Raw genomic sequence first — 60,948 nt, forward strand, 5'->3', positions numbered from 1 at the left:
TTTGCTGTTGAAGTCTTTATGTCTTATGTTTTTTTTTTCCATTACTGAGTGTTAGCATCTTATATACAACATGCTGGAGCGCCGTACACTTGCATGCACATACATAAATTCAAAAACACAGGACACAAACATCTGTACATATATATCCCATGATCCTCTGCTGTGCGAGCAGGTGTGAGGGGGAGCGAGAGCGCCGTGCGATGCTGGAGGCGGACCTGAAGGATCTGAGGCTGATGGAGGAGGAGCTGAAGATCCGCAGACTGCCCGACCTGCAGGGGCTGCTGGGAGCTCACACACAGGAGCTGCAGCAGGTCCACCTGCAGCACCAGCAGGTAAAGCCAGACACCGCAGCTGCTCTCTGAAATACACATTAGTATTGTTTATACAGGTAGTGATAGCAACAGCAGCAGTAGCAGTAGTACTAGAAGTAGTAGTAGTAGTCGAAATGGTCATGATTCTGGCAGTAGTGGTAGTAGTTGGAACCCTGACAGTTGAAATAGTAGGAGAAGTGGATAAGTAGTATAAGTATAGTGGTAGCAGCAGTATTAATAGTAGGCTAGTAGTATCATTACTAGCAGTATTAGCAACAATAATAGTAGCACTATTAATAGTAGTAGCACTAATAGTAGCAGTAGTAGTAGTAGCAGTAGTAGCAGTACTAATTGCAGTGACAGCAGTAGTAGCAGTATTAATTTTAGTTTTAGCAGTAGTACTAGCAGTAGTGGCAGCGGTTGCTTATTTCTCAAAATAGCCTGATAATAGACTAATTTCAGAAAAAACAGTAATGGGCCATAATTTCAAATTGTATCGTATGTTGCTGTTATTGTTGTTGTTGTTGTTTTTATACTGCTATGCACTTCCACTCCAGTATATTTTAAGAGGATCAAGAATATCATTACTGTCAGATGCAGTATTTATGTAATCCAGCAGAAATCATCATCATCAAGAAAATCATCATCATCATCATCATCATCACCAGCTCAGTATGCATGACATATGCAATAAATAGATAGATGATAGATGATAGATAGATACTTTATTCATCCCGAAGGAAATTCACAGTTTTTCAGCAGTATCCACAGATTACAGATTAAAAAAATAAAAAATAAAGAATAAGATCTAAGTACAACACACTAGAGATCTAGGTACAATTTAGAAGAAATATACAGTATACACAGATGATAAATAGCAGTAAGCAATATAAACACTATAAACAAGGAATATAAAAAAAATAGAAATATGAACAATTTAAACAGAAGTATGAACAATTTAAACAGCAGAGGAAAATAACCTAAACCTAAACCTGAGGAACACACGCTCCGACCGAGGTTCAGAGTCAGTGTGAAACCATGAGACCAAGACCGTCGACAGAACCTGGCGCCCGGTACTGGGATTCAGGAACTGTCAGACTTGATCCAGCCTTATGGAATCACCCCTTCCCCTTGCCTTGCATAGTTTTAGCCTATTAGTAGCAAAATGAGTAGTAGCCATAGTAGTGGTAGTGGCAGTAGTAGTTTTAGTAGTAATAGTAATCATAGTAGCTGCAGTACCAGGTTCTCAAACTGGGGTCTGGGGTCTAAACTACAGTGCAGGAAGTTGGTTTGGTCTAACACTCTGTCAGACTCCGGATGCCTGCAGGTTGCTCAACTATAAAGGATGAGTTATCCAACAGCTTTAACCTGCAGCGTTCAGCTTCAGTTGAATGTTGGAAATAAAAAGTCGAAAAGCCTCTGTTCTCATCCGGTTCTCCTCTAATGAGCCTCTTCTCTCTCTGTCTGTCTGCCTGCCTGTCTTTCTGCTTGTCTCTCTGCCTGTCTTTCTGTGTGTATCTGCTGCTACAGGACATACAGGGTCTCCTGGCCCAGCTGTCAGGGGGCGTTACCGTGGAGATGCAGTGCATTGAGTCACTGAACTTGAACCAGCAGCTGCAGGAGCTCAGACAGAAGAGGACGGTGCTGTTCACCAGGAACCAGAACCAGAACGACTGCTGGTTCAACGCTCAGGTACTGGGAGCTGCACTGAACAACTTCCTTTAAAGTGTGACTTCACCTCTACAGCACAACAGGTGGTGACATCACCTGGCACTGAAGGGCAGCCAGTGGCAGGAGGAAATATACATGTAGTGTTAAGGGAAAAAGTAAGCAGTTACACTTGTTGAAAAATAATTAGTACTTGTTATATTACTTGCATGCGTTACACCCTAAAACGACCGTCCTACTTGCATTCATTGAGGTAATAAAAACTATAAAGATAAAATGAATCACTTGCTGTGCAGCAGAGGATTTTTGTTCCAGGAAAAAGCTGCCAGATTACCCTTTGGGTTTCAGGAAAATAAATGGCTCCTTGAAAAGTATTTTATAATCTTATAGATAGACTGGGCATGCTCTACAATCCTAATTCCTATATGTATGTATGGATTTGTATGACAATTAATCAATGTACCTCTGTCGTCCAGGTTTCCATGTTGAGCTCTCCGGAGGCGACCTGCCGCCCTGTGGGGTCAGAGGTCAACCAGGCAGAGCTGAATGAGATGAGGAGGACAGCACTGAACCTGCAGACAGAGCTGACGCAGCTGCAGGCACAGGTGAAATGACACCACTTGGGTGGCTCATTCAACTGAAAAACAACCAAAATTGCAGTTTTGCAGTTGCAACTCTGCAGTAAGAAGCTCCACATATATTGCAGTCCATGTCGTAATTATAATATTCAAAGCTCGTAAAAGACATGCAGGATGATTGTTTGCCAATATTATATGTACCACAGTTACAAAGGAACTCCCCTGGCCTTTTGCCTGTGTGGCTTGTTTATCAGGGTGTGTCAGGGCGAAGCGCTCACTGCGGCTGCCAGGCACGTTACAATGCATAACAACGTTCAGCATCAGCCTTAAATCTATTCTCATTCAACCACCATGGAGCCAAGGGGGGACAACACCAGCTGAGATGTGTGAAGTGGTTAATGTGTTGGATTTGAAATCCAGTGTGGTTTACTTCCTCTCTTCCTCTCCCCCTCTCATTGTCAGTGAAGTACCCTCATATATGCAACCTTATATGATGTGCATAAGAAACTTGCAAAAAGCTTCAGTTCACTATTTTTTATTTATTTATTTATTTATTGCACCGTGCACACCACCGTACATGCACTTTGTAGTTCTTCATCTTGGAACAATGTAACTTCCTCAAGACTGTACTAAACCAGGCTGTGTCCAAAGGAACAACCATTTATGGGCTGTTGCTCTGCCAACGCTGAAACCACAGCCTCCAACTCCCACACAGGTTTCACAGCCCTGTGCTGTCAAATGCTCGACTGTACCACAGCGAAAGATGATCGAGTTCCCAAAGTGTCGTGATAGTTTTTTTTTTTTTAAACTGTACTGTAGAAGCAGAGTCTGGGTTTCAGGCACAACTACACTGACTAAGAAGATGCGTGGAGAAGGGAGAAGGTCTACACAGAACAAACCTCCAGCAGCACTTGAGGCATAAAGAACAACTTTATTTGCAGATCAACGTGTTTCGGCTTGTGGCCTTCGTCAGGGTCATGACGATCGGCCGAGAGGCCACCTGCTCTCTGTACTCTCAATACTGCACGCAAATATTCTTGAATCAAGTGCAGTTCAGCTGAGCTTCCCAGGTCCTTATTGTGCTAAATCTACACTGTTTCCACCACTCGTGTGTCTTCACTGGTTAGTCCTGGAGGAGCTGTGGTGGCCAGTTCGTTTATGTCTTAAATTTCAGTCGGCTGTTTCTGCATGATGTGACCGTATGCAGCGTCACAGTGTGAGGCAAACATTCAGTGTTCTTGTTTTCAGCTTTGCTTAGAAGGTCACACATGGGACCCTTACGTGTTTCTTTCTGACTGAACTCACCCATGATAATAATACACACACCCATACTAATGTTTTGGATAAAAACATCTGCCTTTAAAATGTTTTGTTAAATGACACAGTAGCATTGTGTTTCTTAACCAAAGCAGGTGTGGCTATTCTCAAGTTAATTACAAATCACAATGTCATTGCAATCCTTTGATTATGGAGGCATGACCTTCACAAACCTGTCTGGCGATTCACCCACCTGATTCACATCAGATTATTTACAATTAGACTTTATTATGCATTGTAATCTATTTATAAGTATTAAAACATAGATCCATGAGGTCCATAAACCCTGACAGGTGCATTAGTGCCTTGCTCTGGTCACTAAATGCCCCTCCTGCACGGCCAACACCTGATACCACAGTGCTAAATAAGAACTAAATGGGAGGTGTGGTTGCAGTATAACACAAGAGGAGCTTGGACATTGTCAATTAGATTTATAATAATGCAATAATACAATAAGCTGCTTTGTCAGTAACACCTTAACACCTTAACCACTGGGTGTGTATGAGATGTGCTTAAAGGACCATGCCTGTTATTTTGAAAGTCTGGCCCATTAATTATAGTTTACCCATATTTTACATCCCAGCAAACCATTTTGCAAGTCATACAAGATGCCACAAGCTATAATCAAAATCCTTCCACTTTCAAATTTGAGTTTTTGATTGAAACACACACCATATAATGTTTTGCTTCTGTGACAAACAAAACATTTCCATTCATAAACCACAGAACTGATACTTGGCTGTGTAAAGCAAACATTTCTCTGTGGACTGTTTCACTCCGCTCAATTTCAAGTCATGAAAACACAACAGTCCTGCTGCTTTTAGGAAAGTTAATGTGGAAGACTTTATTCCACTGATGGAATACTGGTGTGAAGAAAGTCTGAAGTCTCTGAAAGTTCATTTTCATATCGTAGTTGAATGAATGGAGACCAACGACTGCAGAAACGGGAGGAAAAATGATACAGTAGCTCTAAAATACCACTGCTCGCTTTGGGAAAAGATTAGCAGAAACGTGAAGTTTATACATTTTGTAAATGTTACGCTAAACATGCCAAATCAGTGGTGTGGTAATGACACACTGTCTGTCTTTCTATCTAGAATGTATTGCTGGAAGACAATGAGTTGGAACTGAGAGAGGGCTTCAGTCTACAGCTGGCCAGCCTGCAGCAGAGGGCACACAGTCTGGGCAGGGAGCTGGACTCGGTGCTGGAGGCTGCAGGTCGGCAGGCTGCAGACTACCAGGCCCTGCTGGACATCAAGACCAGGCTGGAGACGGAGATACAGGACTACAAGAGGCTGCTTGATGGACAAGGCACCAGGTGGGGGCTAGTAGCAGGACCATCCCAAAGTTGTTCAGTTTGCTGACATGATGCAAGAGCAAGAGCAAGATGAAAGACATTGTTATGTTATATTTTAAGGTTCATTATTTAATTCAATTTTCTGTACCTTTGCACCTTGAAAAAGTGACCTTAGTTCTGTTCCTGACATTCCTGCTGTATAATAACCTTTGTGTCTTGTTTTCAAAAGGGCCTTAAATTCCTGTTCAGACTCCGTGGGTGGTGGCCTGTCTTTTTCTGCTACAACCACCACTGCTGCCTTACAAAGCAAAGAACTGCTAGATAAAACTGTAAGTGTTGAGAGAAATCTTGAGATCAGGACAACTCAAGCTGTCACAAGTAACCACATCAGCTCTGCATGCCAAGCCACTGTGGTTAACCCGCTGTCACAGCCGATAAAAGTTGCTGCGTCCAATCACGTGAACACTTTTCAAAAAGTCCATAACAAACATCCATCAAGTTCACCACCAATCAATACCACAAGTCTGACCCGCTTATCTCGCACGTCCAGCCAAAGCCAGAGGCAGGGTGTGGTTACAGGAAACGTAATTAAAGCAGGCAAAGTGGCTCTTCCCAAAAGCACAGAAAGAGAATCTATGAAAGTCAGCAGGCAGAGCAGCGCTTTGGAAGATAATGTCCACACCACAGAACCTAAACTGAAAACAACTGTGATTGCTGGCACTGAGATTAGCAAGGACGTACATGACAAAGCGGATATCCAGGTCTCTAAACCAGAGATAAATACTGCAAAAGTGATCACCAGGTTAGCTCCAGACACACAGCCTCCCAAGAAAGGAAGTGTTCAGGCTCCAAAACCAGAGATATATATTGTAACTGAGATCACCAACACTGACCATGACACATCAGCTATCCAGGAAGCTGTTTGCCAGGCCACTAAACAAAAGATAAATGTAACAGGGATGACCAGTGCAGTTGTTCACACACAAATTGCCAAGGCAGCTAGTGTGCAGGCTCCTAAAACAGGGTTAAATACAGTGACAGAGGTTACTAAAACAGTTCCTGGGACACAAACTACCAAAGAAGAGGCTATTAAAGCAGAAATAAATTCTGTAACGGAGGTGACCGATATACATCCTGGCACACAAACATCTGCAGACATAGAGAAGGACGGTGCAAGAGTTACAGATGCTGTAATCTCAACACAGATTGCTGCAAGTAAGGACAAAGATCCTGAATTTGTTAATAAAGAGATTTTGTCTTTGAGTACAGAGGGTCCAATCGTCATTGAGAGAAGTCAGGTTAGTACAGTTGGTAGGATAGACGTTTTTGTTGAGGCCACAGAGGTGGATAATAAGGCAAAAATCAACACCACACCTGCTGTGGCCAGTGCTGTAAATACTGAGGAGAGTGTGAAGGAGAAAGCAGCCAATACTTCCAATAACAAAAACAATGCAGAAGCTATCAAGCTTGCAGTGTCTGATTGCCCCAGAACTGAAGTAAGCATGTCCACATCTCATGGTCGTAAATCCGAACAGAGCCGGGGTGAAATCTCCAGTGAGGTGGCCCAGGTGGATCAAAGGGAGGGTGAGAAGGTCAAGAAAGAAGAAGAGCAAAAACAAGGAAAGATGGGGAAAGACAAAACAGAAGTGAGAGATGAAGAGGTAGAGAAAGAAGGGAAGACAGGAGAAGCAGGTAAACCGGAAATAAACACTGCAAAAGTCATCACCAGGTTAGCTCCTGATGTGCAGTCTCCCAAGAAAGGAAGTATTCAGGCTCCAAAACCAGAGATATATATTGTAACTGAGATCACCAACACAGACCATGACACATCAGCTATCCAGGAAGCTGTTTGCCAGGCCACTAAAGAAAAGATAAATGTAACAGGGATGACCAGCGCTGTTGTTCACACACAAATTACCAAGGAAGCTGGTGTGCAAGCTCCTAAATCAGAGTTAAATACAGTGACAGAGATTACTAAAACAGTTCCTGGGACACAAACTACCAAAGAGGAGGCTTCTAAAGCAGAAATAAATTCTGTAAAAAAGGTGACCAGCATAGATGGGGGCAACGTTCAGGTTGCAAGTAAGGACAAATATCCTGAATTTGTTAATGAAGAGATTGTGTCTTTGAGTACAAAGGGTCCAGTTGTCACTGGGAGAAGTCAGGTTAGTACAGTTGGTAGGACAGATGTTGTTGAGGCCACACAGGTAGACAATAATGCAAAACTCAGCAGCACACCTGCTGCGGCCAGTGCAGTAAATACTGAGGAGAATGTGAAGGAGAAAGCAGTCTGCCATTCCCCCAATACTGAAGAGAACACAGTGACAATTTGCATATCTCCAACCGAAACTAATAAGAGCGTAGAGGGTTCAGACGTGTCTCATGTCTCTAGAACTGAAAAAAGCCTGTTGACAGCCAATAGTTCCAACACTGAAAACACTGCAGAAGCTATCAAGCCTACAGGTACAGTGTCCTATATCCCCAAAGCTGAGGTAAACATGTCTACATCACTTGTTCGTAAATCCGAACAGAGCCAGAGTGAAATTTCCAGTGAGGTGACCCTGGTGGATCAAAGGGAGGGTGAGAAGGTTAAGAAAGAAGAAGAGCAAAAACAAGGAAAGAAAGGAAAAGACAAAACAGAAGTGAGAAATGAAGAGGCAGAGAAGGAAGGGAAGACAGGAAAAGTAGGTAAACCGGAAATAAACACTGCAAAAGTCATCACCAGGTTAGCTCCTGACGTGCAGCCTCCCAAGAAAGGAAGTGTTCAAGCTCCAAAACCAGAGATATATATTGTAACTGAGATCACCAACACAGACCATGACACATCAGCTATCGAGGAAGCTGTTTGCAAGGCGACTAAAGAAAAGATAAATGTAACGGGGATGACCAGTGCAGTTGTTCACACACAAATTACCAAGGAAACAGGTGTGCAGGCTCCTAAATCAGGGTTAAATACAGTGACAGAGATTACTAAAACAGTTCCTTGGACACAAACTACCAAAGAAGATGCTGTAAAGGCCACTGAGGCAGAAATAAATTCTGTAAAAAAGCTGACCAGCATAGATGGGGGCTATGTTCAGGCTGTAAGTAAAGAGAAAGATCGTGAATTTGTTAATAAAGCGGCTGTGGCTTTGAGTACAAAGGGTCCAGTTGTCTCTGAGAGAAGTCAGGTTAACACAGTTGGTAGGGTAGAGGTTGTTGTTGAGGCCATACAGGTAGACAATAATGCAAAACTCAGCAGCACATCTCCTGTGGTCAGTGCAGTAAATACTGAGGAGAGTGTGAAGGAGAAAGCAGTCTGCCATCCCCTCAATACTGCAGAGAATATAGTGACAACTCATGCATCTCCAACTGAAACCAATGATAAGAGTGTAGAGGGTTCAGATGCAGTGTCTCATGTCTCTACAACTGAACAAAGCCTATTGACAGCCAATACTTCCAATAGCGAAAACAATGCAGAAGCTATCAAGCCTGCCGGATCTGATAGCCCCAGAACTGAAGTAAGCATGTCCACATCTCATGTTCATAAATCCGAACAGAGCCGGGATGAAATCTCCAGTGAGGTGACCCTGGTGGATCAAAGGGAGGGTGAGAAGGTCAAGAAAGAAGAAGAGCAAAAACAAGGAAAGATGGGAAAAGACAAAACAGAAGTGAGAGATGAGGAGATAGAGAAGGAAGGGAAGACAAGAGAAGGAGGTAAACCAGAAATAAAAACTGCAAAAGTGATTACCAGGTTAGCTCCTGACAAACAGACTCCCAAGAAAGGAAGTGTTCAAGCTCCAAAACCAGAGATATATATTGTAACTGAGATCACCAACACAGATCATGACACATCAGCAATCGAGGAAGCTGTTTGCCAGGCCACTAAAGAAAAGATAAATGTAACAGGAATGACCAGCGCTGTTGTTCACACACAAATTACCAAGGAAGCTGGTGTGCAGGCTTCTAAAACAGGGTTAAATACAGTGACAGATATTACTAAAACAGTTCCTGGGACACAAATTACCAAGGAAGAAGCTGTAAAGGCTACTAAAGCAGAAATCAATGGCAAGAGTGTAGAGGGTTCAGATGTGTCCCATAGCTCTACAACTGAACAAAGCCTATTGACAGCCAATATTTCCAATACTGAAAACACTGCAGAAGCTATCAAGTCTGCAGGACAAATCTTGACCCTGGAGGAAGATGAAAAACAAGCAAAGAAGAGAAGAGAACATGAAGGAGACAAAACAGAGATGAGAAAGGAGGAAGGTACTTCCCTTATCTCCAAATTAGAGCAGGGCCTGTTGTTGGGTGACACTTTCAGTAGTAAACAAAACACAGAAGTCTTGGAGGGAGCAGAAGTAGGATCCAGCATCCCACTTAATGATGTAGAGACTGTGAAGCCAGCAGGTCAAGGAACGTCTTTGAGTCCAACAGAAGCAGAGAGGGGTGTGAGTCTAACAGACTCTGGTATAGCTTTAACTTCAGCAGACCAGGAGAGTCCAGGGGAGGCTGATGTATTTCTGACTGAGACAAAACCAGTGACATGTTTGAGTCCCACAGACCTAGGAATATGTCTGAGTCCAGTTGCAGGAGAAGTGTTTTTGGACCCAGCAAATCAAGAATTGTGTCCAGTTGATCTAGAAGAATGTGTAAGCCCAAGAAACACAGAAATGTATCTCAGCCCAAATGACTCAGAACTGAGTCAGAGTCCAGTCGAGGCTGAGTTCTTCTTGAGTCCAAACGACGAAGAAGAATGTATGAATCTGACAGAGGCGAATGAATGTGTGAAAACAGTTGAGAAGTACATTCTGTCAACCAAAGAAGAGAGCCAATCTTTATCATCTGGCAGAGATCAGACAAGCTCAGAAAAGCACAGAACTGCCAAGGTCACCAGTCCAGTACAAAATGAGAACAATTTAGGTTTCGAATTAGTTGGAGACCTTGCAGGGCGCAGAGATGATTTGAGCAGTGCAAAAACCGGCTTGACACTAGGCAGCCATGTTCAGGTGAGAAGCACTCTAGGAGACAGTTTATACAGGAGCAGTTTGGAAGCTCAGGAGGCAGTAGCCAGTATGGTTGGTAGGACCAGTGTAGGGGATAAAAAGGAGGTGACAAGGCCAGGAGCGAGACACAAAGACACCAGCTCTGTGGACAGCAAAGGCATCTTTAGTCCAGGGGGCAGGTTTAGGAAGCTTAGCCATGGAGACAAGGAGGACACTACCATTAGCAGTATGGGCAGATCAGCATGGGGACCCAGTGCACTTAACGGTGGCACTGAACTGAAAAACAGCAGTTGGTTAGTTGCAAGCACAGCACCCAACAGTGATGGAGTGTTTGGCAAATCAGCTAGCTCTGGAAGAGTCCCTGCTCCTGGAGGAACTAGCGTATTAGCTCAAAATGCAGCGGGTAAAATAAATGGTATGGATCACAGTAGAGGAATAAGCTTAGGTGGCATAGCTAACAGTGCTAGTATGGTTAGTGGCACGGCAACTAGCCTTGGTGCTGTGACTGCTCATTCAACAGGTACAGTTAATGGTATATATGGTAGCAGGACGGGGTACAGCCTACTTGGCATCAGTAGGTTAGCCAGTGCAGAAACAGGGGGAGACACGGTAAGCGGGTCAGTGGTCAGGAACCAAGAAACAAGCAGTGATAGAGCAGGGAGAATCAGCAGGATCGGAGGGAGTGGGGAATGGAAAGTATACAGTGGAGGTACTGGACGTGCGAGTAGTGCTGGCAGCACCAGTGGTGATGGGAGGGTGACTAGTCCGCCACTAGTCTACCACAGGAGTAGCAGCACTGGAAGCGGGGGGCAACTCAACAGCGGTGGTAGTGGCGGCAGACTTAGTACTAGCCTAGGTGGTAGTGGCAGATTAAGTAGCTGTGCCAAGCGCAGTATGAGTGTAGGTAGTGGTGGGAGGTTAAGTAGCTCAGGAAGTGGCAGTGTGCCGAGCAGTACAGCTGCTAACAACAGAGCAAGCAGCTCTGGGAGATATGGCAGCACGGGTAGCGGAGAGTGGAAGCCTGTTTACGGTGGGGCGAGTGGACGCAGGAGCAGTGTGGGGAGTGGAGGGCGACCAGGTGGGACAAGCAGAACCCCTAGTCCTGGAGGAAGGCTTACCATCACAGGGGGCAGCGGTGGGTGGCTAAACAGCACTACAGTTAGCAGCAATCGAATCAGCAGTGCTGGAAGCGGGTCTAAACTCAGCGGTGCGGGTAGCAACGACAGATTAAGCAGCCAAGCCGGGGGAAGGATCAGCAGCTCGTCTGGCTCAGGGAGGACCAATAGCACGGGAGGAAGGGTGATCACCAGCAGTGACGGGCCAATCAGGAGCACGGGCAGCGGCGTTGGAGCCAATAAAGAGAGGATCAGTGTGTGTAAGATGGCGGCCCTGTCGATGTCAGCAGCGGGGATGGAGAGAAGCAAGGAGAGACAAAGACAAGCTAAGAAGTCCCAGCAGGAGCAGGCTGCAGGTAAGAGTGTCCACGCTCAGATTCAGTTTCCTTCCACAACAGTGGAACCCAGTTTAGTACAAGTGCAGGCTGAGATATTTAAGTGAAGAAGTTCCAAGCTATCAGGTAGTTACTGTAGCCTATTTTATTTTTATTTTGTTGACTATGAAATTGTCATTTTTGTAAAGCTGAACTATGTTGTGACAGTAAATGACACTGGACTCTACCTGACAATATTACATCGTTTTAGTAATACTAGAATAATAGTGCCTGATGCTGGATTTTCTGGCACACACACTCATGCAGGATATCTCAGGTAAAGCGGCATGGCGAGCCATCTGCTGAGTCTGGGCCAACTTCAGACTTCTGCCTCTGGCTTGCAGCTGGATACTGACCTTATTTAGCAAGCAGAAGTCTTCCAAATTTGTTGCTCTCTGAGTGACTAGTAAGATAAATCACACACACTTCATAGTGCATTGTGAATAAGAAATGATTTCCAAAGGTTAATGCCACTTTGCAAAATGTCACAAGATTCATTGCTCTCCACTCACTTTGCTGTAATGAAAGAGGACAAGGTGGAACATGCTGGGAAAAAAAATGTCCAGTCTTTAATATATTCAGTTATAATAAATGCATGAGGGTTTAGTGTGGATTTTTGAACAGCCAATTTCTTCTTGCATTTTTTTTATATGAAATGTCATGCTTTTAAGATGACAGCGTATTAAATCAAAGTCACATTTTCATAGAGGGCGATGCACTTTGTCCTCCCTCTGCACAGTTTCATTGAAGACAGCACTTTTGCCATTTGCTCATGCACGCCTCTTTCCACAGCTCCTACATCTGTGATGTTATTCTGCACAGAAAGTGCATTTGTCATTGCCAAAGGGGGATTTGAAGTGCAACTAAAAAGAGCAACAAGCTGTATTCCTCCTGTAGGTCCTCCACTGACCCACTCGATTAAACGAAGCTTAATAAACGAAAAATGGAAGTTCTTCAAATATTTTTCCTGCCCGGTTCCAACACAGTGAAACTGGGACTGTCATGTCTGCAGAGATGAGGAACTTGTTGCTCTTTTGCTCGCTCTGTTTCTCTGTCTAGCCTCTGAAAAAAATGATCAAAATGATTTTCTACTTGTCATTCCTGCACATGGGCTCTCTCTCTCTCTCTCTTTCTTTTTTTTTTCCAAGCGAGCCACTCAGGTCGGTGCATGTCAGTCGCTTTTCACAGCCCGATGAGAGCACTTTAGCTGAAGTGACGGTGCACAGAATAAATGTCACAGCAATTTTAGACAGCCAAGTAGAAAAAGAGGAGTGTGCAGCCACTTCCTTTTCCCAGAGTTTGTCTTTGCCAGGAGTCGGCAGCTCACTGTGTGTGTGCTCTCCATTTTTTAAAAGAACAATTTTCCTGTTATTTTATTTTTTGCCTCCAAATTCTCTCTCTCTCTCTCTCTCTCTCTCTCTCTCTCTCTCTCTCTCTCTCTCTCTCCGCCTCCAGCTAACAGGCCTCATGTCCAGCGCTGGCTGACCTCAGGTGTCGGAGCAGCGGGCAACGACCTTGACGGCCTTGATGACATCATTCGCCTCTGATTGGCTAACGGAGGCCCTATTTTGGTGACCCACTTCGTGCTTTCACCCTTTACACCAGGTTTCTGCAGAGGCACCAACATTTAGCGAGAAAAAAAAAAAAGATGATTCTCTCAAATTCGATGTTGATTGTCTGTATTCTGATCTTCTGATGATCACATGTGAGTTGACAGAATTATAAAAGTACTCGCCGCTTTACTTCATCAACTTCTATGCATTTTTTATCCATTTTTATCCTGATCTGATAACTTCCACCCAAAACTCCCAAATAACTCAGATTGAAATTCTTGAATAATTTGGTATCATCTTTTCAAGCACTGTTGTGTTTTGATGATTAAAAAAAAAAAAAAAACACTCTTGCTGTTAATTTGCTTTAATAAGAGAAAAAACTATATGGTGATTGGGTGGGGTAAAAAGTTAATATAAAAAAGTGGGGGAAAAAAAACATGAGCAGACTGCAAAAAATGAATAAATAAATATTTATAAAAAAAAAATGAAAGGGTGAGGGACAAATCCAGCAGAGAAAAGGGAGAGTTCACTTCATTTACCTGCTTGACTGTGTCCTATATTGAATATTGTCCTCTTCCTGACTGTGAATACTTACATTGATGATTATTTCCCTTGATAACACTGATTGTTTGTGTGCTGCACTCCCATAATCACACTTCCCTCATATCATATGTGAATCAACAACATGTGGTGTCACTCTTTAAAACCCAGCAGCTCTGCTTGCAGGAGATTTGTTATCTGTGCAAAGCCTCTGCTCTACCACTGAATATATATTTACACTTGATTGTTCTCCTTTTTTTTCATATATAAAATCGGTTTTATCTCAGTTTGTACATGTACTGACAAGAATAAACCAGCAAACATCCAACCTGTGAGTGAGTGGCTGATTTCTAACTATCTTGGTGTGCGCCGCTCAGGTTTAAAGCCCTTATCTCATCTTTTTCGTCCGGCTGGTGTCTATAAAATCTGTTCTGACAAATAAAGCTGATAAATAAATCATAATCTGTTTTATGGCAGATGGCAGTGAGTCGGGTCAGACTGCTGTCCTCTCTGTCTGATCAGAGTCTGATCCCCTGCCAGACAAACTCACAGCGGTCGGGGTAATTGGCTGGTAAATAATAGATGGACTGAAATAAATCATATGTAACTTTAATAGTGACATTTTCAATAATAAATGAATTCATACAGATGCAAACAGCCTTTCCTGCAGTTGTTTGGTTTAAAAAAAAAAAGGGGGAAGCAGTGCAGCCAGGACTGAGAATTAGGGCTGCAATGAAGGTTGTAATGAGGGAGTGATGTCACTCAACCGAACCATCCAATCAGACCACTAGATGGCAGCAGAGTCACACTGATCCTGAGTGATGGAGCCACTGAAGACTGATAGACAGAGACGGAGAGCGATATTAAGCGGTGATTTTTTTTTCTCATTTTCAGTGTTCTAATCTTGTTTTTTCTTCAAACAATTAAAAAATAAATAAATAAAATAAGTATAAATGTGTTGAAACAAGGCAGAATGAGGCAGATCAGCCTATTAGGAGCAAGAAAATGACACCTGATTCAAGAAAATTCTGGGAAGGAAATTCTGGAAAATCTATCCATCTATCCATCTATCTATATATCTATATATATTTATTTATTGCTTGTGTGTGCCAGGCATTTTTCGTCCTAAAGGGACAAATGAAGTCTTCACAGCATCCGATCCTCATTAATCGAGGTGCCGGTGATTTGACCTGTATATGCCCAAATTAAATTCTGCCGTCAGTGTGGAAATCTCAGCTACACAGGAGGAGACATGTTAACGTGCTGTGTGTACTTCACTGGCATCACTGCACAGGCCTGCTGGTTGTTACAAGACAGTCAAACAGAAAGCCCCTGGAAATACCCACAAGTCCCCTCTGATTGGCCAACAGGTGCTACTCAGTTTGTTTGGTATTGGCGTCCCAACCAGAAGAGTCAAATCAGCCCCAAACCCAAAGACACACACCGTCCTTCATCTACAACAAGAAAATGAGGCGTTTAATATCAAGGATTTCTTTTAACTGTGGTTAACTGGTAATGTGTGGATTTTCTTGCTTTTGTTGCTGTTCTTAGTGTAATGGAAATTTACTGCTGATGCCTACAAATATAATGGCTCATGTTTACTTGTTAATCTGCCTTAAGATTGTTTTGATCAAATCCAGACAGTGTCTCCATTCCTGTTTAAGGTTCCTGTTCTCTATGTCTAATATCTACACTTATCCGGTTGTGCTTGCACTTCCTTATCAGATGAACCTTCGTTAGACCTTTTGAACTCTATATTAAGGAACTAAAACTTTCGCTAGCGTAAGACCCTAGCTGAACTCTTTGCTTTTAAGGATCCTGAACTTTTGCACCAAAAGTGCTTGAACTTAACTTGTCTGTGTTACCTAATTTGGAAATGGCACATGTCGCTCATGACCAGACAGGATGTCAACATTTTGACTCATTGTCTGATTTTTCTGCATAAATATCTCTGATTGTAAACAATCTGCAGAACTTCCCTGCAGACTGCCTTGCACTCTGTTTGGTTCTTCCCTTCAGCGCTGAATAATAAAATTCCAAAAAGACAACTTATTGATTCCAGATCCTTTATTTGACTAACTAAAGAGAAAAATCCACGACATTAGGCAGGATTTTATGGAGCTGAGGGTGTGAAAATGTTTTTACTGGCAACATGTGGATTTGCATGGAGTGTGTAAATGTTGGTGTGTGTGTGTGTCTGGGGCTGATTTGACTCCACTGGCTGACAAGAGGGGATGAGGAAACCTGTTTCCTGTTTTATTGTCTTGTAACCCAGATGAAGACCATTATACGGCCAAAATGCATCAGTTTTATTTGTCATTAAGTCTCCCTATTTGTTCCTGAACTTTCCTTTTTTCTGTTTCCTAAGCAAAGAATTGTTTATTTTGTGGCTTAGTTGCCTGATACAGTTTTAAACCTGTACAGACAATTGAATCATACTTGATACATGAGTTTCTCAGGCCAGTGTTATTAAAAGAAAAAAAAAAAAATCCTGAGAAACCCGATGCATATAGTTGGATAGATTTCTTCTGCCCCCTGGTGGATTATCTGTGCATTGCATCACCAGAGGCCTTTCAGCTGTCAATCAGTGACCCACTGCTGGTTTTGCTTGGATATTTTTCCAGTTTTGAAAAAGTTAACATGATGTAATGTACGACTAATGTAGCTTCAATGTAGCACATGCAGAATATGAATAATGTTATTGCACAATGTGGAAAAAAAATATTATTAATTGAGACTTGAGGACAAAATTAAAGGAAACTCAGAGGTTAAGGGGTTAAAAATGTCGTGTTTTGTGTATTTTTGCTTGTCAAAAAAGACAAAAAACAAAAACAAAAATGTGCTGTGCTCAGTAAAATGCAACAAATTCCAGGTGTATCAAATACAATACAAAATAAAACTCTCTGATAATAAGTGTTATTTAATTTCAATAAACACTCTACTTTCAAAGAATTTGAATTCTGTGGTGGTTATTTGATGCTTCAGGCCTTCCAGGGTTAATTCTCTCAAAAACAGCAAACATGATGGTGAAAATGAATATTAAAGTCATAACTTCTCGCCTTCCATGAATCACAGAGAGAGAGTTCAGGGGCCGAGAGCCACCGCTGTAATACACAAGACTCACTGAGCCTTTATCGCTGCAGAGTCTGCCTCAGTGATTTTTCAGTGAAAAATGTCCCTCATTGGGAGCCGTACATCGTGATGCATGGACTAATCGCTCTGTAATCAACTGTGGCTGAACATGAGAGCGAGTTTGGGTTTGATTGGTTGGTTTTGGTATTTTGGATTGTGATCAAATCCAATAATGAAAAACAAGAAGTAACTGCTTTGTAAAGATGAGATAACACAAAAAGAAAAAAAACTGAAAAAGCGGCAACAAAATTGAATCGAATACAAAGCAGAGCAGAAGGGAAAATAGATTAGTACCGTCCCAATCAATACTCTATCAACTCTTTTTTATTTGGGTGCTAATCTTCAGAATAGGATTTCTCGCCGCCTGGGAAACTGAGTAACCCGCCGGTGATTACATGAGTGTGATGTTGCTTTAATTTAATTTTTTTTTTTTTTTTTTTTTTATTGGTGAGCTGGTTCAGTGCTCCTGTTTGTTATTTTTATCTGCAGGGAGATGAGAGGAAGACTCAGCAAACACAGGAATCATCTCATTGGCTGAGAGAAACCTCAGTGGGCGGGGCCAAAGAGTCAGGTTTGCGGGGTTGAGAGGAGGGGGACAATATTCTGAGAAAACACTCTGAATATCTGAGATTAAAGCTGTAAATTTATGAGAAACACTCTGTTTATTCACTGAGATTACAGTGGTAAATTTATTCGAAAAGTCACAAATTTATGAGATAAAAAAAATTGGAAATTCTGATATTATAAAATCATAGCGGAAAAAGCTTAAGGCCATAAATTTAATTCTTTTATCTTTTTTTTTTTTTTTTTTGGTCAAGAAAACAAGAACTAAGAACCAGCTTTATCAAATACATGAATAAATAAATAAATAAATAAATAGAAATAAAATAAAATTCAAAAAAATAAAAATAAAAAAAAAATAAACAAGTTTTTTGCTCATACATTTACAACTTTATAATCTTCAGAATTTGTTTTTTGTCATAAATTTGTGAATTTTTTCTTCAACATTTGCCACTTTAATCTGGCCTCTCTTCTGATTTTTTTTTTTTTTTCCCTCAGCATGCCGTCTCCTTACAGCAGCAGAAAACACCTCAGTGCTGCAGGAATGTTTTGCACTTCACACACACACACACACACACACCCACCCACACACACACACACACACACACACACACACACCCACACACACTGTGAGAACATCTCTCCTTTCACTGACTTGTGGCAGAGTCACTTCAGCTGTGCAGACTCACGAAAAGCGGCAAAGTGGATGGAGTTTAGCTCAGTAATGCTTATCGGTATTGTTTTTGTTGGCATGAAATCTGATTTCCAGGCATGACATGTGATCTGTAATACACAAAAACAGGTTTTACTGACACCGTGTAGAAGACTACCCATGAAACCTGTGTGCACCGATGTCTTCTTGGTAAATTTTCAGACTTTCAAGCAACAAACAGATAGATTGTTTTGTAGTTTGTAGTTTTGTTATTATAGACACATTCTTTCATTCATTACTTGGCTTTTATTCCTTTAACTCCATCCATGCAGGTGCAGTCAGGCCTTACCGGCAGCAGGAAACAAAATGATAATGAAAACTCGAGGCAGGTCGTAAAAGTTTTCAGGAGAGGACAGAATGATTTATCTGAGTCGTGGCTGCCAGCCAGGCGCGGTTTGATGGACAGGAGTTTGGCAGCCGACAACACACACACACACACATACACACACACACACACAGAGAGAGAGCTGTGGAGAAAATGTCCTCCTGTCAAGAGCTGCTTGACATCCACATGAAAGTGTGACGGCTGAAACTCGTCCGTCTGGATGAGCGGTGCCTTGGCTCTCTCCTTCTTTGTCTCTCTGTCTCCGTTCTCTCTGCTGGCCTCCGCTCTTCCTGCACAGTTACACAATTTATGAACGTTCAGCGACGACAAGTGCAATGCTGGAACCCATCCGAGCTCTTTGTCTCCGCGTCCAAGAGTCGTTTTTCACCCAAAAAAACGACTCTGCCTGCAGGACGTGTCCACAAATTCAGTTTGATCACACACAAATTCACACGACAAACAATACATGCAAACACAGATGCAGGTCAGACGTGCATCTCTAACATGCAAATATGATGCATGTTGATTTATTTATTCATTTGGATCCCCATTAGTCACCACCAAGGTAGTGACTGAGTAAACATCCCATCATAATGCAAGCCAGTTATGTAAAAACTGCTAAAACAACAACAACAATAAAATCAACAACAAAAAAATCTCCCAATAATTAGAACGGTGTCAAAGTAGCCACACTCTATCAGGAAATAATCAATATAAATTATCAGTTAAACATTTGCCACAGCTCAAATATACTGTAATATAGCACCAGTTTAAACAGTGGATGCAGTGGCAGAGAAAATAAAATGAACATAATTCCTCATTAAAAAAGTGATTCTAGTTGGATTGTGAATGCATGAATTTAACAATAAAATAAAATGGGTGAAAAAAAAAAAAAAATCACTGTCAAGCGGCCCTGGGATTGTACGGAAGTGTATTGCTGCCACGCCAGAGAAAGAAAAATGTATCAGTATCACGTTATTACATGAAAGGTTTATTGTTATAACAAGATGTTTTTCATGTTATAACAAGACACTTTTCTTGTTATAACAATATTATAACATTATAACTTGATAAATTGCATATTGTGAAAAACATCTTGTTATACCAATAAACTTTTCACATAATAACATGATACTAATACAATTTTCTGTTTCTGGTGTGGCGGCAATACGCTTTGTTAGGATTGGTTTGGAGCTGACATGATGAAGATAAGAAAGTCCCAATTGTGCTAAATGCCAACGTCGTCTCAGAATTTCATTCCTGCACAAGTTTTCAAATGTTAGAGGGGAAAAAGCGTTTCTGAGGTTCTTCTCCCAGCAGGCCAGGATTTGATCCAGCAACCCTCTATTTAGAAGCCGACTTCTTTAACCTACAAGTCATTTCTAAAGCCTCGTGGCTTTAGAAATATAAATATAACCTTCATTCAAGGCCTGTTTTTCTTATCTCAGCAGGGACAAGCATCACCGAATGTACTTTGGATATTGTACGATAATTTTATCATCTTCCAATATACGATCAATCATGTCAGAAGTGGCCACAGTACAATACTTTTACCATTCCACATTATGCATAACTAAATTTAATTTATTGACAGCTGATTCACGCAAATTTATCTTGTCAACATTACAAACAGTGTCAGAGAAATCTACAAACACATGCAGCCGATCATTTATTGTTGCAGCCAGTCGTGTGTATGTCAGCGTGTCGGCCTGCTGGAGTTTACGTGAGCAAATGAAAGGTTTTCGCCTCCCGTTTGGCTCTTCTGATTGGCTGGAGCTTGTCAGCGGGCGGTGTGAACCAAGGCTGTCTCTCACAGTAAATTACACATTGACGCCTGTGATCTCTCTCCGCTTGGTCTCGTATGATCATTTTCTTCAAAATACGGCGTGAGAGTTTAATAATTCCCACCTGGCACCGCTTGCAGAGACAATTAATTGCAACAACATTGCGGTGGTTTGGGACTGCGTGAGGATAAGAGACTGAAGACATTCGCCCAGCCTGCAGACGCCACACGCACCAGACAGTCAAAGGCCTCCAGTTTGCACAGACACACGTTTCATTGCCTCTTGAAGGAGTGACTGTTTCACATTTGACGTCTGGCCAGCTGTGTGCAGACTGAATCACAAAGGGCAACGAATCACAAAGTGAAGTGTGAATACCCAGCCCGGTGTAACAGGACCGGGTATTCACCACCCAGACTCAGATGGGGTTAAAGTGGGCTAGTCTGTTTCATACCTCTGGGTATATCCTGGTCTAGTCCAGTTTATACCCTGGATAATCATTATTTATTTATTTTTATCTGCAACTAGGCCCATGAAACTAGACCTACATACAGTATGTTGTGCCACTGAATCAACCTCTCCTCTCCTCTGGTCTCCAACCTCTCCTTTGGCTAGTTTTTTCAAATGGTAATACTTTACAATAAGAGTACAACAATTAACGTTATCTAACGTTAGATAATGCTGTAATGGTTAATTAACTGTTAGTTAATGATTATTATGGCATTTACTAATGTTAATAATATCTACAATAACTCTTAAATAACATATAAATGAATACCTTAGCATGAACAGCATTAGTACATGATTTTTAGACACTTTAGTTAATGGTTAGTTAACTGTTACTTAATGTTTATTACCTGTTACTTAATGTTTATACGGCATTAACTAACATTAATTGTACTGTTATTGTAAAGTGTTACCTTTCAAATGAATACTTTCGCTTAAAAACATCAGAAATTAGGGCAAAACCTTGCTTTCTAACACACAGCATGTTCATGTCCTAATCTAATTTGTTGTTTGTCTAATTTGTGGGACTAACACAGTTTGAGTTGTAAAGTTACAAAGAGACTGAGAGAGACTCACCGTTATTTGCTGAAATTACTGCATGTCAGACCACATGTCAAGAGATCTGTTGGACTTTTGAAACAACTCCCTCTACTGTGTTTGTGTGTGTGTGTGATATGGACCAGAGATGTATAGTCTGGTCAGGGGGACACTTTGGGCCCTTAGACCGGCATGTTCAGACCTGACTGTTTCTAACCGAGAGGAGTCTGGAAGGAGGCCTGCTGGAACAGATCCTCCACTATTTTAGGCATGGAAAAAAAAAAATAATAATGAGAAAAAATATTCTTAACACAACATGCCAAACATACTCACACACACACATTCACACACACTACCATCACTCATTGCGTGAAATTACTAAGTGCAGGCATTCCTTTAATCTCTCAGAGTGTGAGAACTAATCTGGGCTCGATTCCATTTCAGTCACCGAAACTCATTTCCTCCTAATCTTTCCCACACAATAGATGCAGCGATGGAGGCAGGAAGCCAAACGCAGCGAGCTAACGAGGCTGTCGCCGTGCCAAGGACACACACACACACACACACACACCGCTCCGCCAATGCTCACAAACTACGTCACGGCAAGCTGCGGCGACACCCGGCAGCTTGGATCCTAATGTTTTTTCATCTGTGTGACGGGCCTGCTGGGGCCTGCAAACGATTTGCTGCTGACTTTCAAATGATTATCATGCCACTGTCAACAGGCTGCAGATATTCAGCGTCTGGGACTCCGAATATGTGCGTTTTTACCAGCAAAGACTGATTTTTTGGCTTAGATTTGCTTAGTTTTCATCCTGGAAAAAGTGTGATTGACAAATGCCACCTGGTTATGTAATGACAGCCGTCTCCCTGCAGCTGTGCGACACCACAGAGGTTATCTGTCCAATCAGGGCTGACCGTCTGTCCCTTTAAGGCTCACCTGGGTCGACTGAGCCCTCGAGCACTGAGTTTTCCCAGCAGGACGACAAGATTAAAGCAAACATCTGTCATGCATGTCGAGCTGCACGTCGGCTGTTGAACGGTGGAGTTCACCGCTGCACCAAAAGAGCCAGAATCCAAGAATATTCAATATGAAATCTCTGAGATTCTCTGGAGAATACGGACCTTTTCTGATGGATATGCTGAGTTTTGTCGGCATGCATCATATCTGGTCAAATATGGACTCAAATATGGAAATTGCCATGTTCAGTATTTTTCTAGAATATCTGAGTGTATCTATGGCATATCTGAGTGGGATCTATAGTCCTGTATCAAGGATGACATGACTTTGATATGCCAACATAAAATCTAGAGTATCACTATGGATATCATCTTATTTGGATCATATCTTGGAATATTTGGACAACAATTCTTGGCATTTTTTGCAGTGCACTCCCATTCAGCCTAGTGTATCTGCTTTGTGTCCATCCACAACACCAGGGGTGGAAAAGGTCCACAAATCCATAAATTCAATGAATGCTGGACACTTTAAACAAAACGAAATCTGACATCATCCCACCATCACTGATATGACTTTTAAATCTATAGTTTTGGTATTTATAAGACCAATAAGCGGACCTTCCTCGGGGCTGCAGGCCTGAGGTAACGAGTGTGTCTGAGTAATTTAATTTTATTATTTAATCACACACCTTCACCGTGAGAACCTGGAACACACGGGAGGACGGGCCGCTTGTGTAAACTAGATGGAATAAAATCCCGGCGGACGCTTTGGGCATTGAACAGCACCCTCGGGTTTTCAGTCCAAACACTGAGCACACACTGATTTTGCACATTTTGCATTTTGCATACACACACAGGGGATCAGCTACACACACTTTTTTTTTTTTTTTCTGCCATAACCTGGTATTTTGCGCTGATATTCAGTATCTTTCAGTTCAATTCAAAATTACCACGAAGTAAGAAGCACAAACGCAATTTTTCACTGGAGTGTATATTTTCAATGAAACATTAATAATCAAATTAAAAAATATATAAATTTATATATTGCAAATGCAAAGTAAAAAAGACGACAGTGACACTGTGATCACACTTGACTTTTAAAGGGAATGGGGGGCGACACTCTCATTGGTTTATTACATGTTACGCCCAAAACACACACACGATCAGTGAAGAGACTCAGTTCAACCCTTTTGAACCAGGCGCCTGCAGCAGCTCAGCCTTTTTCTGCTGTTAAATAGCAAAAGTGAACCAGGATACACCCTGAATGCACCTGCACCGTGCTCTGCAGAGTGTGTGCACTCGGATCATTAAAATAGAGCCGTAAAGCTTCCTGCTACCTTTACTGCAAATTCATTTTTTTCACATCAAAACGTTTCACACTGAGACACTAAATTTACATCAGCGTCAGAAAAAAGTCTTTAACACCTAAATGAAAGCGAGTTGAATCGGCTGGTGTGTGTGTGTGTGTGTGTGTGTGTGTGTGTGTGTGTGTGTGTGTCTCAGGTTTCTCCTCCTCTGCCACACAGCAGATAAATACTGATGAGGAGAAGCTCACCAGCAGTGCGGTCATCATTAAAGCGCAGGCGAGTTCCAGTAGAAGCCAAATTATCTCTTTTTGCTCCTCTGCTGTGACTTTTATCATACAGTTTTAATTTTCAGAGACCAGGAATGTAAACAGCTTCATGTCCACCTGGACTGCCAGCTCCAGACGCACGACCCGAAAGCTGATTGGTCTGTGTGAGCATCGGCCTCTGACAGTAAGAAAAAAGAAAAAAGAAAGAAAGAAAGACAGAAAGAAAAAAATTGAACCTGTTCTCTGGGGAAAAAATGGATTTGAAATATTTCAGACTTCCTCTGTGTGAATAAGGTCATATAGCTGCATTTTTTTTTTTTTTTAAGTCTTATCAGCATGTTTTTTCATGCTGAAAATTTAAATTTGGTGTGGTCTTAAATCAAACAGATACAGAGAAACAAGAAACACCACAAACACACGAGGTGGGAATACATCTGATTTGATAAACGTTTTAGATATTTGTGGCATCCACCTAACAGATACACAGATTCGAATACGCACATTTCATGTTTGGTACATGCATATAAAAAGCTTTATATGCATGAAATTTGATGATGTGTGCCTCTTAATAACAAGCAATAATAAACATTTTTGGCACCATGACAAAAAACAAAGGTACTGCTAAAAAATATTATAAAGTACCGGCAGTACTCTCTCACTTCACTTCATTCATTCCTACTCCCTTTTTATATTTTCTTTTTTTTACCCCTTCCTCCTTCTTGTTTTCTGTCATTTCTCTCCAGCCCTTCATCTCTCTCCTCTGCTTCCTCCTGTCTCTTCCTCCTTCATTCCTCTTCACCGTCTCGCCACACAAAAGCCTCTGTGAGATCCTGTCCCTGCCTGTCGAACACGAGCTGTGGACAGTTAACTGGTTCGTGTCGCCGTACCTGTAATTTTCTTTCATTAAAGAGCCCTGACATGATTGGCATCGCACAAATGAGATGTCGGTCTTACGACTGCTTTCAACCGCTGCTTATTGTGAACCAGTGAAGTTATGAGTCATCTGAGGATATTTACTCAGAAATCAGTTATGGCTTCAGGCGTCTGTGGTTGTGAAGAATTAAATGGCTAACTGTCAGGCAGCTCTGTGTCTCAGTCCTGAGACATTCAGCGGGTAACCATGGAGGGACCATATTTAACCTGCATCCTGCACAGGCCAGTCTCATGTTGTAATGGTACAGCTGGTAAAATGGCCCAATCAGTACCCAATCAGTTTCCATTTGCAGATCAGTCAAGTATTTCAGTTTTTGATTGTTGCAAGTAATTCAAGTATTCAAGTCTAGTGCTCTCATCTCATCTCTCATCTCATTTTCCGCCACTTATCTGGGACCAGGTCGTGGTGGCAGCAGGCTGGGGAGGTCAGCCCAGGCGGTCCTTTCCAGACCCCAGACCCCTCCTGGATGTCCCGAGGCATTCCCAGGCCAGAAGGGAGACAAAGGGCCCTATCTTGCGTCAGAGTCCCTAAACCCGTTATTTGGGGATTTAGCATTGTGTAAGAGGCGTTTCCCCGTAAAAGTTACTATCTTGCGCACCTGCCTTTATCCCTAAAATACTTGCACTACCCGTTATGTTATGCATAGGCGTGGTTTGGGCGTTAAACCAATCAGTGTGCCAGGTGCCATTGCCTTTAAGGGCAGGCTGCGCTATCCCAAATCCGCAAACCGAAACCTGTGATGGAGAGAGGAAGGTCGTGATTTAGTACCATCTCTGCCATTTTCTCAGGGGTTCAACTGAGGCTCAAGCAAGGTGGCTTTTTATTTGGGAGGTGGAGCCGCATGTGCACGTCCACATGTGTCCAAGTGGACGCGCATTGAAGCCGCCTGGGCGCGCTCTGGTAAAAAACCCAAATGGGATAGCAGGTGGTTCTGAGGACCTGCTATCCACTTTCCCTATCATGTGTGGTCAAGATAGCAATGAATATATAAATAAATAAAGCACATAAACACGCCCATGGCCACACCTCCTGGCATAAATAATGGAGTCGGCATAAGGTATAGCGGGTAGCGTGGCTGCAAGATACCGTTTAGGGATAGTGGAAGCTGCTAAATGCGCAATTCATGGGTAGCAGGTAGGGGCAACGGGTAGTGCAGTGTGAAAGATAGAGCCCATAGTCCCCCCAGTGTGTCCTGGGTCTCCTCCCAGGTGGTCGTGCCCAGAACATTTTCTCCTGACTGGACGCCTGAACCACCTCAGCTGGCTCCTTTCAATGCAGAGGAGCCGCGGCTCTGATGTCCGAGCTCCTCACCCTCTCCCTAAGGGTGAGCCCGGCCACCCTGCAAATGAAACTCATTTCCGCCGCTTGTGATCTGTCATCTTATTCTTTCGGTCAAAGCCCAGAGCTTGTGACCACAGGTGAGGGTTAGAACAAAGATCGATCAGTAAATTGACAGCCTCGCCTTCTGGCTCAGCTCCTTCTTCACCCCAATGGTCCGGTACGACTCCTTTCACAGGTGCTGCACAGGAGGGCGGCCCCTCATAGCTCCCCTCAGGTTGGACTCTGTAGTCTGTCCAGTCAGCAGGGCTCACCTGCGAGCTCCCCACCTGGCCAGGCTCCAGGGGCTCCAGGGGGTGGGCCTGGTCTCCCTTCTCCAGGCAAGGTGTCTGTGTTACTTCTTGGACTGCTCATAAAGACTTCCTTTGTCTGGGTCCTCACCTGAGACCTCCCTGCCTTGGGAGACCTGACCAGGAGCTACGGGCTCACAGGGACACACACACACACACACACACACACACCCCTCCACCACGATAAGGCTGTGATCCAGAAGTCAGGTGGCGGTGCAATGAGTATTGCTCTGCAAAAGTTAAATACACATGACATAAACGACTTTAGAAATCATTGAGACAAAAAAAGTCTTGCTTCTTTTCAAAGTAAAAAAATCAATTAGTGGGATGAAATAATCCCACTTGTTTCCAGTACAGTTTCACTTGTTTGAGGAAACAAGTATAAATCTGTTGAAAACAGGCAGAATAAGGCAGATCAGCCAACTGGGATCAAGAAAATGACTCTTGATTCAAGGAAATTCTGGAGCAAACAAGTCGATTAGCATTGGGAACAAGTGGGATTACCCATGACAGTGACCCACCAAAAACAGACTCTTGACTCATTTTGGGATTCACAGTGGTGTTTTGACGTTTGTGAGCGATTTGTTCAAAAAACAAATGTTTTGGGTGATGGAACTGAACTGAATCACCTCCTCAGTTTGTTTGAGCCTCCAGTCAGTAGCAAGCGAACGTGCAGCTTCATCTGAATTCATTGGATTTGCAACAAATTTAACATGAGCTATGTTACATTTGCCAGTCCCTGAATTTCTAAATAAATCTCAGCAGCTTTCGTAGTGCGTGGTGAAACCTGCAGCGTGAAAAAACAGGTGGCTGAGGCTGACACGTGTCTCAGATCCTTTCACTGCTCAGTGATGCGTTCACTGAACATGCACAGTGAATGTGATCCCTGACTGTGAGATCAAACATGAGACGAGTTTTTCACGCAGTGCAGTCGCATACAGAGTCAATGCAGAGGTGCAAATAGGCTCAAATTCACACCTGGAGACGTGAATGACACAAATTTCCATGCCGCGAATGTCACAAAAATGCAAAATTCACATCATTCAGGTGAGTTGAAATTTTTCCACCTGAGGTAGAGTGACAGAGAGTCGCTGAGTCACTCAAGCCCATCCCCCTCCCTCCCTCCCTCTCTTGAAGTCTCACAGTAGGAAGCAGTGTCAAATATTTTATTTAATAATTAGGTGTCACAAAAATATGCATGCTGTGCATAGTAGCTAAGGGCTTTGCTAATGCAGCTTTCAGTTTGCAGACGGTAGTATCTTTATCCAGCTAAATTCTTGGCTCACTGGCTCATCCTTCACACACGATGGTTCTCAGTTCAATAGTTACCGAGCTGAGCTGAGCTGAGCTGAACGTTCGGCCGTTTCAGTTCTGTCGGAGCTCCAGTCGAGCACTGAACGAATCAGTGGACAAATGTTTTTAACCCCATAACGCCATTTGTATCATATCATATGATTCATGTTATCAATTCACACATTCCGTTTTCGGTTTAATCAATACTTTACCAAAATACTGTTGTATACCTTTGAACACTTCCCCTGTTCACCCTGGACCATACCATTGGCACTTCAAGTACATATCATATATCATACACCAGAAAGGTCGTGTAATAACATTTTTTTTATTTATTTATTTATTTTACATTTTGTTATAGGACTAAATAAAGGGTTCAGTTTCAAAAAATTGGAATTTTCTGCCAATCCTTTCATAGTTCAGGCTTTATAGGGTTAATGATTCTAATGATTCAGTGCATCAGAAAGAGCTGCCGTGTCCATCAGTAATTCACAGTTCCTCATCGTGTTCATGCCAAGCTGTGACGGCCTCCTGCCTAGCAGGGCCTGCTGTGTGTGTGTGTGTGTGTGTGTGTGTTTACTCCTGTCTGTTTGTTGTGTTGCAGGTTGCTGCTTGGCAGAGACTCATTACCTTACCTGGGAGCACCTGATCAGTCTCCCAGGGGTTTAAAGAGCTGGCTGTCAGTGCTCGTTCTCTCTCTCTCATCCATCCTGATGGCACCATTTTGTTAGAATTGGCAGAAAATTCAATTTTTTTGAAATTGAACTCTTTAGTTAGTCCTGTAACAGAATATATAAAAAAAGAAAAAAATATGTTATTACACAACCTTTCTGGTGTATGATATATGATATGTACTTGAAGTGCCAATGGTATGGTCCAGGGTGAACAGGGGAAGTGTTCAAAGGTATACAACAGTATTTTGGTCAAGTGTTGATGATAACGAAAAACGGAATTGAAAATGTGTATCATATATGATACAAATGGCTTTATAGGGTTAAGTTTTGTTTCTCTCATCCAACACCCCTCACTCACCTTTCTCCACTCATCCATCTGCAGACACACTGATATCACAGATTTACACACCTCATGACTTTAGAATGCTTTTGATTATTGTTTAAGTTGTGGTAATAAATCTTTAAATATCTGAGTTAACACTGTGTACCTCCGCTTACTCTCGTGGCTCACGAGCCGGACCATGACAAATTTGAGGTGATCAGAATGCCTCCTCCTTCAGTTCAGTTTCTAACTGCAACTGAGCAGCATGAAGCCGAACAAACCAAAGACAAAAAGATTAAAGATGAAAACGTCAGGTTTTCTTCTGCCCTTTGGAGTCGGTGAAGTCCAGCTGTGGGTGCAGCAGCAGCAGCAGCAGCAACATTTCAGTCAGCAAGTCGGAGCAAGAGCAGATTATCACTGTGGCATTTCCTAATACATTTAGGTCATATAATTTTACTATAGTTTCTGTCCAAGTTTTTACTGATTTATAGCTGTAATTACTTAGCTTTTTATGGTTTTTATGTCTCCCTGCAACAACACAGATTCCCCATGGGGATCAACAAAATTCAGGTTATGTTAAATTTAATTAAAGTTCTTAATTCTGCTAAAGTATGAGGGACGAAAAATGACAAAACAATAAATAAATGAATAAATAAATAAATACGCATATAAATATATAAATGCATAAATAATTAAATTAATAAATATTTCTACATTTATTTATTTATTTATTTCTGTTTTTATTCATGCATTTATTTATTTATTTGTGTATTTATACATTTATGCATGTATTTATTTATTTATTTTTACATTTATTTATTTATTTATTTATTTATTTCTACATTTATTTATTCATTTATTTATTTATATATTTATTTTTACATTTATTTATTTATACTTTTATTTATTTCTACATTTATTCATTTATTTATTCCTTCTTTTATTTCTACATTTATTTATATATTTCTACATTTATTTATTTATTTCTACATTTATTTATTTATTCCTACATTTATTTCTGTATTTCCACATTTCCACATTTATTTATTTCTGTATTTCTGTGTCGTATGTTAATAAGGTGGGCGGTTCTTACATTAGTCTTAAGCACGATTGGTTTGTGGCTGTGATCCTATCCACTGCTGCTGCCTGGACTGGCAGTAGCAGTGGATAGCAGTGGACTAGCTAGGCACTAGGGCATGAACAACGCCAGACTTTTCCACGTCGTCGACGTTACGTCGACCCGTCAACACCGGGAGATTTTTGGGGGGCTAGCGGGGCTCCAACCAGAGGGAGGGAGGGGTTGTAGTGGAGCGCCGACCGGGCGACCGGGGGGGTGAGGAGGCTGTAGTGGAGCGCCGACCGGGCGAGCGGGGGGGGGGGGCTGTAGTGGAGCGCCGACCGTGTGTGTAGTCGGACTACTGGAAGTAGTCGGTGGGTGCATGATTTACCACATCATTCGCCAGTGACCTTAAATCACTGACGATGGCTCTCAAAACACTTTCCATTGCGTTTTACACAGTAGCTAGTAGGGCATTAATGTAAACATCGACCCGTCGAAAGTCGAAGAAACACACACACACACACCCACACACGGTCGGCGCTCCACTACAGCCTCCTCACCCCCCCGGTCGCCCGGTCGGCGCTCCACTACAACCCCTCCCTCCCTCCGGTTGGAGCCCCGCTAGCCCCCCCAAAAATCTCCCGGTGTTGACGGGTCGACGTAACGTCGACGACGTGGAAAAGTCTGGCGTTGTTAATGCCCTAGTACCTAGCTAGTCCACTGCTATCCACTGCTACTGCCAGTCCAGGCAGCAGCAGTGGATAGGATCACACCCACAAACCAATCGTGCTTAAGACTAATGTAAGAACCGCCCACCTTATTAACATACGACACAGAAATACAGAAATAAATAAATGTGGAAATGTAGAAATACAGAAATAAATGTAGGAATAAATAATAAATGTAGAAATAAATAAATAAATGTAGAAATAAAAGAAGGAATAAATAAATGAATAAATGTAGAAATAAATAAAAGTATAAATAAATAAATGTAAAAATAAATATATAAATAAATAAATGAATAAATAAATGTAGAAATAAATAAATAAATAAATAAATAAATGTAAAAATAAATAAATAAATACATGCATAAATGTATAAATACACAAATAAATAAATAAATGCATGAATAAAAACAGAAATAAATAAATAAATAAATGTAGAAATATTTATTAATTTAATTATTTATGCATTTATATATTTATATGCGTATTTATTTATTTATTCATTTATTTATTGTTTTGTCATTTTTCGTCCCTCATACTAAAGAGGTGGCAGAGGTTATGTATATGCCGTGTCTGTCCGTGATATCTCAATAAGTTCTGAATGGATTTACATGAAACCTTGGAGAAAGGTTAGTCAGGAGCCAGGGAAGAGTTGATTAAATTTTCACGCTGATCAGCCCAAACATATGCTAAGGACAAACAGACACATGACAATGAACGGGCCGCAATTTGCAACGTCCACCTTGGCACCATGTCTGCTAAACTGACGACATGCCAGGGATTAGACATAAAAGTGCCATCAACTCTGCAGTAGCAGTATTAAAGTGAAACGACTGTCCTAATTTGAAAACCCTAAAACACTTCAAATGCATTTAATCGTCACTTTTTTCATGATATAACATAAAAAAAATAATGGAGGCCAATGGCTGCTCTGCTGCTTGACTCTCATTCATTCTAAAGCAATAAAAAAGTGACAAGAAAAAAATATTGTAGCCATGGGAAATGTTTTATTGCAGCTACTAAGATTATCACCTCCACCAAGGAGATAATTGCCGTGCCATGCCTGATGTGACTTCTCGGTGGAAATCTGTGGCCCACGGAGTGAATTTTCTACTGTTATGTTCAACCCTGACTGCTGATAATTACATTTATTAGGAGGAAGGTGGGGTGGCGGATGGGTCAATCAACATAGCTTTCTCTCAGGAGAAATTGCGTTATTACGTCAAATTACTATGTCAAATTCATGGACACAGATTGGGAATCCGAGGGCACAGTTTGCAAATTCTTTCTCAGTGTGAAAGTGTTTGAGAAAGCATGTCAGCTCTGCAGACCCGACCCGTTTAGTCGCTCGATCCCCCTCGAGGAGGCAGGCCAGGTGATGTGGTGTCACGGCGCAGCAAGGCAGCACGGGACGTTAACGTGAAGCCAAGCAGCCGGGGTGCAAAGTGTTGATCGACAATTTGACGAGGAACGCGAGATGATGGATGGAGGGCGAGAGGGATTAATGACGAGAATTCCTGAGAAGTCAACAGATGTCACGCCCCGAGGGGGGAGGAGGAGGAGGAGGAGGAGGAGGAGGAGGGAAAACAGAACAGAGGCGTCTTGTGTGGTTGTTATTTAACCAGCGCTTATCTGTGATCTGTGGTGACCTTTTTTATTGACAAAGGAATCCCAGTGGTTTCAACATCTCATCATTGGCCCCTCTCGAGACAGACCTGCATGACAAAGCCTACTCACCAGGTGTATCATTATATCTGTTGCAACATACAGCGCAACCATGTACAAAACTGATCAAAAATCACATTCAGAAACGCAAGCAAAGCCAGAATTCACTGTCCAGAGGCGGATTTGCAGGATCAGGGACCGAGGCAGGCATTACCCACGAAAACGTACACCAAAAGGAAATCCTGAACATGAAATCTTAAGTGCGTGCCGTGTAGCTGCGACACCGGAGCTCCAAACCTGAGCTGAGGACCTGCTCAGGCTTGTCCAGCAAACTGTCCGACAACACAAAAAAATGTTGAAAAATCTGAGTTGCAAGGAAACATGCAGGTTGTCGTCAGCTGAGTGTCATGCACAGATGAGACAGTTGTATCTACGGTGTGCAGATCTATCTTCCCTTACACAAACGGTGAAACTGCAGTGGCACTACACATTTTTTACAAGTAGATTCCATGATTCTCCATGAGTTTTTGCTTGACTGCCATGACCAGAGGAAGCGATTTTTTTCTAGTTGTGCTTGAAAATCTCTTTTAACACCTTCTGTGTTGTGAAAGTCTGCCTTTTTAAAAGTATTTCCTTTGCAATATGATGCCTATAATAAAAAAGACATAATAACCAGTAACGCTGATGCTAATGATGATTGTGCTGATGGTGACAGAACAGACAGTGATTATAAATATGTGCACAATAAAAATTATCGATGTGCAGATTGCACTTAATCTGCAGGTCTGGGCAGGTTTGAAGTAAAGCAGCCGTCCTCCTGATAAACCCTGAGCTCCATCAGCTGTCTAAAAAAATATCTCAGAGGTTTTAAGTTTTAATTTAAGTGTAATAGTTTAGGTTTAAGTTGAATTCTGTTTCCCTGTCAAGTTTAGACTCCAGTTTTTAGTTGCGCTGCTTAAATGTCGCAGCGTATTTGCTGTCGTGACACTCCTGAACGCATGGAGACATTTACAGGCCCTGAAAGCAGCCTCTCTAATCTTTAAAGTAAACCCTCATAAAACACTCATAACACACAATTAAGAAGTCACCTGAAAGCTCACGCTGCTCGACGTCATTTAAAAAGCAGCACAGGGACAGATGAAGGTGGAGAGAAAGGTCCGTGCAGGTGCGGGTCTCTAAATCAGAGAAAATAAGTGATCCTGGTGGATGATTTTTAAGATTTTTACATACTTGTGGATTCAGATGGCGTCAGAGCCAATCCGGGTTAGTGGTCATTTTCCAACTGGGGAGTCCAGTGCATAAAACGTATGCATGTATTGAGCTTTGGATATAAGCATCTTCCCAAAAAAAAAATGCAACTTATATTGTTGTTGTTGTTGTTTTCAAACATTAACTCACTGCAGAACAATTTATGACTGACCTGTTTCCTTGGAGCTGCACGAGGAAACATCAAAGGTTTGTGACAGTGACAGGAAACTGTGAGTCATCTGTGAGTCGGCCAGAGTTTCACCGGATTGAACTCATTCCAGATGTGAGAGGTAAAATCATTTTCTGCCACTGGAAACTAACACTTTTTATGTAAGCTACAGGTTTTAAATGGATGAGTTGGGGGTAATTTATTTTCGTTTTTTGGCACTGGTGATACCATCCCATTAGTGTTGCCTTTTTTTCTGAATGTTATAATTACAATAAGTAGTTTTGCAGTGTGGGTATGTTTCAGCCTCTGGGCTTCATCTAACCTGCTGACGGTAAACTTTAACAGCTGTCATAATGCAAGAACTTCGCCTTTGGCTTCTTTCTTTCTTTCTTTCTTTTACATGACATTTATATTTTCAGAATTCAACATGTCATGAGCTGAACAAAAAGAAGCGCGAGACGAGCACATCAGAGTGAGCAGAGGAGGAACCTAAAGGATGTGAGATATGAGGAAGCACAGTGCCGGCGGTGAGGTATCTCCTGGCCTCGTATTAACTAAAACGCGGAAACAAGTAAATCAAACTGGCGGAACGAATTATACACTATATTGTCAAAAGTATTATCGTCTGCCTTCACACGCATATGAACGTGAGTGACATCCCGTTCTTAAACCATAGGACTTATTCTGATGTCAGCCCACCCTTTGCAGCTATAACAGCTTCAACTCTTCTAGGAAGGCTTTCCACAAGGTTCAGGAGTGTGTTTATGGGAATTTTTGACCATTCTTCCAGAAGTGCATTTGTGAGGTCACACACTGATGTTGGTCGAGAAGGCCTGGCTCTCAGTCTCCGCTCTAATTCATCCCAAAGGTGTTCTATCAGGTTGAGGTCAGGCCAGTCAAGTTCTTCCACACCAAACTCGCTCATCCATGTCTTTATGGACCTTGCTTTGTGCACTAGGGCTCAGTCATGTTGGAACAGGAAGGGGCCATCTCCAAGCTGGTCCCCCAAAGCTGGGAGCATAAAATTGTCCAAAATGTCTTTGTATGCTGAAGCATTAGGCCCGTTTCCACTGAAGAAGTTCCTGGTAGTATTTGGGGGGCAGGAACTACTACAGGAACGTCCTTTCTCTCGGCCCTCTCAACTTCTGTGTCTCCACTGAGAGAGCCGAGTAGGAGGAAGGTTCCTGTAAGGTTACTGGGCTCTGGATGTGACGTAATTGTTGTGCGACCATTTTGACTGGGGCGTCAAAATGCGTGTGGTTAAAAAAGCGTGTTGTTAGCATTAACTAACATTAGCTAGCATGTTAGCGTTAGCTTGGTAGTGTTGGTCGTGTTGCTAGGGACGCCAACGCAGTAACGCTAGCGTCCGGCTATTTTGACACATGAAGTTTGGAGGTCTGTAGCTACTGACTCTGCAGAAAGTTGGCGTCCTCTGCGCACTATGCGCCTCAGCATCTGCTGGCCCCACAAGAACTTCTGCAAAAGTACGTACTATGAGATTTTTTTTCCCTTTGGACACTGCTTTGGGTGTTATGTGCTTTCACTGCCTTGTGCTGAAACCTCAATGTTCTTCAGTTTTTGCCAGACCGATCCCGTTGTGTGTTGGATCCCCACCGCTGCCAGCTCTCTCACTATATATTGCATAATGTTGACGTTGGACATTATCCTGTGCCCAGATAGTGAGCAGAGTCCGGATGTCCTCGTTTGACCAGGACTGCTGCTTGTTCTCATTTTTCTTTTCTCCGTTATTTTCCTGCTACAAAAGCGAGCTGCTGTGCTGACATCTGGACTTAGCAGCTGCAATGTCACCCCACTTATGACCATTGTTTATTGTTTATTGTTGTTATGGATCTCCATTAGTCTTCAATATGATGAAGACTATTCTTCCTGGGGTCCACATAAAGACATTTATACAAAAGAGACCTAAGTTAATCATTATCAGATACATATGCATATCTACACACATCCAATACAACATACCGTATTTCCCCAATTAATCGCCTGGGCGTTTAATACGCGAAATCAACTTGGATCAACAAGAACCAGGTGGTTATTCGCTGCAGGCCTTTATTTATTTTTGCACAAACCTGCACCAGGCCATTATTGTGAGGACAGTTACTGTCCAACATATTTTTTAGTACAAAAGTACTGTAAGACATAAGTTAAACATATCTGTACATACAAACATAGTGCAAACCGTCAAATTGGTGCACTGCGAGTCGTTCCCTCTGACACCTCCGTTTTCTGTCAAAATAAGAGTTACTCGGTTGATTTAAGATTACGGTACACCCTTTTTTCTAGCTAGCTCTCTTATTTTGACAGAAACGGAAGTGCCACACAGTTATTGTGTGTAACTGTTTACTTCTGCAAAAATAAGGTGAATAGCCTCATTTTGGGTTTACCTCAATATAGTGCAAATAATCGCCCCGGCGGTTATTCGGGTGGGCGTTTAATACGCAAAATGGGTGCAGACCCCAGGCGTTTAAAAGAACCAGGCGGCTATTTGCGGCCGGGCAATTAATTGGTGAAATACGGTGCATAGCATACATATACATTAACATTCACACATATCACACTCCTCCTCAGAGCTTGGTTAGCCCAGTCTGACCCATGGGGATATTCAGTGGTCCATTAGCAGCTAGAAACTGGCCCCGAAAGCCCCACTGAGGTGCAAGCAAAGACCGGAAGTGACCGAGGAAACACAACTGGCCTCAGCGAGCACTGGCACACCTGTGATTGGCACGGCAGTGGAAAGGTATGCTGTCAGTTTTATATTCAAAATGCAGGACCCTCAGTGTCCCACTCAAAACAGGCAGCAGAGGGTAAGAAGTCCCACGGGACGGACAGAAGCTGATCCACAGTCCCTTTCCTTTGACCGTGGGGGACAAAAAGTGTTTGTGCTTGTTTCTGCATCTGACAGAGGAGCCAGGTGAGACAGCTCAGACACAACCTGCTGTTGATGGAAAAACTACAACAGAAGCTTCCAGGCACGCTGGTCACTAAAGCGCCTTATGTCATCTAAAATAGTTTCAGTTGTAGTACCTGTGTTTATTTATTTTTAACCTCGCTCTACAGAAAGTGACGCCATGCGCTGGCTGTGCTACAGTAAATGCACAGTCTGTGTGTGCCTGTGTGTTCCTGCTGCTTTACATAAGGTCGTCCTCCGCCTCCCTCTTATGTAACTGCAGCTTATATAACTGCAGCTTGCCAGAATGCAGGTCACTGTGAATGACTGAATGTCAAAAAGCGTGACGGGTTAATGGCTGGTGGGCTTGCTGGAGCAGGTTTTGGAGGGCAGGGCAGGGCAGGGCTGCCCCGGGGTAGAGATGGGGGGACAGGGAGGGGAGGACACAGAGACAACACCTGTCAGTCACTCAGGAGGGAGATGTCAGCTGCACAGCATGAATGTCGCAGTGTTTGCTCAGTACTGGGTGTTTGCTTGTGTTTTTGTCAAACTAGCTGCTCATTACAGAAGAAGACACAAAGAGCAGGCAGGACAGACGTGATGTAGCGGGTCGTTTCCCGAAAGCACACTGCAGTGAAAGCTTTCCTTTGAGCCATAAACTTGTGCAGCACCTCCCGGCTAAAAGGCCCGGTCGGTCATCACCTGTTGATTTTAACTCTCGCACAACATCATTTGTATTGGCCATACGTTTTATTCACTACAAAAAAATCTCCTTCTTAACAAAATTGTTTCCAGAATTTTATTGAATCCATTATCATTTTCTTGATCCTAGAGGCTGATCTGCCTGATTCTGCCTTGTTTCAACACATTTATACTTGTTCTCTGAAATAAGTGAAACTGCACTGGAAACAAGTGGGATTATCTCATCCCACTGGCAGATTTTTTTTTTTTTTTTTTTTTTTACCTTGGTTGAAGAAAAATGAGATTTGAATACTGAAATGTTAGACTGTACTGATAATGAAAGATGGATTTTTTTTTTTTTTTTTTGTGCGAGAACTATGTATGTACCGACAACGCATTGTCCATTTTTTCTGAATGTAGTTTCTTCCATTACTTAAGGCACATTCCATATTATTAGGCACATATTATTTCACCAAACAGTCAGCCAATCAGGTTTTAAGCACTCCATGTGCACCAGCATCAGAAACAGAAGACCTTTTGTTGATGTTTGGGAGCTAAACCAATATTACTGAGCCAAACTTTTGAATGTTGATTGTTGATTGGTTGATTTCTGATCCTCTGCTGCCCTTTTCAGAGGAGCTTGAGGGAGGGATGGACTTCAACTCTGTGGTCTGGCTTTTGAATGTGAACCTGATTGGGCCACAGCCAGACGTCACACTCGCTGTCTCAGAGGCTGCAGGTCAAACCTGAGGAGCCTTTGTGGAATGATTTGTTTTAATACTGAGATCCTGTGTCCACAAAATGAGACCGATTGGCCCGCCACAGCGCCACCAACAGGCCAAAAAGTCTCCAAGCTTCAAGGAGCGATGTCTCGGACGCCAAAATCACTCAAATAAATAAATAAATAAATAAAAATTTTATACTCTGATGAAACCTGTATCTCTGCTGTTTCATGCGTGTTTGGGGTTGAAAAGGGGCTCCTTGTGCACCCGCCCCATGGATCTTCACCTCATGTCAAATCTGATTGGTTGATCTCAGCTGTGTACAGGAATTCAGCGACACACACGGCAATGCAGACGTAGAAAACTTCAATGTAAAAGCTGCTGCGTTCTTTGCATTCATGCTTTACGTCAGCAGCTCTCCAACTGGGGTCCGGGGGCCCCCTGGGGTCTTTGAAGGGGCTCCACAGGGTCCCCAGAAAAATTGGGAATATTATAATTTCACAATTATTTAATTGACAAGAAGTTAGCTCAGTGAAAAAATGTATAAGGATGACTATTGTGTTTGTGGGTCTCACACTCCTCACTGTTAATCTGCCAGTTATGGAATAACTAAATATGATCGTGGGGATCCCTGAGACGACTTCTTACAAAATACAGGTCTATCAAGCCGGGGGTCCTCGACACAAATAGGTTGAGAACCACTGCTTTACATCAGCTTTGTGTTGTTATTAAGTATAAAATGCATTTAGGGTTAAACTGTTATACAGTTATAAAAAAAAAAAAATGAAAATGCAATGGAAAATGGAATACAAACTTCACATGTAGCAGAAACCTTCTTTGCATGAGTTGGGATATGGATTCTGGTGATGGGGCTGAAGACAATAATAATTACTTTCTCCCTTTATGGTTGATAGTGATAGTTTTCTATATTACTTATGTCTGATTTGTCTGTGGGCCCTGAAGCGATCATTATGGAGGTTGTTTAACATAATGTTGAGAAAGCAAGGAGTCTTACAGCCCTGAGAAAATCATGTCAACTTTTCACCAACAGCTTCTGCATTTCTAATTTCTTGGGCAACCTGCTGACAAAGGTTTGCACATCAAACATGCTCAGCATCAAGTTTAATCATCTCAACACAAATCTTCACCCCTTAATAAGCAGCAGTGACAAACCAAAATGTTTTTCGTGTCTGTTAGCCCTCAAGCTCGAGCAGGATGGCAGCAGATTGTGAGAACATGCCTGCAGCAACATACCACACCGGCGACGCCCGGCTCGCCCGCTGCACCTAGACCCACAAACTGTGGAGCCTTTAACACAGACTCGACAAAATCACTCAAAATGCTCCGCGATGCATTTACATATACGAATCTACTGATGTATAAATGAGGGGATGTAAAGACGTGTAGACTGATTGATAACAAGGTGATCACATGACTTAAACGTTATGAAACATGACATTTGTTTTTGTTTTTTTTAATGCTCGTGCACGAAAATACTTATGCAAATCCATTTCTGAGGGAAAGCAGTGGGTTGATTTTTTTTTTTTTTTTTTAATGAGACTTCATTGGGGAGTGGTGTGACTTTGGCTCTGTGTAACTGCTGAAAAGAGTGAAACCATGCCATGAACTGGATGTACATTTAATATTCACACTTGGAAGAAATCAGTCATTTATGCATTTCATGTTCTCACAAGTACAAGCAGGAAGAATCCCCAAAGAAATCTGCAGCGTGCTGTCATTTGATAAAAAATTTTAAGTGACACTGTGATTAAGTTTGGGAGTTTTCGAGCCTGATTATAATGACAGATAGATAGATATCAAGAGGGGAAGAAGTTAAGTGAAATTTGCAGATAGAGGGGAAGGCCCGCCCCTTAGTTACTGTTGCTAGGTCGGACGAGATTTAAGTGCTCAGCCACGGAGAAAGTGAAGTTCAGTGATAGGATGCTCAAAAGTGTTTGTTCCTGCACTTTTAAACACACATGCCCATGACATATAGATGTATATTTTCGGTGTCTTCTGCTGAATCGAACCATGCCAGGATCGTAGAAATCTGACCTCTGCTTTTCACACGACAGCGTTCAGAAAGGCGGCTCCGCCATGTCCAGGTCACATTTTTCCAGCAGAAACGTAAAGCTTTAAACGGTTCCTTCTTTCTGTGTTCCACAATTTCGGGGGTGGGGGTGGGGGTGGAGGGCAGGTAAAGACCGCGCTCTACATATTACGGAAAAAAAAAACAAAAAAACAACAGATTCCCTTCTGAACATGCTCTTGGCGACAACTCCCCTTTGACAGGATGACCCTCAGGTAGAACCAGACTCAGGGTGTGCAATCACCTACCTCTACCAGTTGGGTGGAAACAGGAGAGAGAGAGAGACAAAGAGAGAGGGACGGGGCGTAAGGACAAACAGACAAAAAAAGAAGAAGAGGAAAGAGGAAGATTAGGAAAGAGGAAAGTGCTCAGAGCATGATATGGAGTCCCCCGACAGTCTAGGGCTGGTCCAGGTCAACCTGGGCCGACTCTAACTATACGCTTTGTCAAAAAGGAAGGTCTTAAGTCTACTCTTAAAAGTAGAGAGAGAATCTGCCCTCTGAACTGAGACAGGAAGTTTGTTCCACAAACGTGGAGCCTGGAATTGGAAGGATCTGCCTCCCAATCTAGTTTTAGAGATTTTGGGAACCACCAATAAACCTGCATTCTGGGAGCGCAGTGCTCTGGAAGGGTGATAAGGATCTATGAGCTCTTTCTTTTTTTACTTTTGTAAAAAAAAAAAAAAAAAAAAAAAAAAAAGTAATAATAAAAGTAAATACAAAGTAATAATAAAAAGTAATAAGGGTAAAAAGCAACTATGAGCTCTTTCTTTTTTAACTTTTGTAGAAAAAGGTAATAATAAAAGTAATAAAAAAGTAATAATAAGTAATAAAGGTTATGAGGAACTATGAGGTCTTTCTTTTTTTTTTTTTAACTTTTGTACAGTAACAGCAGAAGATGAGGGGCAACAGATAATAATCTGAGTTTATAGATAACATACAGCCTTTGTTGAGATTGTGTGTGCACAGAAGTCACATGTTGATCAAAACTGAGTCTATTGTCCAGAGTGAGTCTGAGGTATGTGAAATGATCGACCTGTTGGATGAATGAATGGAAAGTGGATCCAGACCAGTATGAGGAGCATTGATGACCAGTTCTTCTGTTTTGTCCACATTCAACTGTAAACCGCTGTCTGTGCACCACTGTGTGAAATGAGAGACTGTGTATTGGTAACCTGTAACAGACTTATGGTCATTGTGTAATGCAAGAATGGCAGTATCATCAGAATATTTAAAGTATGTGATGTTAGTGTGAGGGATAGTCAGTGTTTGGCGAGCTAATTGGAAAACCCTAACCCTAACCCCTAACCCTAACTAAGCTACCACTTACTTTGCATTAAATGAAGCTTCACTACACTGAAGCTCCCCTCCAGAGAAATGTAGCAAGCTGAGCAACAATACAGTGACAAAATGTAGCTTAACTACATCAAAGCTACCTTTTTTTTTTTTTTTTTTTTTTTTTTTTTTTTAACATTGAACCCGCTTCATTCCAAGTCATTGCTCTCATTATGATCACTAAAACTGTCAGTCAAACAGTTTGTTCAGTTCAATAGTTGATGAAACTGGGTTCGCTCTTCTGTTACTGCTACAAACCCTGGCAACAAAAACAAACAACATGCTTCACATGATAACACAAAGCAGGTGGTGTGTATATGCTAATGTGCGGGAACTGTGTATGTTAGTGTGTGTGTGTTTGTGTATGTGTGTACACGTGTTTTTGCATGAAGTTTCTGCCTTTGTGTTCCAAAGTGTTTTCCTTATTAGCGATACACGGGCCAAGCGTACTGATCTTTCTTACAGCAGCTGCTTGTTCATGATGATGATGATAATGATAATGCTGTACCTACTTTGACGGTAATGTAGTAATGATTTATCAGTGTTTCTCAAAACAAACTTAATCCTAATCTCACTTGAGCTACAAGGATTAGAAAACCATTCAGAGAGATTAAAAAATACTTCATGCACAGTGAATGCTTACAGGACGCCAGCGCTGAATCACATCTCTGCTGTGAAGTGATCTCACGCCAGCTTGGATTCTTTTACTGCAAACACGATGAGCCTCGGTGTCTGACCTCCCTGCTTATTGTAGCTGCTGTTTACTCAAGATTAGACCGGGCTTTAAATCTGCTCCTGCAGGTCACAAGGGCCCATGTCAGTCAAACAAGTGGTTTACTCTTTAAACCAGTTTTACAGCAGGATAGACCATTGCCAAGAGTTACCCAACACTGTGGTTAAAAGAAAAAAAAAAAAAAGAAAAAGAAGAAAAAAACAGCTTGCGGTAAAGTTGTGACTGTTCCCTCCCTTAATAACCACTGATCAGTTTAATGGGATTTTTCATGCTGGCAATGCCTATTATAAAGTTCAGCTCAAATTATAGTGTTAAATGTAAATGTCAGCCTGGTCTGGGCTTGCCCCCCCACCAGCACATCACGCAGGATTTACTCTCGTCTTTTGCTCTTTTGATGTCAAATCAGAGTTGGCACGGGCAATCCCTCTATTGAGTGAAAGTACAGCAGATGGATGGACATGGTGTCAGTTCTTCGCCACACCCAGTGGCTTTTGTACAAGTTAAACAACGCCAGGTGTCTCCTCCCATCTTTGGCACAACTTCTCCTTCCCTCTCTCGATCTCTACTCCCCCCCCAAAAGTCATTGAGGTATATAAAAAACACCTCTGTCCTCAGCTTCTTCAGTCTCTCCTCTCCAGTCAGGGCAGACAGACAGCCACCTGCATCACCAGCATCCTCATCACACCGGCAACATGAGCATCACAGGCAGCAGAAGCACCCTCAGTGCCCGTATGTCCGGCGGTCAGTACCGCTCATCATCCGCCAGTGTGGCCGGTGGCGCTATACTTGGAGGGCTTAAAATCTCCGGTGTCGGTTCCAGGTTTTCCGGTGCAGGTATGAGCTATGGTTTGGGTGGTGCTGGCTACGCTGCCGGTGCTGGCTACTCTGCCGGTGGTGGCTACATCGGAGGCGGTGGCTACTCCGGCGGCGGTGGAGGTGGCGGGTTTGCCGACAGCTTTGACATTTCCACCAACGAGAAGGCCACCATGCAGAACCTGAACGACCGTCTGGCCTCCTACCTGGAGAAGGTCCGCAACCTGGAGAAGGCCAACGCTGAGCTGGAGCTGAAGATCAGGCAGTTCCTGGAGAGCAAGGTCTCGCCTGCTGCCCGAGACTACTCAGCCTTCTTTGTCACCATCGCCGATCTCCAGGGCAAGGTAGGCCCCTTGTCACAGAGACTATGCCACGCTTTTCTTATCAGTCTAAATGTTTGATATACCTGCTGCTGCTATCACCACTGCTGGGTGAAAACCTCTTAATTCTCTTAAATCACCAACTTTGTGAGGAAAAAGTTCACGCAGGAGATTTTTATTCACCCACTGAGAAGCATTTACTTCAGTACGTTGTCATGTTGTGGGTACGTGTTAAAGAAATGCTGATGGAGCTTTGGAGGCAAAAGATGAAACAGTACTGCAGGCGTTAGGGCATTCATTTCACATCAGGCCGTCTGCACTTTCATTGGAATGCGTCGTGCCTGAGGACATCCAGCGAAGGCACACGTTTGGTCATACGCACATCCCGAATCAAAAGAAAACGTGACATTCCACTGATCCCAGGCCATTTCTCTCAGTGCAGGTGGCGATCTTGGTACATTGAAGTTTTATATTTGTTCTGTAATAAGTGACAGGAATAACGATTCACTTTAAAGACGCTTCAAAGGAAAAACGACGATGCCTGAGAAAACATGGGCGGGAGGATTGCACAATCGAAGTCGCAATCAAAGTAACAAAACCCTTGAGGTGATTTTCCGAGTGTCACCTGATACCAGGCAGCAGCCAGTCCTTTTATGCAACCGGCTATTGTTTTCCTGTCAACAGAGCTGTGACAGAGAGTGTGGGCTGGGCCTATAGCATCACATAAACAGCAGTCAACATGTCATCATGTGTGTGTTGATATACACCGCAGCTGACGGTGAACAATTTCAGATGTAACCCCAAATCTTTTGAGTCTCAACACAATAAACCAGCACAATTACAATTAAAAAAAAATCACAAAATGCAGCGTAGCAACAGCTGGTGAAGGGTAAAGCTTCATATTAAAAAGTAACTCCCTCCCTTGTTTTTTTCCTCTCTCTTTCCACCAGATCCAGGACGCCACCCGCATCAATGGCGCCATCTACCTCTCCATCGACAACGCCAAGCTCGCTGCTGACGACTTCAGGGTCAAGTGAGTGAAGTCATTTTTGTTTTTGAGGTTGATGGTCATTAATGGCACAAACAGAAAAATCCATAGGATCTGACATTGCAGTTCTTTGCACCGTGTTCCACGGTTCACACGGTAGCTCGGTTCAAAAGACGCATGTTCTAATAAATCAGGTATATCTTTAAAATACCTTTCCTCTTCTCTCCTGTCCTGTTCTGTCCTGACGTCATGCAGGCGCTCTCCTTCAAAATCATGTTCTAACTTTACGAATAAAGAATAAAAACTTTCTTCTGCACAGGTATGAGAACGAGCTGGCCATGCGTCAGTCGGTGGAGGCTGACATCGCGGGGCTGAGGAAGCTCCTGGATGAGCTGACTCTGATCAGAACCGACCTGGAGATGCAGATCGAGGGCCTGAGAGAGGAGTTGGTCTTCCTCAAGAAGAACCACGAAGAGGTCAGTGGTCTCTGGGTCTTCTAAAGTTTTCCTTCACAGATCTTTCTTGAGTCTCATCAGTTCTGTAGACCAGCTAACCCCTCTATCACATGTGTATGAAACCTAGAACCTGTTCTGTGATGTGTAGTGGATTAAATCATAGTTAAAAAGTCCCAAAACAGTGTCCAGACTGCAGTTTGACAACCAAAATGCTAAGTTTGCATGGTGTCTTTGGAATCACTGGCGTTCCTTGTAGAAGGTAGACATGCGAGAGATTTTCTTTGATTTTATTGGCGACATTTTCTTTAACATCTCCTTTGCGTCTTTGCTGCTGCAGGAGCTGCTGGCCATGCGAGCCCAGATGAGCGGCCAGGTCCATGTGGAGGTGGACGCTGCTCCTCAGGAGGACCTCACCAAGGTTATCGCCGAGATCAGGGAGCACTACGAGTCTGTCGCTACAAAGAACCGCAGGGATCTGGAGAGCTGGTTCCAGACCCAGGTAATGTGATGTGGGTTAGACGGCATAGTGCAGCTCGTTCTTGCTTTTTTATTTGAACCAGGGTGATTGGAAGACCTCAGAATTCCTAAATCAATTTTATATATATTCCCATTTTGATTTGCCCTAAAACACAATGTTTTGTTACTCACCAGACTTGCGAGTCGCATGTAATTTGTACCAGCATTTGGCATCATATTCACACACTTAAGTCTGTAATATAATTGTTCCATATTCATGTGCCTTTTGTTTCCACACAGAGTGAGGCGCTGAACAAAGAAGTCGCTATCAGCACAGAAACCCTGCAGACATCGCGGTCAGAGGTCACCGAGGTGAAGCGCACGCTGCAGAGCCTGGAGATCGAGCTGCAGTCACAGCTGAGCATGGCAAGTCACACACACAGCTGACATTTTCAAGTGATGTTGGAAACAGGGTGTAAATAACTGAGGCCTGTGGTGCCGAGCTGCTGCCTGCATCCTTTAGTGAAACTGAAAAACTGAACTAAACAGGCTCTTTCTGACATCAGGCCAAACGCTGTTTTATGCTATTTTTTAAGATCATGCTACAATTTTATATTATGAAACTGTCAACTTGGAATTTTTAGGTTCTGTCTGACAATTTGAGTTATTCACATATTCTTATTCTGACACCTTATTAATATTATGTGTGGTGTTAAATTATGTTTTTCTCTGCACTGCATGTCAGTTTTGCTTTTACCTTACAAATCCAGGGCATTGAATATTTATGCTCATTTTGCTCGATGTTAAACATGACCTCCTCCTCCTGCATGTTACCATCTGTTAAGGTCTTGTGGGGCGGCTGACTTTTGACTTGGTCATCTGAGGAACAGAAGCTGGAGTCCACTTGATTGCATCCTCAATTAATTGGCAATAGTTTGACCATGACAACTGTTTGTGTTATAACCGGTCCCTGTTGTTTCTCTGCCCTGCAGAAAGCGTCTTTGGAGGGCACGCTGGCTGAGACACAGAGCCGATACGCCATGATGCTGACGGGCTTCCAGGCCCAGGTGACCAGCCTGGAGGAGCAGCTGGTGCAGCTGAGGGCCGACCTGGAGCGGCAGGGCCACGAATACCAGATGCTGCTGGACATCAAGACCAGGCTGGAGATGGAGATCGCCGAGTACAGGAGGCTGCTGGACGGAGAGGCGAGCAGCAGGTGAGACAGAGTTTCCTCTCTGTGATGTGGCAGCCTCACAGCTGCATGCTGCCACCTGAGCTTCAATGCTCAGACCTCACATTCAGCGCACACACAGCAACAATCTGCAGAAAGATTAAACTGATTAGGGTTAGGGTTAGGGTTAGGTTTGAAAGTGAAAGTTCCTTCCTGATCTCAGCGACATAAAAACTATCAAACCTGCAATGAATTTTATTCTCTTTGCAAATTTTATATACTCATTTCAGTTTGTTCCTGAATAACTAATTAGTAGGTATTCATTCAAAAATAATATTTCTCATTAGCCCGGGTTTCAGTCGTGTTTTTTTTTTGCGTGCCACAAGGGTGTAAATGCTGTTTGAGAAGCTGACAACAATACTGAGTAACTAGTTTTCTGGCATGAAAATGAAAAGCTTTAAATGCTTTGAATATTGGCATGAAATGTGATACAAAACCAGCAACATCAGCCTTCAAAAACCCATATCCGCCAATCTTGTCAGCAGGTGCACATATTAGAATCACTAAGTGTTAGGTTGTGTTTGCAGTTTTTATTTAATACTGACTCACACTTCACTGTTGCACTGATGTATTGAGGTGTGAAAGTAAAAACACATTTTTTTCCCTCTTCCCTCAGCATTTCCACCACCACCAGCTCCAGCACAACCCGCAAAGTGGTGACCATCGTGGAGGAGGTGGTGGACGGCCAGGTGGTCAGCTCCTCCCAAGAGGTCATCAACCAGACCCTGTGAGATCCTGCAGGGGGCGCTCCTCTCAACACTGTCAAACTGCTGATAACCTGACACCAACAACTCAAGAAAACAAAAAGCCAAATAAAAAGTTTTGTGCAGTGTTGAAACTTCAAACGTTTATTGTGTCTTTTGTCCAAATGCTGTGGAAAAACTCAGAGGAGCACAACAAAGTCCTCATGACTCGGTTTCACTGTTGGAGACTTGGAGGTGAGGAGTGTGTGCTACACCGCAAAAAAAAAAAAAAAAAAAAAAAAAAAAATCTGTTTATTATGCACCACTATTATTATACCACTAACTTCACAACACAAACTCCCCCAAACTACAACCAAAATAAAATACAAAATTACCAGAAGATTCACATAAAAAGAGACAAAATATAAGGAAACAATATATTTTTGAAAATGACAAGGTAACTGTATCTGTAATTATTAAGATTTTATATTTACAGGCCAGATCAGGAATGTTGTGTCAGATTTCTTGAGGTAAGATGCCTTAATACTGAACACAAATCAAAATATAAAAATAAAATGTCAAGGTAATTGATATCAGGGTCTCTACAGGGCAAAAATCACTTCAAACAGGGGCAGCAGCTTATTCAAGTTAATCCTCCTATTATGTTTGGGGCCAATTTGATCCCATTCAATGGTTAACGTCTCTAAATAAACAACTTTTTTTTTTTTTTGCTTCATATTTAATGTAATGGGTATCGGTTATAAATAACAACAATCTGTGCTTAGAAATAATATAAAGCCATTAGAACACCAAAAATTAACATTTCTTTACAATTTTAGGTCAATCAGTGAGATTTTATGGTGATTTGCATATTTTTCCATAGTGGCGTAAGAGGAATACTGGTATGAGGGACGAAAAATGACAAAACAATAAATAAATGAATAAATAAATAAATACGCATATAAATATAGAAATGCATAAATAATTAAATTAATGAATATTTCTACATTTATTTATTTATTTATTTCTGTTTTTATTCATGCATTTATTTATTTATTTGTGTATTTATACATTTATGCATGTATTTATTTATTTATTTTTACATTTATTTATTTATTCATTTCTACATTTATTTATTCATTTATTTATTTATATATTTATTTTTACATTTATTTATTTATACTTTTATTTATTTCTACATTTATTCATTTATTTATTCCTTCTTTTATTTCTACATTTATTTATTTATTTCTACATTTATTTATTTATTCCTACATTTATTTCTGTATTTCTACATTTCCACATTTATTTATTTCTGTATTTCTGTGTCGTATGTTAATAAGGTGGGCGGTTCTTACATTAGTCTTAAGCACGATTGGTTTGTGGGTGTGATCCTATCCACTGCTACTGCCTGGACTGGCAGTAGCAGTGGATAGCAGTGGACTAGCTAACTACTAGGGCATTAACAACGCCAGACTTTTCCACGTCGTCGACGTTACGTCGACCCGTCAACACCGGGAGATTTTTGGGGGGCTAGCAGGGCTCTAATCGGAGGGAGGGATGGGTTGTAGTGGAGCGCCGACCGGGCGACCGGGGGGTGAGGAGGCTGCAGTGGAGTGCCGACCGTGTGTGTAGTCGGACTACTGGAAGTAGTCGGTGGGTGCATGATTTACCACATCATTCGCCAGTGACCTTAAATCACTGACGATGGCTCTCAAAACGCTTTCCATTGCGTTTTACACAGTAGCTAGTAGGGCATTAATGTAAACATCGACCCGTCGAAAGTCGAAGAAACACCCACACACCCACACACCCACCCCCACACACACGGTCGGCGCTCCACTGCAGCCTCCTCACCCCCTGGTCGCCCGGTCGGCGCTCCACTACAACCCCTCCCTCCCTCCGGTTAGAGCCCCGCTAGCCCCCCAAAAATCTCCCGGTGTTGACGGGTCGACGTAACGTCGACGACGTGGAGAAGTCTGGCGTTGTTCATGCCCTAGCAGCTAGCAAGTCCACTGCTATCCACTGCTACTGCCAGTCCAGGCAGTAGCAGTGGATAGGATCACACCCACAAACCAATCGTGCTTAAGACTAATGTAAGAACCGCCCACCTTATTAACATACGACACAGAAATACAGAAATAAATAAATGTGGAAATGTAGAAATACAGAAATAAATGTAGGAATAAATAAATAAATGTAGAAATAAATAAATAAATGTAGAAATAAAAGAAGGAATAAATAAATGAATAAATGTAGAAATAAATAAAAGTATAAATAAATAAATGTAAAAATAAATATATAAATAAATAAATGAATAAATAAATGTAGAAATTAATAAATAAATAAATAAATAAATGTAAAAATAAATAAATAAATACATGCATAAATGTATAAATACACAAATAAATAAATAAATGCATGAATAAAAACAGAAATAAATAAATAAATAAATGTAGAAATATTTATTAATTTAATTATTTATGCATTTCTATATTTATATGCGTATTTATTTATTTATTCATTTATTTATTGTTTTGTCATTTTTCGTCCCTCATATACTGGATGTGTAAGTTACGTTTTATTTAAAGGGCTGTTTAGGTCGTCAACAAAGAAACATAAAGTACCTGACACATAAACTTTGGTAACAATTTTAATTCTAATAATTTTGTGGAGGTTTAAACTGCTGGGGTCAAACTGAGCCCAAACATAAAAGACGTTGATAAATTTGAAGATAACAGGAGGGTTAAGTCAATTTGGGGGTCCAGAACATGAAAAAAGTCTGAACCCCCTCTGGACTGTAATAGTGAGATGCAGCATCATCACCAAAAAGGATTTTCATCCCTGACTGTCAAATCAGAGCAGAGGATGCTGCAGTTATGAAAAAAAAAAAAAAGGGTGGGGAAGCCTTACAGCTGCAACACACGACTTGTGTTCTGACTGATGGTGACGCTGTTTGCATGTGCAGAGCTGCGTCTGAGGGGCTGGCTGCACCGCAGCTCAACATGCAGCTCCATGTGCACGCGTTTGTTCCACCATCTTTACTCAGAGCGAGGAGTTAAGAGAAGCCGGGGCGGAGACGGATGTTTTCTGCAATCCTCAAATTACACCGACATTCTTTATTTGCCTTCAAACCAGCTTTTCATCTTTACCCTGTGGGGGCGAGATCACTTCACACACACTCATACACACACAGGAACTAATAAGCACCCTGCATTTGTTTCTCTGAAAGCCCTGGTCTTCATGACGACTGAACACGTCTTAACAGACTTTAGAGTCTTTTATTTGTGTCTTGTTTTCTGTCCTCAGCTCAGTGTTACTGGCTGTGGCCTGCTAACTCTTTTTTTTTTTTTTCAGACACATACTACTAAATACTATTCTACTCTCTGTTTGAAAAGGTCGCTCAGTGCAGCGCTTCCCACTGCTGGTAAACGTGAAGCACACACACAGAGAGAATGCAGGTAGGGCGAGATGTGCTTTCCCTGCACAGAAAACACACAGATCTGGATTTTTATCTTCAGAAGTGTCATAATTTGACATATTTAAACACAAACTGCACCAGAGCTGCTGCATATTTTCCCCAGTTCAGATGCTCTTGGGTAAAATCTGCTTTAGTGAATAAAGACTCAAATAAGTGAGGTGTAAAAAAATAAAATAAAAAAAAAAAAAGTCAAACTGTGCTGGAGGTGCACACTAAGTAAATCTGGACCTGTGTCTAATGAGCAGTTGCTAGCAGGCCGAGCCCTCATGAATCGCCACACCTACATTTTTTTTAATTACATGGTGTTTCTGAGGATCCAGGCTGCTAGGAAGAGCCTGGTCTCCTCTAAACTTACACAGTGCTGCTGATTACACTCCACATTTCCAAACTTAGGATCAGATTTATTCAGCGTGCACTTTAAGCACAATTTGTCCATGATTTTTTTTTTTTTTTTTTTGCACCTCAGTTATTGAGAAAAGAGTTGTGATCTGGTGTCTGCAGTGAATTAAATTTTTCTTCCATGCTTCAGAAATGTTCAGCATCCATAAATTAAAAGATAAACAACTAGCCAGTCTAAAAGATACTGTTTTTGCCGCAATGCATGATGACATAATGAATTAATTGGATTCACTTTGACCAGCACTCTTGGGCCACAGGTGGGACAAGCACCGACTCCAGTAAATCAGACAGAGACCTGGCCCGAACCCACTGAATTACAGTGGGGATCATCGGGTCAGGTCATCAGTAAATGCAGTTAAATATGTTTTAAATATTTGCAGGTATGATGAGGTGCCGTGAATGAAAATGTCCACTTACTGCACACTGCACAAATGCAGATATAAAAACAAATATATACACCAAATCAGATCACAAAAACACTATAAGCACAGTGTGTGTCCATGCACTGTGTTGTGTGAAGGGGCAGCAGGAGGGTCGGTGGTCGGTGAGTTAAAATTGAGCTGCATTTTGTCTTCAACAGGGCTCACGTCGAGGAAAGGAAGGCAACCAGAGAGGGAGGAGAGACAAACAGAATCAAGACATCTTCCCGCAGTAGTGGAGCACAAGAATGAATCAGAGCTGACAACACAAACACAAAACGTATATAACAATAATAATAATAATACATTTTATTTATAGGGCACTTTTCAAGCAATAAGCCCAAAGTCCAAAGTACAGTCGCAAGGGCTAAACCTACGCATATACACACAAGTTAAAAAGCATATGCAACCTTAGGGACAACTGCAAGAGTTAAAAACCAAACAAACAAAAAGACATAAAGACGATACTATCAGGAAAGCCATTTTGCAGAAGTGAGTTATAAGACGAGATTTAAAAGCAGCATCAGAGTCAGCTGACCTGATGCTCGGTGGAAGGCCGAGCCAGAGCCGAGGAGCCAGACAGAGATTCTGATTGGCTCTCTGGATGTCTCACAGACAGATGAGCTGACAAGTCGCCTTAAAACGAACAGAAAAAAAAAAAAACATGAATGAAGCCAGAGGATACGATACAGAGAGTCAGTGTAAAACAGGACAGCTTCTGATTGGCCAGTGTGGACGACAGACGAAAACTGATGAGTGAGGCAGAGACGACGGTGCAGGTTGTCCTCCTGCTCGGACTTTAAACTTCATTTTCCTTCTGTCTCTGTCAAAGTCAGAGTCCATGTGAGGTGAGGCGTCACAGATGTCCCGGCTCGCAGCCAAGAACAGGGTTTAATCACATCCGGCCTAATTAAAGACCAGGAGCCTGTTGCTTTATGGCACTGTGACAGAGATTCCAGTGAACAGTATTCTGTGATTCAGTTGTCAGCGAAGGCTGTAATAAAATTCCCCTCGTTTATAACCGTACGGAGCACCACCTCCAACGGGACAAATGTCCATTTCGAAAACAGGAAGCTCACGCCACAGTCAAATATGACAATGAACTGCAGTCACTGTGGGCAGAAAAAAAAAAAAAGTTAGGCAAAAATTATGAAGTCACAATTTCTGGATTTTTTTTCCCCTCATAAACTGACGATTTAAATCTTGGAAATTCTGCATTTTTTCTCGAAACATCACCACCCGTCCCCCGGATCCATAATTTTTCCCTTCTACAATGGGGGGGTCATCAGCTGTATAAGAGATTAAGAAAGATAAGCATAAGAACAGGTGTTTTTTTTTTTTTTCCTCATAAATTTATCACTTAAATCTCAGAGAATATCAGAGCTTTTTTTCTTCTAAATCTACAACTTTAATCTCAGAAATTCTTTTTTTTCCCCTCAGAATATTACCCCCCTACCCCGGTTCCATATTTTTTTTTTTTTTCTCCCTACAGCGACCATTGTGCACTGCCAAAGTCAAATATGTCTAAAAATTACCTTTGCAAAAATGTTAAGGTACTTAAGATTCATGGGTGATGTGATGTGAGTTGAAAAATACCAAACCATTTCTTAAAGGCTGCAACCTGACCTACAGCCTGTTTATTCATATAATTACAGGTATTTGTGAAAGCACCACCAGATCTTTTCTTCCAGGTGCAAGGATACCATGAGGAAGTTCCCTGCAGACGCTCCCTGCCGGATCTACTTTCCAATTTAAATGGGAAATTGATGAGAGAAGGAGCTGTTTCTCTCTCAAAAGATGGGACTTGTTGCTTTTTTTCCTCCTTGTTGGCGGTGGTTCATGTGCTGAAAGTGTTGTTAGTTGTTTTGCTATGAAAGTGAATGAAGAGACTCATATCATGTGCAGGTAATTATACAACCCAACACGGTGGAAAAGTTGAATTCTGCTTTTAAAAGTAGCTTGTAGAGTTGTGGAATGTTTACAAAAAAAAAAAAAAAAAATGAAGGCGCTCATTTTGTTTCTTAGCATGACGGAAAATGGAGAGAAAATGTCAAACTACAACATGAATCCACCTCGTTGATAAAAGAGCAGGACTCCCAGCTGCCTTGTGCCGTCAGATCACTGACCTGTCAAACAAACCAATCCCTGACTGTATGCAAACAATATGAAAATACATACAGACAGACGCTGCTGGCTGTGTATTACTGCAGATTGTTATCAGGTTTTATGCTTTTCCAGAGAACGGGAAATGATAAGTATTGGTTTCACTAAACAAAAAGCTCTGTTGAGGCTGCTGTGAGGTGAGGCTCTTACAGGACCTGGGACCGGTAATCCTTTAATATGAGGGAGATAAAGAGAGGGGGGGAGAGAGAGAGAGACAGAGAGGGAGACACACCCTAACCCTAACCCGTAAAACTGTCCAGCAAATAAAGTCTTGGACCATTCAGAAAGTCGAGACTGCAGGTCAGCTCGGAGTCACAGAGTCAATCTTCCATTTGAACACAACAAAGGGCCACACATGAGACTCGTTTCCTTGTAGGTCAACGGTAAAAGAAGCCAGGTTATCATGGTGCTGCCCTTTGAAGATTTGCCTTTGATATTTATGCAAATCCTTGTTTGAAAAAGCTCATAGAGGAAGTATAAGTGCTGCAAAATCCTGACAAAAAAGTCTCACTGAATGGTATTGAAAGGTTCATACAGTGACTGCCAGCAATAGAAAACTGTACACTAACATGGCAGCTCTAAGGAAATAAAGTTTGCATTTGAATTGATATCACAGACACTGTCTAGCAAAAATGGCACATTGCAGTAGAAGTGCCAATATGTGGCCTTTAAGTCGAATAATGTAGATCGTTGCCACAAAGCACAAAACACTTGTAATTCGAGACAGCTTCAGACGGTATCATCAAAAAAAATTGTACATTAAACTCTGCTGCTGAAAAGCAGGGCCCATAAAGCGCTGCCAATTTCCTGCATGGTTCGCCTTTTTGTCGGAGTGAACAAAGACCCAGTGAAGAACAGACACAAGGGGTTTCATTGTCTCTTTACACAATAACAGCAGCAAGCTGTCGCTGTGCAGGCTCTACAGCAAACATTACACTGGAACAACAGACAGGTACAGACAGGCAGAGAGGAATCCAGGCAGAGGCAAGGGGGCTGGAGCTGGGGTCTTCAGACTGCAAGGCTTTGACATGGAATCTAAGATGGATAAGATTACAAATTCCAAAAGAGGAGCAGATACACCTGATCAAACTACAATTCATGTCTTGTGTCATGTGAGACCCTTAAAGATAGAGGTACCACAAAAATTGGAGAGGCCTTATCTGTCTTATCACGCCGCACAGTGTTTCTATAGTGATATCACTGAGCAATACGACATACTCCAGATTCCTTTGACACAACTGTGGGTTCTCTCTTTGTCGATGTGACCTGGCTTGTTCTCTCTGTGTGTCTGTGTACTCCACAGCTCCTGCCTGCAGGCAGTGTGGGACGGACTGCCCCCTCCCTCACTTTGCACTGGCATAAATAGGCACCGTGTCCAACCTTTTCCCTGTTCAGCTTTCTCCTCTCTATCCAGAACAGACAAACAGCCTGCAGGCCTCCACCATGTCTTACCTGTCTCGTTCTCAAAAAGTCTCTGCGGTCTCTCGTTATCCCACGAGGTCCTCCGGCAGCATGTGCGGTGGTGCTGGCGGCACTGGGATTCGCATCTCCAGTGCCTACAACCCTAGATTGATGTCTGCCGTATCAGGATACTCCGCCAGTGGTGGAGCAGCAGGCTTCAACCTGGCCGACGCCGTTGACATCTCTGACAACAAGAAGGCCACCATGCAGAACCTGAATGACCGTCTGGCCTCCTACCTGGATAAGGTCCGCAACCTTGAGATGGCCAACGCTGAGCTGGAGCTGAAGATCAGGCAGTTCCTGGAGAGCAAGGTCCAGCCAGAAGGTCACGACTGCTCTGCCTTCAAGGCTGTCATCAGCGACCTTCAGGACCAGGTGAGGCCACAAGCCAAAGATCTCAGTCGCCACCAGCTTCAGTTGGTTGTCATCCTTTAGTAATACCATTTCAAAAGATGAAAAAACAACATTTAAAACATGAGTTTATGTGATAACTCCATCAGTTTTCCAAAGTCCTTTGAGATATGTTGGTAATGAGGGTCTGTACAAATAAATGTACTTGAACTTCCTCAGAGAACAATGCAAGAACATGATCTGCAAGTTAAGACAACCCATTCATTGGCACACAAAGGCTGTATTGTCTCAAAAAAAAAAAAAAAAAAAATAGTTTTCCTGAACAAAAGCTTAGTCGACTGAGTAATAGTGCAGAGATGCTGAGAAAAACCTCAGCAAAATTAAGGTCAGGAACAAAATATCCCTGAGTAAAGTCAGGTCGACTCAAGATGCTGACTCAATGGCAAATGTTAATGTGGTACTATAGTGTTTGACATAATTTTCAGGCTGCAGGCTGAACACTGCCGCAGCCACACCCAAAACAGGCTTGCCTGAGACAAGCTAATGCAGCAACACCGAGGCACCATGAACTCCAGTTTTGCATATAATGTAGGCTAGACATAATCAGAAAAACCAGAACAATGAAGGGACAGATCTTTGCATATTCTTTTTGTAGCCCATATCATGCTTTCTGGGATTAACTTTAATGCATATGTCTAATAATGTTAATGCATTTTCACCACACCCTGTGGTTACTATGATTTGTTACCTGCCAAAGTGATAAAGTAGACAAATTTGCCTGCCACACCCCTGTTTCACTGGCTGGTGTAAACTTCTCCCCAGTGAAGCTTCATCTTAAATGGCAGCTAGTTAACAACAGCTTTAAAGTTACGTACTGCAAACTCTTTAATATTACAGAACAAGGTTGGTGTACTCTGCCCGGGAAGAGGTAGGGAGGAGGGGAGGGAAACACATCCACCCAAACATCTGTGTGACCATGCTGTGCACCCTTTCAGATCCTTGATGCCACTCGTACAAATGGAGCGCTCTACCTGGCTATTGACAACGCTAAGCTGGCTGCAGATGACTTCAAAGTCAAGTGAGTAGCCGGTCACCACCCAGCTGCTGTCCCTGCAGTTTTAGTTAGGCAAACATTTTCTGTTGGAGGCGGAGCTGCTCTGGAGGAAGAAATAATCTCAATGAACCTCAATGGGTGGAGGCAAAGAACCACTTAAAGAGAGAGGTCCAATCAAAAAGGCAAAATGTAAGAGTGGAGGAGTCCATTATGAAAAAGCTAACACCCCTCCAGTGTCATGGTCATGAATGAACACACAAGAATCCCTCCTATACCACTTATGTATAGTTTGTGGCTCTGCCCAAAGACGTTTAATTCAACTGCTTTGCCTCTGAGAAATTTTGAAGAACAATCTGCACTACCACAATGAAAATAAATTAATTAATAAGGAAAAAGTTTTCTCACCACATTCTCAGACTATTGATTATACTGGTGGAGGAGAAGGTGTTTGTAATTTATCGTGCTGAAGCAGCTGCTGTGCTTCATGCTGGCTGACGGTCTGGTGTTGCTCAGGTACGAGAACGAGCTGGCCATGCGTCAGGGAGTGGAGGGAGACATTGCCGGGCTGAAGAGACTCCTGGATGAGCTGACTCTGTCCAGATCAGACCTGGAGATGCAGATCGAGGGTCTGAAGGAGGAGCTCATCCATCTGAAGAAGAACCACGAGGAGGTGGGGATGAAATGGCTTTCTAATGTCTATGTATGATGCTTGGCTGATAACCCTCCAGTCTGAGGTACCACTTAAGATTGCCAGTCAATGGACACGTTGACCACAGCTGCCTTAAAATACCAAGTGTGGAAAGGTTTTTTCCTGGCCTATCACTGTGTTTGAGTACAACATAGAGGAGGAAACAGATGAAATAGACAAACAGAAGGATGATAAATTGGTAACTGGTGTCATGATAAAAGAAAAAAAAGCTACAGTAATGTTTCAAATGAAAGGTTGCTGGCATTTTGGATGTAAATAGGCAATTATAGCAACCAGTGGTGTCATCTTGACCAACATGTAATTAGTGTGAAAATAGAGTATCATTTAAGTCTTAGTTTTTAAATTTGGCAAGTAACCAGAGCCACAGCATGCATGCAGCAGAGATGAATGTCAAAAGAGTGATGACAGCATTCAGCATCCTGATGTGTGTGTTCCTGCAGGACCTGCTGGCTCTGCGTTCCCAGATGGGAGGTCAGGTGAACGTGGAGGTGGACGCTGCTCCTCAGCAGGATCTGTCCGCTGTCATGGCTGGAATCAGAGAGCACTACGAGACCGTCGCCACCAAGAACCGCAGGGACCTGGAGGCCTGGTTCCAGGCTAAGGTAAGGCTGGAGGCCTCAGATGTTTGATGGCCTCTGATGTGACAAATTTTGTTGGATAGTTTCTACAAAAACCTTACCATTGGCAGGTAAAAAAAGATTGACTTAGACACAAAGGGACACTTCTCTGTATGTTCAAACAGGCAACCGTCTGACCAATAGCCAGAGCCCCAATGATACAGTGGAAAATGAAGAAAAACATTAGACTTAAAAGAATAAAATCACAAAAATGCACTTGAAAACTGGAGTAAAACTTGAAAAATAGATTCTGGAGAAATTGTTCATTAAGCATTATTTCCTCTACATTACATTATCATTGTTATCAAATGCTTTGTCCATAGTCACATCAGAAGTCACATCAGCCAGACTGCAATAGGCAGTGAAAACACAAATAATATAATTGAAAAAAAAAATTATCCTAAATATACTATATTCTGCACTCAAATCTGCATACATGTTGATGCATGCTCTTGGCAGCTGCTAACTTCTAGCCTACAGCAACACTTGCATCTCCTGTAGGGCTAATTTCCTACACTTTGTCTCTGCTCATCTGACTGACTGACTCGTCTGACTGTCCTTCAACAGACAGACGATCTGAACAAAGAGGTTGCTGTCAGCACTGAGACGCTCCAGTCATCACGCAGCGAGGTCACAGAGGTCAAACGTTCCCTGCAGAGCCTGGAGATTGAGCTCCAGGCTCAGCTCAGTATGGTGAGTCTTGTTCTGATGATTTCTGCTGAACCCTATCTAAATTGATATGCAGAAAACTCTAAAATTAAACTGACAGGGAACAACTCTGTTGAAAGATCTTTGTTTAATGGAGGTTGACAGGTGCGGGTTAAGATAACTGAATTTTTGAGATGTCATTTTAATTTGCCTCAAGGGGGAAAAAAACATATGAACTTCTTTATTAAGGCTTTGTAATTGCATCACAAACCTCTAAGTAAGTCATGCAATCTCTGAGGTTTTTTGAAGAAGTGGTTGTACAAAAACAACAGTTACTATGGAGTAGTAAAGTAGATTTGATCTGCACACAATGTCTGTTGCTCCCAATGTTTGCTAAGGCTCCTGAAATTTTGTGATGTCCACCTTTGTCAGCTAACTAAGTTGGCTAACCAAACCAACCAACATGCAATTACTGGCCACCATTGACACTAACTTCTACTGGATGTTTCCTACAAGCTTGCTTGCTGGCATTGTCTGAGCACAAAACTGATAAAAACAACTGCAACAATTGTGAAATTTTCTGTTATTCTGATCAGATGGCCAAACTGAATATTAGAAATACAATTAGCCCAATTTTGCTGCCCAAACTTGAGGACCTCAAACATGGCTTCCAGAAAGTTTGTTTTGTCATCCTAAAGCCCTGTATTCAGCATTAAAGCTCTGTCTGTCATAAGCATCCATCCATCCATTCATTCCTTTTCCATACCTGCTTATTCTTTCATAACCAGGTTAAGAGAATCTATAATCACCCTGTCTTCCCTCTCCCTTTGCAGAAAGCTTCCCTTGAAGGAACCCTGGCAGACACCCAGAACAGGTATGCCAGCATGCTGGCAGGCTACCAGAGGCAAGTCGGCGCACTGGAGGATCAGCTGGCGCAGCTGAGGGCCGACCTGGAGCGGCAGGGCCACGAGTACCAGATGCTGCTGGACACAAAGACCAGGCTGGAGATGGAGATCGCCGAGTACAGGAGGCTGCTTGATGGAGAGCTGTACAGGTGAGCAGGGTCACACCAGGACAAGTAAACATCTGATATTAGTAAGCTTGTGACAGTAATCACAGACAGCTTTTACTGTATGTTTTGTAAATTATTGTGAATACATTTTTAAGTTGAGTTTTTTTGTGTGTGTCAGGTAATGTCCTAAATGGTATTTCAGAGGCTTCTCCACCCTGCCAAGATCCACCTTGTATTTTTTAGTATGAAAATAGTTAGATTTAGTGAGACTGAATATTGAATATCTAGGCACAGACAAGCAGCAGACAAGCTGTGCTTCAACCAGAGGACACCGATAAAATGTTGCTGCATTTTCCTCGCAGCTGGTTCTGCACAGAAGATAAAACGAACTGATGTGAGACTCTAACCATTGTTTCTGTGTTTCTACCAGCCCTGCTGCATCATCCCGTAAAGTGATGATTGTCACCAAAGAGATCGTGGATGGAGAGGAGGTCAGCTCCGAGGCTGTGACTACATCTGACTGAAACACACCTGGTGTCATTTCATAACACGAGACATCTTCCCATTTGTGCTGCCATCCGTTCTCAGAAATCAGCAAATAAATAAAGCACTTCTGATGAACTGAGATCAATTTGTCCTGTGTTCAGTGTGTCTCTGTTGTTCTTTCTGCTCTCTATAAAGCAGACGCCTCTCATCCAAACTGAACTTAAACATTTCTTTATTCACCAAGATACAAATAAAGTTTGTCTCAGGAGCATGAAGTATATGATGCAGAAGTCTGTCAATACTGCCAGTTCTTTAACTGTGCTAATAAAAGACATCAGTTCCAAATGAATTGTACTTGCAAAGCACATTAACTTCCCAATCCTCAATTAGAACACGTTATATATTAATAGACCACAGAGTCCAGTTAAACATAACATATAAGTCTTATATAACCAGGTTTTGGGTAAATGGAACGGATACACTAAAGTCCCCTGCTGATCATTCACCATGCAAACACTTTTTGAAAAATATATCAATCTTTTATCAAATCACACAAGTATATTTTTGTAATACTAGAAATTACTCATTAAGTATTTCCAAGTTAGTTCCAGCTCATGTAAATGTGTGAATTACCTATTTTTGCTGTCATAGTCCCACCCACACTGCTTGACTGGCAGGTGATGTGCAGAAACACCAGGGCACTTTCTGTTTGGTTTAGTGCAAAAAAAAAAAAAAAAATCATTTATTAAGTTGCATATTCAATGATTGTATTCAATTGGTAAACAGAGAGGCTGTATTTGTGTATTATTTGGTTTTCAGATTGTTTTATGTCAGCAGAATCAGAAGCAGATGGTTCACTTGCTGTAATTAAAATGCCAAATGCATTCAGTACGTATATTTGCCTGCTTTACTGTGTTTTCTACAATGACCTACCTGAAAATGTTACTGTTTTAAAGGTTGACGTTTCTGTTCAGGTTACATACTGATGGTCAAACATTTCCAAACTGTTTACTTTTTGGATTTTTTGCGGCAATTAGACTGTGTGTCTTCGTTCAAGATTGCAATAGTGTTCATTAACCATGAGCCATTCTCCACAGTAATGATAAATGAAGACCCTGACAGCTGCCAGGTAAGAATGTGTGGAAAAACAATAGGGTGAAGCAGGGCGAGGCTGAAAAAGAGTGTAGCGCTACC

The 60,948-nt window shown here is 42.2% G+C and overlaps 4 protein-coding genes across 4 annotated transcripts in view; all 4 read left to right on the forward strand.

Moving 5' to 3' along the window:
• LOC115363693 (uncharacterized) overlaps window positions 1-7,992 on the forward strand; it is a 14,032-nt gene extending 6,040 nt beyond the window's left edge. Inside the window, exons 4-9 of the mRNA XM_030057971.1 lie at window positions 173-332; window positions 1,842-2,003; window positions 2,456-2,584; window positions 4,972-5,192; window positions 5,401-7,776; window positions 7,986-7,992. Of these exons, the coding sequence (XP_029913831.1) occupies window positions 173-332; window positions 1,842-2,003; window positions 2,456-2,584; window positions 4,972-5,192; window positions 5,401-7,776; window positions 7,986-7,992 (3,055 nt within the window). The remainder of the gene's footprint in view (window positions 1-172; window positions 333-1,841; window positions 2,004-2,455; window positions 2,585-4,971; window positions 5,193-5,400; window positions 7,777-7,985) is intronic.
• On the forward strand, window positions 7,825-13,625 carry LOC115363829 (uncharacterized). The gene is made up of 2 exons (XM_030058150.1): window positions 7,825-11,627; window positions 13,101-13,625. Exons 1-2 carry the CDS (start codon window positions 8,054-8,056, stop codon window positions 13,190-13,192), a joined length of 3,666 nt encoding a protein of 1,221 aa, XP_029914010.1. The 5' UTR covers window positions 7,825-8,053; the 3' UTR covers window positions 13,193-13,625.
• A 29,007-nt stretch (window positions 13,626-42,632) lies between these two features.
• On the forward strand, window positions 42,633-47,116 carry LOC115363838 (keratin, type I cytoskeletal 13-like). Its single transcript, XM_030058164.1, has 7 exons — window positions 42,633-43,165; window positions 44,092-44,174; window positions 44,449-44,605; window positions 44,922-45,083; window positions 45,341-45,466; window positions 46,033-46,256; window positions 46,888-47,116. The coding sequence occupies exons 1-7, from the start codon at window positions 42,701-42,703 to the stop codon at window positions 47,000-47,002; spliced, it is 1,332 nt and encodes a 443-aa protein (XP_029914024.1). The 5' UTR covers window positions 42,633-42,700; the 3' UTR covers window positions 47,003-47,116.
• A 7,677-nt stretch (window positions 47,117-54,793) lies between these two features.
• On the forward strand, window positions 54,794-59,893 carry LOC115363840 (keratin, type I cytoskeletal 13-like). The gene is made up of 7 exons (XM_030058165.1): window positions 54,794-55,252; window positions 56,224-56,306; window positions 56,796-56,952; window positions 57,432-57,593; window positions 58,176-58,301; window positions 59,090-59,310; window positions 59,699-59,893. The coding sequence occupies exons 1-7, from the start codon at window positions 54,860-54,862 to the stop codon at window positions 59,790-59,792; spliced, it is 1,236 nt and encodes a 411-aa protein (XP_029914025.1). The 5' UTR covers window positions 54,794-54,859; the 3' UTR covers window positions 59,793-59,893.
• Window positions 59,894-60,948: the final 1,055 nt, after the last annotated feature.

Source organism: Myripristis murdjan, chromosome 8 (assembly GCF_902150065.1).
Source record: "Myripristis murdjan chromosome 8, fMyrMur1.1, whole genome shotgun sequence".
Taxonomy (NCBI): Eukaryota; Metazoa; Chordata; class Actinopteri; order Holocentriformes; family Holocentridae; genus Myripristis; species Myripristis murdjan.

Coding starts and splice junctions, on each gene's coding strand:
- LOC115363840 (XM_030058165.1), top strand. CDS start 54,860: ATGTCTTACCTGTCTCGTTCTCAAAAAGTCTCTGCGGTCTCTCGTTAT. Junction 55,253..56,223: donor TCAGCGACCTTCAGGACCAG/GTGAGGCCACAA, acceptor GCACCCTTTCAG/ATCCTTGATGCCACTCGTAC. Junction 57,594..58,175: donor AGGCCTGGTTCCAGGCTAAG/GTAAGGCTGGAG, acceptor GTCCTTCAACAG/ACAGACGATCTGAACAAAGA.
- LOC115363829 (XM_030058150.1), top strand. CDS start 8,054: ATGACCAGTGCAGTTGTTCACACACAAATTACCAAGGAAACAGGTGTG. Junction 11,628..13,100: donor CCAGCAGGAGCAGGCTGCAG/GTAAGAGTGTCC, acceptor CTCCGCCTCCAG/CTAACAGGCCTCATGTCCAG.
- LOC115363838 (XM_030058164.1), top strand. CDS start 42,701: ATGAGCATCACAGGCAGCAGAAGCACCCTCAGTGCCCGTATGTCCGGC. Junction 45,084..45,340: donor AGAGCTGGTTCCAGACCCAG/GTAATGTGATGT, acceptor GTTTCCACACAG/AGTGAGGCGCTGAACAAAGA. Junction 45,467..46,032: donor TGCAGTCACAGCTGAGCATG/GCAAGTCACACA, acceptor TCTGCCCTGCAG/AAAGCGTCTTTGGAGGGCAC.